Source organism: Xenopus tropicalis, chromosome 2 (genome assembly GCF_000004195.4).
Source record: "Xenopus tropicalis strain Nigerian chromosome 2, UCB_Xtro_10.0, whole genome shotgun sequence".
NCBI lineage: Eukaryota > Metazoa > Chordata > Amphibia > Anura > Pipidae > Xenopus > Xenopus tropicalis.
In genome coordinates this window covers 63,645,487-63,701,777 of record NC_030678.2, presented here as the reverse complement: position 1 = coordinate 63,701,777, position 56,291 = coordinate 63,645,487, and the positions used below count along the sequence as shown (strand labels likewise).

The window sequence follows — 56,291 nt, the reverse complement described above, 5'->3', positions numbered from 1 at the left end:
CTTAGGGTCATTAACATCCATACGTGCAGTGAGCAAAGTGCAATTTTGAGCACAATTGCCATGTTTTCTTCCCACAATGCAGGGTTTTCTCCCAGAATGCCAGTGTCATTGCAGTTGCAAGGAGGCATTGTGCCGCAACTGTGCTAGTTCTGCCATAATTGTGTTCAGTTCGTCAAAATGAAAACGCTGCACATGTATTTTGTCACAAATTAGATGCAATTGCACACAAATTTGCCTGGTGTTATTTCTGGTGTTTGCATGCGAGTGATGCCTAAGCCCAATTCCACAAATACACTGCACTTATTGACAATGGGCATTAGGAGAACCCTGCAACCAACTTCTTCTCAGAAGATGGCGGCAGCTTCAGGGTTCTTCTGCGTAAATAGGTGTAGCAGCGCCTGATCCAATTCGGAAGACAGGAAGGATTGAGTGGCACCAAGTGCAAGGAGCACATTTTGAAGTACCTTTAAAGGGGAACTATCATGAATGGGAATCTGCTTCACTTGGCTCAGTTCTGACAGGCAGCCTGTGTTCTGAGCAGAGAGGAGTGGGAGTGGCCGAACCCTTATTGACTGACATTTACAGTTTAGACATTAGACATTTACAGTTTAGACTTTGAAGAAGGTCTAAAAATTCAACCCAATTCCCCCTTACATTGTCTGACAGTTTCCGTCTCACCCACCTGAGTCACTAACAAACACCTAGAACTTTATTTCCTATTTATTTATGAAAAAAACATGAAAGGAGCCACATATGACTTGCTTTTTTGAGCAGCAGTAATCAAGTTATTTAGCCAAGTGAGCTGCCAGGTAATGTGGTAGTTGTAGTAAAATAATAACTTTAGGGCATTTTATGGCTATAAAACTACAAGGAACAATAACTTGGATCAATGTTTCTGCAATAAAATTGTAGTCACTCTTTATATGCTTGTAAGCTAATCAATAGAATATATAGCCATTCCTTAAAAATACATGCACTGGCTATAGCAGAATAACTGCTACAGACTGACCAGGTGGGCATGGGCGTCCGCAGAAAATTTTCCAAGGGGGGGCAAGTAAGCTAGCATCATCCTGCAACAGACAAATATATATATATATATATATATATATATATATATATATATATAGAGGAGTTGAGGTGAAGGTTGTAGTAATAGGGGGCATGGACGGTGCAGATGTGTACAGATAGAGGGGCTGCGAGTGGAGCTGCGCTTACGGAACTGGGGCGGGTGTGAGGGTCGTACCGAGCGGCTACAGGAGCTACAGAAAGGGCTTTAGGGAGCGGCCGGTGTGATGCGTCCAGTTGTGCGGCCGGAGGCGGGGCACCCTTTCATTTGTTTGGGATTTGGGGGGGGAGACATGGGAGTGTGTATGTGTAGGAATGCTTGGGGTGGGCAGGCTCTCTCTTAGCGGGGCAAATGGATAGGAGCAGCGATAGTGCTGCACATGTACATGTAGACAGAGGGCAACTGGAGTAGAACAGTATATAGTGTTGCACATATGTAATATAACTAATAATATCCCGGGATCGCCTCTAAAATTACAGTACTGTGTTTGGACTCACTGGCCAGTTCCAACCTGTATGGAAACAACATCGGTGCGGGAAACATTCACAGGAGACAGTGGTTTATTTTATGAGGGTTGAGCAGCTGCACTCAAACCCAACATAACCCTGTGCCATGTAAGCGCCTATGGACCCTCCTCAGACAGCTGCCGCTGGACTGTCTGCCGGCCGTAGGTGGCGCTGCTATCAGGTGGCGCTGCCTCTGACGTCACAAGTGGGAAGTGCCGGGGAGATGCTGCAGCCGGCAAGTCAGAAGTCTAACTGGGGTTTTTTTTGCTACTTTTCCGGGGGGGGGGCAAGTGCCCCCTCTTGCCCCCTTCTGTGGATGCCCATGCAGGTGGGCCTGATTAGAATTCAGCCAGCCAATCAAGAAGCCTAGTCAGTCTACAGGAGAGCTCTGACTGAGAGACTGAAACTGAGAGGTGTCTGTGAATCCAACGTACAGGAGTCTGTACACAAACAGTTGCATGTGCAGAGGTCTGTAATATGCTGCAATTGATGTTTAACTGGTATGGAGGAAGTCTCTTTTATACACTCTTTTGTTACACCTGTATCTGGATATTGAAGTAAGATTTGTATCTGCATGTGTAAATTGCAGAAGGATGACTGGCAGCTGATCTAATCCTGCTGGTGAGCAGCATAAAACAAAAGATCCTAAAGTGCTGTGTATATGTAGATATGAAGGATATAAACAATAAGTTGCTTTACTGTTATATGTGCAAAGGTAACTTCATCAGTACCCAGCTCAGCTCCATTCCTTTACTTTCTCTTTGCACAAGTATGCTGTTGAGGGGTGTGGCATGACATGGCACAGCAAATGAGCTTTCACTCTGCACTGTCCCTCACACATTTGTGCATCACTGAGGCAGACCAGGGAGCTAGAGATTTTGGAGGGTGGGGGATGGGAGGCTGCTTTAATAATTAGCCATAACTTTTTAACGGTGCAAAATTTTCAGAAGCTATAAATTGTCAAAACGTTTGACTAGACTTTATATTTTTAATATTTTCCATGATAGTTCCCCTTTAATGAATGGGGTTTGACAAACAACTCACTTTGGGGAAAAGTGTGAAGACACAACTGTGCATGAGTCTTAGGCTGATGCCACACGAGGCGTAGGGCTGATACTTTCAGGAAGCGGAAAAATGCTTGGCGAAAATTCAGCCCTACGCCTGCTACTTGTGCCTGCACCCGAATGAATGGAATACGCTCGGGTGCAGAAACATGTAGCCGATATATGCATGAAAACGCGAGAGAATGCAAAGTCTCGCAGTTTCATGCATATATCGGCTACATGTGCCTGCACCCGAGCGTATTCCATTCATTCGGGTGCAGGCACAAAAGTAGCAGGCGTAGGGGTGAATTTTCGCCAAGTGTTTTTCCGCTTGCCGAGAATATCAGCCCTACGCCTCGTGTGGTATCAGCCTTAAATGACCTTTATAGTTGCCAAATTTTACACTTCTTGGATTGAAGGTACTTTGGGACAGATTTTTCAAAATGCGAGATTAGATCTCAGCACAGAAAAAATCACCCATCTAGTCAACTAGATTTGATAAATATGGTTCTAAAAATCCCATAGAGGTGAATTTTTCTGTGGTTAACTCTAATCTCACCTTTTGATACATCTGCTCCTTAAGTAGTTTATTTCAGAATTATAGCTGTATAATAATAATAATAATAATAATAATAATAATATATTCATAATAATCATTCCTGAACACCAAAAAATATGTCTTTTTATCCCATTTCAGCTTTAATACTGACACTACACAGTTGTACCATTTTATTATAATACAATTTACTGTTGTTTTCTGTTACATTAAATGTTAATATCTGATATATTTATAAAATATATCTGTATGTTTACTCAACCTAAGTTAATCTGTTCATTTTTTTTTTTTTCAAGTGTTTTCCACCACGGGGAACGCAGGAAGAAACGCACCCTATTCTTCATTATGGGGCTGTACTAACACAGGCGCATGTAAGTGGCAATTGCCCTAGGCAACTCAGTGAGTGGGCATGCGCATTACCTTTGACAAAGCCCAACACAGACGAAATGTGCATCAAGTGCTTGCACCTAAAGTATTCTGAAATGGGGCAGGTGGTGTGTGAAGTGAGTGGAAGTCAGGAGACTGTGGGAATGCAGAGTATGGGGTCCAAGTAGGCAGAGGCAGGAGTCATGTGATAGGGAGAAGGGATTCATTCGGCACATACTATTTGTTATTGCTTAGTGGGGACTCTAAGAGACCAATTGTCTACTGATGCCTACATTGTGACAGACACCATGTGTAGCATGCCCACAGCTGCCATGCTAACTCTATTCACAGTGGGCTAGGACGGATGGTTGGTAGAGAGAGTGTGATTGAGGGAAGGGGATGTATTTGCTGATATACTTTTGGCCACAGTTTGAGTGATCAGTGGAATGTAAACTACAAACTAAGAAATGGTAGTAACCAAAACTTAGAAATGGCTCAATTAATTTAACCTAAATATCTCAAATGTCAGGAAATCAAGTAAATAAAATGTACCAAATACAAAAGAGAGATCCGGGTGTATAAACCCCGGATCTGTCTCACAGTTGATCCAGGTCAAATTCCCAACACCATCATATCAGCTCTCACAATGTGAAATCCTAAATGCAAAGAACTCACCGTTGTTCAGAAGTGGTTCAGGTGCTCAGAGCCCCGAACCTGTAGCTGGGGAAGGTGAAATCACGCATATGCAAAAGGGCTCCAAATGCACCGGACACAGCGGCTTGCTTAAAACTCGATTTTTATTACTCCATTTAAAAACAATACGCCTGACGCGTTTCGTGTAAATATACACTTAATCATAGGCATAACAAACACAAGCAAGAAAACATTTAAATAGTGACATAACGATGATGAGCAGGACATCAGTACCGCCCATTTAACTCTTAAACAGTTGGAGAAAATTCGATACAATCAAGTTCAATGTAGCAAGCCACACAAAGTTACACAGTAAAATTGAATCAATAATAAATATATAAGCACATGAGATAAAAGTCATAATACCCCACAGCGATGACCTTAATAAAATCAAAGTGATTAAAGTAAGAAACAATGAATAAGATCATTAAATTTCAGGTTAATTATGTCAAACATAGCAACTGATATCAAAAACAGAATTCAAACCAGTAGGATGCCGAGTGCCCAAAATAAAGATCCATTTCACCTCAAGACGCAACAGTCTATCATGCATATTTGAACCTCTTTCATCAGGGAAAACCTTGTCAATAACTTGAATCTGTAAAAAGGAAGGATCAGCATCGCAACATTGTGTAAAGTGCCTTGCAATAGGACTGTTACTACTCTTTGAAACAATGTGTCTAATGTGCTCTCGCATCCTACTTTTTAAAGAACGGATTGTACAGCCAACATACTGAATTTTACAACTTAAGCAGGTTAACAGGTATACAACATACTGTGTATTGCAATTTGCATAAACACGTATATCAAAAGATCTGCCCGTAACCGAACTCTGGAAAGTGGTGGACCGTTTCACATACGTACAAGTGATACATCTACGCGCGCCACAGATGTATGTACTTTTTGTAGCCAACCAAGTGGGTTTAGTAGGTTGTGATCTCCACAAAGTGGGAGAGAGAACATTGCCCAAAGTGGGAGCTTTCCGTGCCACAAACCTACAGCCCCCTTGTAAGATCTGTGCTAGTTGTGGATCATTATATAAAACAGGTATTAAATTGTCTATCACCTTTCTAATTCTATAAAACTGATTGCTGTAGGTAGTTACAAAAATAGGTGCAACATCGCTCTTATCCTTTTTATCACTATCAGTGACCTTATCAGCAAGTAAAGACACCCTCTCCATTCGGAGGGCCTTAATGAAAGCTGTTGAGAGAGATCTCATGGTATACCCACGATCTAAAAATCTATTGCGTAAGAGACAGGCTTGCTGAAGAAAAGCTCCATCTGTACTACAGTTCCTTCGAAGTCTCAGTGGAATGTGAATCATGCAAATTCAATAATATACAGTATTCTCCCATCTAAACATACACTCTATACAACGTTCATTTTAATTGTTTTTATTATTTGAAGGGAATGAATAGCATTTTTTAGGTGTAATCAATAAACAATATGTTTTATTTTTCTAAGGAGTCTGTTCAATATATAGCAGTACCGGCACAACTGTCCTTTGCTCCCTCATTGCTAATGCGATGAACAATTAAACAAGATAATGTGACTACTATAGAGTCGCAGCAACCACACATGAGTGGTGGAGATTAATTTCCTTACTTTTACATGCCCTCCTTGGGGTATTCTGTTAAAATAACAGTATACTTTTAACAGTCTAATTTCATAACTGCGAAGATCATATATTAGCCTGATATTAGTCACTTTGGTTTATTTTGAAATCAAGTGTAGCAATTTTCTGTATGTGGCAGTGCACAAGTTAGATGTGCTCTTAAGGATGTCCTTCCATGATCATGTAGAGTAAAGTACAATAAAAGGTCACATAAAAGCTGCTTTTCTTAAACAGTTACATTATTTTCTACAACAATAAGATCATAGATAAATGAAGGAGTTTCTAGTAAATTAGGTAACATCCACAATGAAGCAGTTTCCAACACCATACTGTAATTACAATTTCCAATTTATCTGTAGCAGTAGAGACAAAACCTACAAAAAGATGTAACATACTGTAGCACATAGCATAGTTATGAAATAGTACTTACATTTATGTCATCATTTAGCCAGTATGTTTTATAGTACTAATGGATTATTTTTATGGCCAAGTTTTAAATGCATAATCCAAGTGATCATCTCTAAGGAAATGTATTACAAATAATATATATTTGTAAATAAATATAAAATAACATTTCCTTACTAATATGAGTTTGTAAAACAAACAAAAAAGAGTATCTATGGGGTCCCCACAATCAGCTCTTTACTACAGTATGTCAGAAAGGTGCCAGCCTTTATTTATGATAAACGTATTCATTGTGAAACAGCAATTCATAGTAGATAGTTAATGCATCTCACTTTGTTTCCAAGTATACACATTTTAACCTGTTTTAGCTTCAAAAGTTTCTTCTCGGAGTCTAACACTTTATAGAGATAGCGTCCAGCCTGCCATACGCAGGCTATATGAATGGGATTTCTTATCCAAAAGCCTGATATTTCAAAAACTCTGAATTGTGGAAGGCTATTTTCAATTAAATCTATTTCAAGCAAATAATTAGATTAACATAACCATAAAGCTAGCATAAACCATCCTATTGTTTTAAATTGTTAAGTAGACTTAGGGCGAGGGCAGAAGAAGTGTTAATCCGCTTCTCTCAGCCCTGAACTTTTCTGCCTGGCTGAGAGAAGCGGCTTCCATACGCCACTCTGTGTGCGTGCATTAAAAGTTATGGCAACAGCCAGAGTGTGCACACACAGAGCAGTGCTGGTCGGCAGTCAGCCTGAAAAACGTTTGCTTTTGTGTTTTCCAGGCCAACCGCCGATCCACACCACTCTGTGGGCGCACACTCTGGCTGTTGCCATAACTATTAATGCACGCACACAGAAAGGCGTATGGAAGTGGATCCGGTTCTCTCAGCCAGGCAGAAATGCTTTGTCTGCCCTCACCCTTAAGGTATGGCGATCCACATTACAGAGAAAAACCCTCATCTAGATGCAATATGACAATACTGCAATATGACAATATTATATATTAATAATGATAATATTATTTCCTATATTCCCAATATAATATCATTAGGTTGCCAATTTTTTAGGCCACTTTTAATTACTCTAATTACTTACATCTTACTCCTGGCCTTATCTCTTATCTTTAAAAATGACACAAGCCATGGGTAGTTTTCTATAGGGAGGCTTCCGGGGCAACTCCTGCACCTTCTTCAGGCTTGGCACATGCACAGAACAGAACTCTTTCTGTTGGTGTATGCACCAAGTCACAACACCCATTTTAAAAGATCAGAAGGATGTCTGCTTGTAACTGTCTGAAAAACCAAATAGAAGAGTTGTTTGACCCTGCTTTAACCATTTCAGCTCGTTCCAGAATCAGAAACATTACACACACTATTAAAAATCTCTGTACACAGAAATTAAAACAAGTGGGAAAATGTAATAAATTGTGTCATGGAAAAATGAGGCAATGTGAACAAAAGTGAAGCAATATTTGTCTGTAACAAAAGTAGTTATTCCAGTTCTGTTGTGGTCAGTAGCAGCAACTATGCCAAACAATAAAACCTGAATTATTTAAATAATATAAGGAATGCCTTGAGGCATTTGATTCTACCTGTCATAAAGTTATAAACCTATTAGCAGAATGCTGCAGAACTTAGAACTGGAGAGTACTGGAACTGCCTGTAGAATAACTAGTAGGATGGAGACTTATGAGTCAAAGTTTCCAGCAGTTGTATACACAGAGATAACAGTAATAAAGTACAGCTAGAGACAAAGAAAGGCAAGGCAAAAAGAAAAATAGTGCAAGAGGAAACAGCAAGAATAAGAAGGACAAACTGCAGTCCCTTGCTTTTTTGACTCACCAGACCAAATAAGATGAAAAAAGAACAGCTAAAAGAAAAGAACTTTTCAGCTTATCCTATCTGTATTCACTCTGCACTCAAAGGTCAAATGGATTTGGAGTACTACCCCTTTACATATCTAACTTTATTCTGTGGTTAGTTGTTACACTATCAATCAAAATGTTTTATTACCAGAAATCTTTTTCTTTTTTTACCTGTGGTAAATGTTTGATGGTATAAATTCATTCATAGGTTAGTAAAACCTATTTGGGGAAGAAACAGGAAGCCAGAGTAATATATTTGATAGGCTGGCCTACACAATCTCTAGACCTCAACCCTGTTAAGCTCCTGTGGAAAGGGCTTAAGTAAGTAAAGTCAGAGAAAATGCCGTACAAGTCTTGCTTTGATAAGAACAGGACAGACTAAAAGTTGAAAGTGAACTTCTGTTTTAAGAATAGAATATGCTGAATATTTTTTCCCTTAGTAAATCAACAACAGCAAATTTCTAACAGACATATATTACAAAGTTGTATAATTTAGTGCTAAGAACCTATATAAAAATGAATTAAAAACACATTTCTGTGTGACTAGATGTGGAATACCCTTGTATACACAAGTAATCTCACTTTTGGGCAGGACAATTGTTTTTAATCATAGTGTCTCAGTATGTTACTAAATTTTATCTTATAGCTAAAGCATAAAAAACAGCTTCCATAGTATACCTAACCATATTTAAACTAAATACCTAATACCACTCTGAGATGTCAACCAGGCAAACCAGTTTTGTGGATAAATAAGCAGCACAGTTAGGACGCAGATGGAAATTGAGGTGGGGTCTATTTGGTGGCCACCGTGGCCTGTTGAAAGGTGGGTGTGGTTTGTGATAGACATAGTAAAATTGTCTGTTTGTAAATACTCTGAAGCCTAAAACTAGAATAAAAGGCTCTAATACACCACAAAGCTCTGGAACAAGGACAGACAATATTTCTAGTAAACAGTAACAGTAGAAAACAAAGGAGAGCAATGTTATTAACACTGTTAATTAAGCAATACATTTTTAAAGCTGTTTTAAACAGTACAGGTACACTTGACAAAGGACTTACATACAAAACTTTTTTTTTTCATATCCAAACATGTCTGCTTTTCCTGTACATTGTTTGTGCACTGAGGGTTGGTATGTATTTTCTTATGAGTTACTAAGTGTTACATGTTTGTATCTTTTATGTAAACTGGAGTCATATAAAGCATTTTTAGAAAACATAATTTAGGACCCTGTGTTGGTGCTTGAATATAATGTGTTGTGTATTGATTGATTATATTTAATGGTTTCTGTAGTCTTTTGGCCAGATATGATCTATAAGAAACCCATAATAATATTCTTCTTGTCTTTGCAATCAGTATTAAATGAATTGGTGTACCTCCTTTCCTGCTCTTTAACCAGAAAAACTAGTTTTGGTCCAAGAAAGGGTTACAAAGGTTAACCAGCTGTTAAACTAGAGCTCATTGGCCAAATGGATAATGTCATTGGGTGCTGGAAGTTTGAAATCAAAATAAACTAAGGGGCAACGATGGTTAAATCAAAATACATAATACATATAAATTCTAAAATTGCATTTTGCAAACCTGAAAAATGTCAATTCACACATACCATATTGTCCCACACTAATAAGAAACAATGATATAAATGCTTGATGCCATTTTAACATCAACTAATACTCCCAATCCACCTATCAATAAATAACAATTTTATTTAAAAGTAAGTGTACTTACTTTTAAATAAGCATTAGCGTAGTGTATGCAATGTGGGTAAGAAGAAATTCATAGTAACAGCAAGCTACTGACTACTGGCTACTGTTGCCATCTACCCCACCCATCCCCATGGCAAGTCACAGTGCTGTGCTGTCTCAATCAGCACCTACTCCCCCTCCAATTTTTCCCTCACAACTCAGAAATTTCTGCAGAGCAGATCTAAACTAAAAGCTGTGGTCATCTCCTTGCCCCACCCCCCTCAAAAAAATGTCCCTGTTACAGCTCATAAACTTTATGCAAAGTGATCAGCTCAGCAACTAAGTATCCAGTACAGATAGCTGCTACAACCCCCCCCCCCCCCCAAGTTTCCCTGCCTTCTTGAGAGCTCATAATTTCAGTAAAAAGTTATCTGTAAAGGAAGCTTGTTTGGCCAAGGGGCCAATGAGAACGCAAACCTGTGCAGACTTGTTGGAAGAGGGACCACATCAGTAGACCAGTGTGGTCTTTGTCCAGCTAAATTTCTTGCCTAACTAATTCTCAGCCAGATATTGGTCATATTCTTTGCTATGTATTCAAAATGTGCAAAAGTTCACCACTATTGTTAGATCAGTTCCACACAAGTAAATGACAGGCTGGTTGGCTGTTGAAAAACTAAGGTACTAAAGTTGTACACTAGGGGGCCCAATTATCAAAGCCTGATTGCTTCCGAATGCAAAAAAATCATATTTTTTTCAAAGTTTTCATACTGTGCGTATTTTTTGAGACTTTTTTTGTTCATTTTCGCAACTATTTCGTACTTTGCGACAAAAAGCGCAACAATTTGTTGCGCCGAGAACAAAGGTTTCGGATTCATTCAAGCTTCAGAATTCAGTGACTTTCCTTTAGCCATGTTGGAGGTGCAGAGTGCCATTGAGTCTGCCGTTTTTCCTGCCATTTACGATCGTTTGGATACGAAAATTTCGCTATTTTCAGATCGCCAATACGATATTATCGTGGTTAATACAATTTTTTTATAAGCATTTTTGTGACATTTCCCATCATCAGAAATTATCGGATCTAATTTGAAGTTTACCCATTTTGGGATTCAAACTTGTGCTTTGATGAATCAGCCCCTTGGTCTGAGCAGAAACATAAGATAGAAGAGACTGATCATAGATTCTGTAGCACATAAATTAATAAACATCATATATTTATATAATGTTTATCCATTTAAGTATTATCTTTTCACTTCCAAATGAAATGGATAGTTTTACTTCCAGTTTACTTTCAATATAATCGAGAGTGGCGTAATGACTTTGTTAGGCCCCCATGCAAAAAAAAGTCTTTGGAAGTGCCTGGCGCAGAGTAGCAAACCCCCGTCCCCCATCCCACCTCCCCACTCTCCCTCATGCTGACGCATCTGCTCAGACACATTTGCATTATAAATCCCAGCTCCCACTCTCCCACCAGAAAGACAGTGGTGATTAGAGAATTAAATGCACCAGTGGAGGAAGCAATTTGCAATTGTTATTAATATTTTTTGTTTTTTAATTTGTAGCTTTTTGTTCAGCAGCTCTTTAGTTTGGAGCTATCTGGTTCTGGTACTCTAGCAAGAAAGACTGGAAGATGAATAGAAGAGGGTCTGAATGGATATATAAATAATGAAAAAAATTTAAGGGGGGATTTATTATTGTCGCACAAAAGCCAGCATCAAAACCCCCAGAAACTGCTAAAACCACGAAGCAAAGAAAAAATTTCCAATTTTAAAAGGGAAGGGACATCTGTCATTGACTTCTACATGATCAACAGGTTTTAGCTGGAGTATTTTTGCATTTGGAATTGTCACGATTCTCTCGCATAATAAATCATGAAAAAAACTGTGTTTTTTTCTGCTACAAAACAGGTTTTCTGCAACAAAAAAAACGAACTAAAAAAATTGAGCAACAGTAAATGTCCCCTTAAGCCTTGCAGAGTAACCACTTTTTAGCTGCCGGGGTTGGTGACACAACTTGAAAGCTGTTAAAAGACAAAAAAAGGCACATAAAAAAAAACCAGAACATTTTATAGAATATTGAAACTTAAATGTGAACTACAACTTTAAACATAAGATGTTATGGTTTCACTATCCTGAGCAGCATAACACAAGATCAACTTTTACTTTTATTATAGTGGGTGAGTTTAACATCAGTGCTTGGTCTGTGAACTGCATGGTTCATATTACTAAATAATGCTGAGCTAATTGTCAGAATAACAAAGGGCATGTTCAGTACAAGGTGCACTGTACTGCAGGTGCCCTGCCCATTTTTGGGTGGGTACGCTGTAGTCACATGACATATTACAGTCAGGGTGTTCATTAGAACCAGGAAGGCAGGTGTGTGTATGAGCCTGCAGAGCAACCACGAAAAGGGAACCTCTACTGCACCTGACATCTGGATATGTCGCTCAGCAAAGGGAATTGGTCTGCTCTCTCCAGGTATCTAGGCATATACAAACATCTTTAAGATAAAATCAAATTTTAGCAGTTAGGTATAATATATTTAGGTACAAGAAATTGCATTCCAGGCTCTTTCTCTCACAATTAATTGGTTTTAAAAACTCAGTTTTCTATCCATTTGAATACTCAAGGGTGAAAACTATGTGCACTATGATTCCTGTCAGTGTCTAGCATTTGCACTATGTGCGTTATGATTCCTGTCAGTGTTTTGCATTTGCCTTTGAGGTATATAGATACAGATATGTCAAGTTTGCAAGTTTGCAAAGAATGGCCAAATATTGTAATAACCCATAGGTACTAGTGGCACGTCACTCATTGTTTGTTTCAACATCAGGAATCATTAATAGCCAGGGTCAGAATAGTTCCCGGGATAAGAATAAGTAATAATCAGAGCAGCTGCTGTAGGAAAAGGAGGGGGGAAGCAAGGGAGGAAAATAAGCCCAAGAACAACAGCAGCAGCTGTCAATACAAGTACTGCTTTCTGGACTAAGTGAGTTTTTAGCTGCAATAAAAAATTAAATGGGAGGAGGTAGAAGCAGCTATATGAACCAGACAGTTGCTGAGCTGCAACAGGAATATTTTTTAGTAGGGTACCGCTGCCTACCAAACAGTTCTGAGTTGCTCTGCAGTGGAGCGGGGAAGTAGGTGCTGAATGAAACGGCAAATTTACTGTGTAGCGCTGTGACCTACTTGGGTAATAACTGTGCAATCAGTGACTCTTAACTATTATAAGTATCTGCTTGCCTGCATTCCATTTTGTCTCTTTGAGTCATGTTGTCTTACTTTTAAAGGTTGCTATTTATTGATATGTGTTGGGGGGAGTATTGGTCCATGTTAAACTGCAAATGACCCAGTGTATTTGTGCTTTATCCTTGCGAGGAAGCTTCAGAAAACTAAGGAAATTTGCACTTTTGCGGTAACCAATCAAATGCTTGCTTTCATTGTTGAAACTGCAGTTGTCTCAGAAAAGGAAGTCATTTATTGATTGCTATGGGTTACTTCCCATTTGCAAATTCGACCATTGTTTATTCTGTGAACCCTTTTAAATGTAAATGAACCTACTTTCAGTCTTAAGAATTATCTTAATATCAGACTGTTGTGTATTATTAGACATGGAGGAAGGACAAAAAAAGTGATTTGAAAATGGTGGAAAATGGCTTAATTTTTGTACCCACTTTTCACTGCATCACCTCACAAACCTGACTTTCACAAGCAAAAATAGCTCCTGCTACCTGTGATTCAAAGTTAACTAAACATCATCCATGTTACAAGATGGATCATTCATTCTCATTTGAAAGTAAATGGCAGTATATGGGCAGTGGTATAAATTTGGGCCCCCCCCAAATGTATTTTTGGGGCTTCCTACAAGAACTTACTGTATGAAATGCAAGCAAAATCACAGGTCACCTGGATTTCATGTGCACCACAGGTCACCTACACCTGCAGGTCACTTCCCCCTAACAGTCCCCTGTTACCCTGGGCAAGTTCTGAGTCTGCACCCTCTATACACAAGCGTTACACAACTGTAACACTGTTCACTGTACATGTTAATCTCACCACAGCCAATTGTTGGCAGTACCAGATTTTAAAATGATGTGCCCCTAGGCCTGCCGCCTACTGCACTCAGGGCCGCCATCCGAAATCACGGGGCCCCTCATAATAAAGTTTTCTGGGCCCCCCCTCCTCCCACACCCCAATGGCCCCTCCCCCAGTGACCCCTCCCATCAATACAAAGGACATAAAACTTTGGTAGCCAGGGCCCCCTAAAACATTGGTGTCCAGGAGTTACATTTTGCATTGGTGCCAGGGCAGGTACCCCCTAAATCATTTCTAGCTAGCCCAGGGCCCCCTAAAACTTTGGTAGCCAGTGCCCCCCTAAAAAGCCCCCCCCAAAGCATCCTCCAGACTGTGTTAGGGCTGCCTCTTTGTTTATCACGCATCTGAATATCTGCTACTACCAAAGATGATCCAATTCATTTTACTCTATGATAAAGAATTACCAGATACATTGTTTCCTTGCCTTAGATGCATTAGAGGTCCAAATGTGCACACAACACTACTGCTCCTTTAGTTATGACTATTTAAAACCAGTTTAAATGCAAATTTGAGGCTGCAAGTAACTGATTTGTACGATTACAAAACAACTAAAATGAGATATAAAAGCATCTTTGCAAACATGAATGGTAAAGAAAAAATTAAGATTGTACAGACCAAACCCAAAAAAGCCCAAATTCATTAAAGGAGAAGGAAAGGCTAAGTCACTTGGGGGTGCCAAAATGTTAGGCACCCCCAAGTGACTTACATGACCTACCTTGTACCCCGGGCTGGTGCCCCCGTTAGGAGAAAACAGCACCAGCCCGGGGCACCTGTAGACACCGCTTCCTCCTTCCTTTGCGCGCTGCTGCCGAAATCCGTGGGCCGGCGCATGCGCAGTAGAGTGAAAAGCCGACTTTAATGTTTAAGTTCGGCTTTTCACTCTACTGCGCATGCGCGCGCAAGCGAGGAGGAAGCAGGTAGCGCCGGCAGCTGCCCCGGGCTGGTACTGTTCTCTCCGTACGGGGGCACCAGCCCGGGGTACAAGGTAGGCGTTCTAAGTCACTTGGGGGTGCCTAACATTTTGGCACCCCCAAGTGACTTAACCTTTCCTTCTCCTTTAAGGACCTGCTGCCTATTAAGCTTGTTTCATGGCAAATATTTACAATACCATTGACCTTTGCCACTTTTTGACATTCAAATACATCATGTCACAGGCTGAAGACCATCTAGACTAAACCACATTGATCAGGGGTTGCATTCTGCCTGCCTGCTGCCATGGTGTCCTCCGCTATATGCCGCGGCTCCCAGCTACTTCGGCGCTTTTATTAGGTTGCGCCCCGTGCGTGTGACGTCAGTGCGCACGGGCGCAACCTTATAAAAGCGCCGAAGTATCGGCACATAGCGGAGGACGCCGCCAGAGCCGAGGAAGCGAGGGCCCGGACTTGATTAAAGGGGGCCCGAGCTAAGATAACTTTAGCGCGGCCGGGCCCCCTTTAAAGCTAAAAACGTCCGGGCCCGGGACGATTGTACCCCCTGTGCCCCCCTGATGGCGGCCCTGACTGCACTCCCTCACACACACCTGCTCCCCCAACATCACACACACATCATGTACTCATTCTTCTAGCTGCCTCCTCCACCCCTTAGCACATACATAGCATGCTCACTTATGCCTACAGACACCTGGATAGGATGCTGGAGATTTAAATAACTTTCAGAATCTCAAGCATGTCCAGTTCCCAGTGCAGGAACGAAGAAATAGACATGTGGTAGTGCTTTGCGGCTTTCCCACACATCCATGCCTGATTGCTGGGCCAAACTCTAAGGGCTCTCAAGGCAAGCTTTGTCACCCAGCTACTGCTCACCACCTACTCCAGACCTGTAGCAGACATGATTACTGGTCCATCATTTCTCAATGTGCAGGGCCAGGGTTAGGGAAAGCAGCAGAAGTAGGTGCCTAGTGTCTTAGTGCCCGTATCCCCTAACTGTTCACCCTAGGCATATGCATCTTCTTCCTACCCATAGCTCCTGGCCCTGGCACAGCCTGTTGATCACTGTGTTCATCCACAATGCACCATGTAATTCAGTGACCGTCTTGTAGGTAATTTAAACTACCCTGTAACCTGTTTCACTGAGGTGGGTGTCACCTGGGGATTAGTAACCCCACACTATTCTTCCTGGATGTAGCATTTTACTGCTCCTATTACCCTGATTATCTCATTTTCCGACCTAGAGCATTCTGTGACAGGACCTATCCTTTGACTACATGCCTTCATTTGCAGGGTCACTATCACTGCCTTCCACTGTAGTGTTAGGCCTACCTTTTAGGCAGAGGCCTTCAAGACCTCAAGCACATCTACTCCCCTGTTATGAGTGGATTCCAAAGATGAAGAATTGTGGAATATCTTCCCTTTTATAGTCTAGTAAAATAACCCATGGAAAATCCATTTTGACCCACCATGGGTTTCTAAAAAATATTGGCCACTACCAATATTTAATGTAAAACAGTAAATATTATACTCTAGCAGCCTCTCCTGAGTTCTACCAAAGTGCCATTAATTTATTGAAAAGAAACATGGCATGGCAAATAACTTGGCACTATGTTTGCATAACTTAGAACACATTAAAATTTCAGATGCAACATCTTCATGGATGACTCCTCTTAAGCACACCCAAGCACAATGGCTTTTTGTAAAGACTCAAATTACTTAACATATCTCCGTATAATCACCAATTCCATGGAATAGGAGTATAAGGACAAGATGGCTAGGTAAGGCCAAATTTGGGCATTACGTTGTCTACAGGAATACAAACTGAGCAGGTCAACAAGGGTGTGGCACTTTTATTGGTGTTCAGAGACTATTGCAAACCAATTGCTATTTGTAAGCTTACTATACAAACTAGCATCTATGTTTGTAAATTCACTCAGGTTGTGTTCTTGTTGAGGACTTAGAGTACAAATTTGGCATTGCTCCTGTTCCTCATATGCATTCCAGCTGGAAGCAATGTCAACTGCAAATGGTCTACTCCTTTGCAGGCAGTCAGCAACAGATCCTCATCCCATTGTTTGTATGTCAATAATCATTAAGCAAAATTATATCATCACTTTGGATAGAGTTTGTTCCCCAACCCTTTAAATAACATTCTCTTAGTACACTTTGAAAGATCACTTGATTAAGGGGCTAATCCCGAAAAAAGTCTGCTTGTTGGTACTCTCACTTAATAAAATGGCTTAAAGTTCTCAGCTATGTCGTAGAGTGTGCTTATTTTCTACATGTTTTTGGATCACTACATAAATTCTTTTTGCAGTGGAGTATACACTAAGCATCTCCCTATAGTCATCAAAAAGTAGTAATAAGGAAGAAGTAATTTGACGATTTTGGATACCTCTAAAGTATTATCTTGCCATACTCTTAAGTATTACAATCATATCTCTTATGTAATACAATGGGGAGAACTACACCCCCCCCCCCAGCTATAAAAGCCCCTTAACTGGCCTGCCTCAAGCCCCCTCACCTCTCCATTATTGCATACTCAACTTAAAAAACTGCCCCTGTCTCTAACCCCAACCTAAAAATGCAGAGCAGGGCAGCTGCATGCCTGGGTGCCATCTTCTGTTTAACTGTAGAAGCTTTGGGTCTCACCGCCGACACATACCCTGCTTGAGCATGCACAGTTGGGGCTATCAGGAAATCAGCTTCAACTGCACATGTTCAAGCAGGGTCCGTGGGCTTTTATAACTGAGGGGGTGTAGGTCCCCTTTAATATCCTGTCTGAGGATGCTCAACTCATCTTTTGTAATTTCCATTATAATACTCAGTGCTGGTCCCAGATAGTTATTAGGTCCCTAAGGGACCTTAGAAGCAGGTGGATAAGCAAGGCTTAAAAGCTATATTATGCAGACCTACACAAGCTAAAGTTTCAACCCATTTATTCTAGTTTCGGTATAACAATTACAATAGTCAATATGCTTTCAATAGGCAGACCTACTTCCTAGGAAGACAGTGCTAATTGAACTTCTATTTAGATTGTTCCTCTGCTGTGACCAAACATGGAGTAACTTCAGTTCATCGGTTTTCCCTGTTTAGATCAAGAAACAAGTATGGTCAACACAAGTTCTATGCTCTTTTAAGCATATTATTTGGCTTCTATATTAACAGGCTAACAAAACAATGGTCAGTAGATGATGAAGAGGAGCAGATAAGAGAAAGAAGAAGAAGAAACCGCATTTGTTCTAACCCTGGTGAAAAAGCAATAGAACTTTTATCTGAGGATGGAGAAAGGTGAGTGTTAATATACCCACTGTGCAACACCAATGACAGATATTGAAGCAATAACAACATTTCTTCCCTAAATTAATCTTGTTTTTCAGTGACAAGTCATTGCCTTCCTCAATGTCAGCTCACAGTTCAAAGGAAACTGGGCAAAAGGAACAAACAGAAAAACATCAGAAAATTGAAACTGGAAGTGAGATCCAAGAGCTCAGAAAACCAAGTGAAAACCAAGAGCTCAGAAGCGAAGAAAAAGAAAAGAGCAAGTGTCACAAAGCACAAAATAGCCAAAATTCCAGGAGTGAAATTGAAGTAAATAATAGAAATATGCAAAAACATTTTCAGAAGCATGAGTTACAAAGAGAACAGAGTTTGGAATCCAAAAAGCAGACCAAAGAAATAAATAAATCAACTGTTGGCAACAACAGCGGGGAATCTAATAGCCAAGAGGAATTTCAAGGACTTAAGAATCAAGTCAAAGAGAGTCTTGTTTCTGACAATCAAAAAGAAGTCAGCCAGGGGCCCAAGCAGCAAAATAAAGGGATAGTTGACTTCCAAAAGAGCAACCACAAAATAAATGGGAACCAGGAGCCAGAAGATGAGAAACTGCAAAGAGCAGATAAGAAGAAGGTATAGACAATAGTGACATTATTGTTATATTGCAAACAATGCCTTGCTATGCACATTATGGTTTTTTTAACCACGTCTTTCTTGTTGCAGGAAAAAGACACTGATAAATTAGTAGGTCAGGATATTCCTGGCACCTTACCCAGTTCCCTTAGCATTTCTGCAGTTCACAGAGATGTGGCAACTGACATATATCCTTCTTCAGATTCTTTACCATTGAATGATCATGGAACATCCTCCAGCACCAAAACAACAGAAACATATCGGAGCCAAGTTTATGTAAGGTACAGATACAATTTATATCTTGAAATCTTAGATTTGATATCAACAGAGAAGCAAATATGTTAACCCAAATTTACTTTTGTAAGTGCAATGATATTTTGAATATGGTATATTTTGTCCATGTAGGTAGGCACTTTATATACATTAGCTTCAAAGTGTAAACTTTTTGTGACCATGAAGTTAAAATCTCCCATACAGAACAGGAAACAAAGTAGAAACTGCACAAAATAATAACACTGATGGAACATTGGGCACCATATAGGTAATGTAAAAGCTTCAGGCAGTAGATTTAGAGCACAATGAGAAAGCTCATGCAATATTATGATAGATGCACTTAAGGTATATTAAAGGTCGAGATGAGTATGAGTTTGGGTTTCAGCATGTTTTAAGCTTTTCTTTATATACTGTAAGCCTTTTGCTTTTGCCAGTGCATGCTTTTCATCATTAATGCTGGCATATTGGCATGCAAGCTAATGTCTGTACCCATTTTACAACTTTGTGGACTGTATAAATAAAACACTTGCTTAAACAATTGTACCCCAGTTGGATGAAATCCACTCTTGTTTTTTTACATATTTGTTTTTAAATGCTTTTGATGAGCTTTAAAATGTGAACTTTTCCAAATCCAAGTGCAAGCAAATTGCAATATAAATTATTGCATTCCTTTTCCATTATGTTCCCTAGTACTGCACTCATTACTGCAAGGGGTTTGTATTTTTTGAGAAAATAGACATTTTATCAGAGTAATTGTTATAATAACTAATATAATAACTTTTTCTTATTGCAACTTACACCCTTGATTTTCGATCAATGACTGCTCACTTCATTGCTGACTCATTCACTGTTCTTTGTTTTCAGTTTTTGTCACTGCATTTCTATGTTGCTTCATTTAATCTATACTCTTACTACACTAACTATATGTAACAATTTACAGCACTGTAAAGATTTCAAAGAAGCATAGTACAAGTGATATAGATGACAGAGATCATTCAGAAACAGCTTTACCTGTGCAAAACAAAACAGAGGTTGACGCCCCTTCTTTCATCAACACAATAAAGAGAACCGAAATGCACATTCCATCATTATCAAGTAGATCTAACAGTAACAAAGAGGTGAGATTATGTTTTAAAACACCACTGTGAGTAATTAAGTGTTCCAAAATCTGTGAATTATATATCATAAATAATGTTTACATTTCATGCATTTTCAGATGTAAATGCATTTCAGTGCTTGGTAGATTTGGGTTATATAATAAAAGGCACTTAGTTTGCCCATGAGCAGTAACCCTTAGCAACCAATCTGCAGGAAGCATTTACCAGTTACCTGTTTAAAAGTAATCATCTTACTGGTTGCTATAGGTTACTGTTCCAGTGCAAACTTAGTGTCTTTTATACATATGGGGGATATGCTTTTATAGACAGCTATATACACACAAAAAATATGCATATTGCTGTACATGTATATTTTATGCTGTTATTTTGGTAGTAATGGTACGCTCATATGAATAATACATTTTATGGTGTTTTCTTAAAGGTATGGTTATACCTGTAGGCAAGAACATTCTTCTGTTGTTTATTGTATACATAGGGAAAATAGAAAAAATAGCTGCACCGGCTACTCCTAGCCTTTTTCTGTTTTCTGTAAATTAATGGTAGTAACTGAGCTAGTATCTATTCTTTTAGTAACATTTTAATGATTAACTAAATACAATATCCTGTTCTACAACATTTTAACCACCAGTCTGGATAAATGTTAAGTTGCGTACCTAGTGCATAATAACAAGTGAGATAATTATAGTTTGAAAGATATTATTTGCTATTCACCACATAAGTATGTGTAAAAGCATTTGAGGCTTAGCCCCCCCCCCCCCAAATTAAAATCTGTTCATGCTCAAATACCCGACTCCCAAATTCTGCCAGAATGAGCAATTAGGGCTGTGCTCTTGTACTTCTTTCCCAGGGTTAATATGCCAGGCCTAAAGTTGAGGGTGTCTAAGGCAAGCCCCTGCTTCCCCCCCCCCCTTGTCTCTGCTTGGCCCACCCCTCCTGCACAGTAAACACGTCACACGTATGCATGATTTGCACAACAAATCATCCGGACTTAAACTAGGGTAAGACAGGCAAGCACATGTTGCTCCATAGGCACATGCTTCTTCTGCCTACTCCTAGCTCCGGCTCTGTTCTCTAGACTAAATCTTTGTTGCATCTTTTTTTTGTTTTGCAAATTTTTCGCTGAAGCAAACGGGACAGATTCATTCATCACTAAATTTAAGCTATTAAATTGTATGCACATTTTGGTGTTTCTTGTGTCTACATGCTGCTTAGTTGTTTAATCCTCTGCATTTTGAGAATTAAGCTTTTCAGAAAATCCCTGGCTTTTAGACCTGCAATGTTTTATCTTAGCATGTGATGACATGTGGGAGATAACAGGGGTCATTTAACTAGAACCCAAACAAAACTGTAAGTGCACTAAGGGGCACAAAAGCACACCCCTTAGTTCTGAGAGCACCATGGTTTGGCTGTACTCTGCACCTAGTGCCAGATTACAAATCCCTTGACAGGTGCAAGGCAGCCCTGTGCGATGGCAGGCAACTTGTGAATCTAATAATAACAATTAGGAAGTTCCAGAGTTTTTGAAACCTGTTCCTCCTGAGGCATCTGTCCTGTTGCCACCAACTACCCCCCCCCCCCCATCATCATCCATTTTTCTAACCTTTTCAGTATTCTGATGGGGGGGGGGGCATCGCTAGTGCAGGGAGTGCAATAATTCTGTTGCATCTTTTTGCTGCCCTGGTAACTTACCACACACTGTTGCCTCATGGCACTGACTGAAATGCTCAAGAAACTTAAGGCTATCCAAATCAGTTGTATTGACTCACATAAAATATGTTTACGATATGTCTATTATGAAAGTGAATCTTATTTAATATAAAAATTGAACACCAGCTAAGAGTACTTGCTGGTTGATGCATAAATCTAAACACAATATAGGAATAAATACCACAAACACGATCCTGGATGCATTTGGAAACTAATCTACAAGAATTTTTACTGACTATAAATGATGGTTAAGATCCAGTCTCAGCAAGTTTAGGATGCCAAATCTTCTGTGCTGTATATTACCTCAAAAAATGTTACAGTCCAAGAACAAGATATTTATGTTGTTTTCTTGTTATATCCCATCTATGAATGTCTGATCTTGTTTTCTATATTTAAGTTTTTGCATTTTTTATAGGGTGACCTTCCTTTATCCCCACCACATTCTTCTCAGATTAGACAATTTAGTCCACGGACCAGCTCCTTCCGGGTAAGAGATATTGGTTAAACAGGTTAAAAAGCAAGACATTAAATATTCTATAAGCTGATTTCATGTTTCATTTTAGGCATTGTCTCAAACTGAAGATAAAGATGATGGTGCTTTCTCACGCAAGTAAGCAGTATATTCTGTAAAATAATGTGTTATAAAAATATTTTTAAGTTAGCAGCCTTGTTCATTAGATTCACTGACCATATAAATATGATACTCTGATATGCTATGCAGTTCCAATCTACGATTTTCTCTTCGGAGCCGAAATATAGAAGACAGAATGGAGAAATATGCATCAGCTGTGCAGGTAAATAATTTTTCACCTCAAACATTTGTTCTCAAATCAGTGGATGACAGCACTGCAACATTCTTAAGCAATTTAAATTTGTGCGGGATGAGTGAAAAGAGTGAAAAGAAGCAATGGAAATTGATGGGGAAAATCAGAATATAAGGAAATAAGATGCAACATCTTCTATGTTTAGTTTATGTATTCCTTGAGGCCTAGGATTAGTGTTTATTTTCCCTTAATGGTTTACAAAAATATGTTCCCAAGTAAATTTAATCTCAGGCAATGCTATCACATAGTGTTGTTTATCTTTGTCCATATCTAGAGTGTAGGACATGATGGTGTAATAGCACTATGTACTACAAAGGGTGAGGGTAGGTTGGGTTATGGGCAAACATGGGCAAAGCATTGCCACCCTTAGTAAATGGACCCTCTAATCTCTGTTTGTCCATCCACAGAATCATCTTAAAATGCAGTACTGTTAATAAGATTCTGCATGATTTTCAGTCTCTTTCAAGCTCCATGAACATTTATAGTGCTGTGTTTTACTAGATGTATTTGATTTTATAGATTTATTGTCAGATTTGGTCAAATTTTTATGTTATAGAAAGCAAAGTTCAACCTGTTAACTATGGTTTAGTATGGGATCCCTTAAATCTCTGAAGAAAGCGTTTGGCAAAGCACCATGATCAGTCAGAAAATGGATAAAACTCAAACTTTATTTACATTCTTAAAAACCCAGAACGCCTGACGCGTTTCGTGTGTACCCGCACTTAATCATGGGCATGGGATCCCTTATCCATAAATATGTTATTTAGAAAACTATCTACCATTAAATCAATTTTAAGCAAAAATTATATTGATTTTAATTATTTCCTTTTGTAATAATAAAACAGTAGCCTGCACTTGATCCTAACTAAACTAGCACAAATCCATATTGTTGGGGAAAAAATCCAGTTGGGTTTATTTAATGTTTTCATGATTTTTAGTAAACTTAAGGTATGGAAATCCAAATTATGGGAAACTCCTTATATAGAAAACCCTGCGTCACAAGCATTGCACATAATAGATCCCATCCCTGTATATACATGATTCTAATAAGTGCAGGATATTATACAAGTTCAGTACAAAAGTCTTTTATTTCCTTATAATGTTGAAGACACTTTGGAGATGATACAGGTAGAGCTTTTGTTTCAGCTCTGGAGTGATATAGCCTCTGGTGAGGAATTTAAAAGCTGCTTCTTTGGTTGCCGAGCATGAAGATTTCAAACAGCCAGCAAAATATTGTTCCACTTCTCTGGTCTTAGTGAATGCTGTAGCTCTATACCCCAATCTGCCAATTAATTCATGGGATCATTTAATGAGAAAATTATATATTCACAGCACACAGTTTAACATAGAAATTAGTTTAAAAATAAAATACAGGTGCACATCTGGAAAAAGCAATACAGGTTCCCCCACACAAAAACTGCTCACCGCTCAAATTCTCTGGTCCAGATGCAACCTGCTGTGTTTTTCTGGTTGAACAATTTTAATATTAACTGTTGGGGCTTTTTATGCTGACCTGGAGTGCACTGCCAATGTGTGAAGGTTTGTGACATCATTTAATGAGAGACTATAAATTTTTAATGCTAAAAATCCATCCTAAAGTTTGTATGGGGAGTTTTTGTTGATTATGATTTTGTAAAGTTCTGCACAGGATATATCTTTTACAGTAGTGACTGTAATGTTTGGTATCTGTAAGCTAGTTAAAGCAGTGGGTTAACATATAGAGAAATCTATTCAAGGGCTAGATGGAACTTTGTTTTTATTATATGCCATTCATAAAGACTGTGTCTAGGGAAGTTGGTAAAGAATCTTTAAGTTGCAACTATCTGTTTTCTAAATACAGTAAAGGTGTGTTGTAAAAGCTATATGCTTGGGCCCTCTTTTAAAATGCCTCATGGATTTTTTTAGGAGTGGCCTCCTCGCATAAACCTATTTATTCCTGACTGAACTCCATCCAGGTCTTTCTTATTGATGAGTGTCCCAGTTAGGACATTCCAAAGTGACACCGCATTTCTAAACAGCACAACTAGGAAATGGGCCAGGGGTCAAAACCTGATTTGACTCCTGACTACAACTGACAGTTGCCTGCCCAGATCTTTTGCCTGGAAACCACAACAAACTTTCCCTACCCCTTGATTACTGCGAACTGAATTATTTCTTGCCTAGCCTGTGCCCTAGCTTTCTCCTTGGTCCCAACTCCAACCTGTAAGCTGCTAGGCCCTGACAATATGCTTGAGCCATGGACCCTATTGAGCAAGCATCCCCTGATCTGAAAAAAGCCTTACACAATATGGTGACACGCATGGAGGCGTATGAAGCTCAGCAGGCTCACATAGGGCAAGTCCTGGAGGCCTTCTTCTCCTGGATGCCAGCTACTCCATTGGTGTCCGGAAGTCCCTCAGCCGCAGTAGTTCTGCTATACCCCATGGCTAAAGCATAGAACCTTGCATTCCTGCCACCTCCACACTACAATGGAGATGCACAGGCCTGCAGGGATTTTGTGAAGCAGTGCCTCATAAAATTTGAACTGCAGCCTTTTCATTTTGCTTCCAAACAAGCTAAGTTGGGATACATGCTGGAGAGCAAAGCTCTGTAATGGGCATCTCCTCTCAGGGAAAATAATTATCTCTTCATTAACAATGCCAAAGCCTACCTCCAGACCTTCTGCACTGTCTTTGATGCTCCTGGCCAAGTAGCTGCTGCCTTTATAGCAAGAAAGGCAGTGGGTACTGACACCCCAGGCACATTATATACAGTTAGACGCAGTCTGTATTTACAAAACCAGCACATTATATACAGTGAGAAGCAGTGGGTACAGATGGCAGATATTCAGGCCCTGGCACTATAACACTGGCACTGATACACAACATTGACCCCACTGTAACTAACTAGAAATGAACAAAACAATGGCAAAAATAAAAAAAATAATAAGTGTAAAAAACAACAACAACAAATATTTAAAAGCACAATGAGCTTTTTCAGAGTTAACTTACCATCCATCTATTAGGACAGGTGATAGATTATATATTATTATAGATGTCAGGCAAAAAACAATTTAATGTCAGCTAGTGATTCAGCCTTTAGAACTGTATAGTACCTGTGGGAGTGGGTTGAAATCTGCAGCAAAAGTTGGTTCTTAGGTAAAGTTTACAATCTGCAGATTCTTCTTTTCAGTCTTCATTTCTGCACTGCCTTCAGTTTGTAATATCTCCCGAGCCCTGTCCGCATCTGTGCTTTGATTGGTCAATTTTACTGTCTGTCAAGAAAGCTGTTCTCTGATTGGAGAATCCACAAGAATCCAATCAGAGCACAGTAGAACCAGCTTGCAGGAACAGAAGATTTCCAGGACAGTGCAGAAAAGGAGTGAGGTTTTTTTTTTTTGTTTTGTTTTTTTTTAATGTGCCAAGCAGGTTTGGGGAGGCTTAGCCTACCCTAGCCTTATTGAAAATCAGCCTATGCTCATGCAGATCTGCCAAGGAGGCTGCAGTGCTAGCAAGTATGAATTTCATACTCTGGATGCAGAGACTGCCTGAAACAACTAGGCATACGTGGTTGCTTATTGGCAGGGGTTGCGTGACAAATTACAAAATGATCAAGTCAGCTAGAGAATGTGATATCTCTGTCACCAGCCATAGAGAGCATCAAGTGGGTGAAGAGCTTGGCAAGAAGTTTCAGCCCATCCTGGCTCCTCGATTCCAAAGGCCCGTGCTCCAGGGCTCCGTTCCTCAGGTCCTATCCAGTACCCCTGAGGAACCTATGCAAGTCTTCCGAGACAGAAACTTTGGAGGCATTTAGCCTGGGCTTATACTATGACTCACTTTGCCAACAAATGCCCTTTGAAGCAGGGAAACGCCAGCTGGCCTCTGGAACTGTTAACTTTCAAGCCGTCCTTGATTCTGGAGCTAGAAGGAATTTTTATGGACTCTGCCAAGCATCTTGGTATTCTCCTTTTCTCTATGTCTACACCCCTGCAGGTTTTTGCGATAGATGACCAACCCTTGACATCCAATATCATCTTATAGACAACAGGGGAATTACCTCTGACTGTGGGGTCTCTATATAAATATTAGAAATTATGCTCAATTGTATTTCTGCTCAGGTGGTATTGGGTCTACCTTGGCTCCATCGACATAACTCAGCCATTTATTGGTCCACCAGCCAAGACTCCCACTGGAGTACTTTGTGCTGCAAGAATTGACTGCCCCCCACATGTATCCATCAGTTACCAATTGCCTCCTTTACTTCAAGGCCTAATTAGCTATGGTAGGCAGGGTACACAGGATCTGGAGCATAGAGACAGGGACACCACTTCTTAGGGCAAAAATAAAGTTTATTTGGGGCAACCTCCTCCCAACATAAACAGCACAGTTCATCAGCAAACAAAGCCTACACTCGGGCTACTCACTCAGCCTTGCTGTCTCTCCCTTCCTGGGGTACCAGCTCACCAGCTTCTGCCATACTTTGGCTTCTCACTAAGCCTTGTTGACTCTTCTCAGCCCTTATACACTTGGTCAAGACTCCCTCTACTCCTTGCAGAGGCAGGTGGCACCCCAGCCCTCTGGGAGTTCCTAACACAGGCAGGTAGCCTTTCTGCCCTGCTCTGAGAGTGAACACTCAGCTGAAAACAATAAACAGAGTATGGAATGAAGGACCTTCCCTACTTTCCCTCCATTTATTCCAGGGACCCATTTATCTGGCTTTTCCTAAGTTGCTAGCAAGAAAACAGCACTACTTGCAGCAAAACCAGGCATTTGTCCTGGTACTAATTGTACACCATCATTAACACTGGTGGAAAATACACCAAACACAATCTCTCACAATAAGCAAAACAAAAAGGATGTTTAACTCTTAACGTTAGTGGGATGGATGACCATTCTAAAACATTATTATAACGTGTATGGCCACCTTTAGGCTTTTGTTCCAAGAAGAAAGAGATACAAGTCTACTGCAGAATTTTCCTACTAGAATATTTATTGGATAGTTGACAATCAGGAGAGGTATAAGTGGTGGATACCAATTTTTTTGGTTAATAATTTGTGGCCTTTTGTTCAAGGTGGTTCAGTAGCTCTGAATTCTTGGAATTCAGGTCATATACCCTGTTTCCTAATAAGTAGAGATGTTCAGGAATTTAGAAGTTAGTTTGGAGTGTTGCACTAATGTTCTGCATTTTACACAAAAGTTAAGGCTTTCTGTTATTTCGTCAGAAAATGTAGATACTGATCACTTTTCATATTTGCTTTTGTCATGCTTCAAGTAGGAGTATTAATACCTTACCACTTTTGTGCCTCACAGTGGGCATCAGTGGGCATCCTTAGGAGCATCAAGAGTTTATATACTAGTTAAATATAAATGAATTCAAGATACACAAGAATCTTGAATTTGCCAATTCTGAGGTGTAAATATTTCAGTATTTGGTGAATTACTCTGCAGCCACTTTCAGGTAATTTGTGTGTGGTACATGGAAATGTACACTTTTTCTTGATTGGTATTGTTCATTATTATTGATGTAGTGATAAATTTGGGTCACTCTAGGGTTAACAGCCATTGATCCCCTTAGTCCCTTGGGGGATAAACCACTAAATAGAACATAAATGTGGCTGAACCCTCCCCCCCACACACTAAGGGGCAGATGTACTAATCCACGAATCCGAATCCCGAATGGGAAAAAAACGGATTGGAAGCGAACATTTTGCGACTTTTTCGTATTTTTTGCAATTTTTTTTGTGTGAATTGTCGCGACTTTTTCGTAGCCGTTACGACTTGCGCAAATTGTCGCAACTTTTTTGTATTGAGTGCTAGTAAACGGCGGACAAACCTTTCCGATTTTTTCGCGTCGGGTGCGAAAAAGTACCGACAATTCACTTAAGTTGTAACGGCTATGAAAAAGTCGCGACAATTTACGAAAAAGTTGCGACGGAAAAATCGCAAAATACCGATCATTACGAAAAAAACGCATTCGGACGCTTTCGATCCGTTCGTGGATTAGTAAATCGGCCCCTTAATGTATGATTATGATTTTTATTACCCTCTAAATACATTATTATTTATAAAAAAAACTGAAATAAAATGTATAATTATGAATTTATTGTGGGGAGGTTCTTTCAGCCACATATTTTTGTTCTATATTGTTTATTATTGAATTAAACAATCCTGTTCAACTGACTCAAATTAGTATATGTTGCTTCTTCTCTTTTTAGAGATCAGGAAGTGTCCGCATAAGCAAACCCCAAAGTAGATGTGTCATTGGAGCATCAGATGGTATCGCCAGCAAGCGAAGTATTTTTGAGAAAGATGATAACCCTACAAATAAAGCTTCCAGCATTACCAAAAAGGTAGAGATAATTATTAACTGATAAGCTTTCTTAAGTCATATTAAGGGACATGCATTGATAACTGAAATGCATTCTTAAGTATCAAAATGTTTTGACAGCAGTACTTATTGAAATACATTGCATCTCCGATGTTCCACCAGAGGCTAACTACAGCATCTTACAGCATCTTTCCACAACAACTGAAGGGTTAAAAATTTTCATCTCTACAAAATTAATGATGAAAAGAAGGTTACCAATATCCCCTTACTTAAAAGCCCTTTTCAAATTAAACATGTAACCCAAAGTCATTTTTTTATTAACACATCTATACCCATTATATAAGCATTTAAAAGTCCCGCCTCTATGCCTTTTACTTTCAATTCAGAACTTCTTAGATGTCTCTGCACTCCTCACATTCCCCCTCCCTCCTCACCATCTAATTGTGTAAGCAGTGCATGGATATGGGTATCAGGTCCCCCCATACTGGCACAGAAAAAAGATTTTGGCAGGGTGCACAGCTTGCCTTAATAATAGTGTCCACAAAATGGAGCCAGTGCGGAAGGAAATAAGTTTAAAATAACTTATATAGTGTAATTGAAGTTTTATTTGCTTGACAAACACAATAGAAAACTCTTTTTAATTATTTCTTAGGGTGACAGGTCCCCTTTAAGTATAAATGTTTTGCATGCTTAGTTTAAAGGGATTCTGTCATGATTTTTATGGTGTACTTGTTATTTCTAAATTACACTGTAGCAATTCACATAGCAAATTATTCACTGTACCATTTAAAAAAATTTTCTTGAACCAACAAATAATAATATTGTTATGTAGGCAGCAATCTCAGTGCATTTTGCCTGATTCTGAGCTTTCAGAAGGAGCCAGTGCTACACATTAGAACTGCTTTCAGATAACCTATTGTTTCTCCTACTCCCATGTAACTGGAGGAGTCTCAAGCTGGACCTGGATTTCTTACTATTGAGCGCTATTCTCATATCTACTGGGAGCTGCTATCTTCCCATTGTTCTGCTGATTGGATGGTGGGGGGGGATGATATCAGCTCATATCAGCTCAGCAGTAAAGTGTTACTGAAGTTTATCAGAGCACAGGTCACATGGCTGTATCACCCTGGGAAATAAAGAATATGGCTAGCCCCATGCGAAGCTATTTTAACTGCTGTGTTTTGAAAAAAAACATGTTTTCCCATGACAATATTCTTTTAACTTTTTGGTTCAAAACTGGACATATGACAACTCTAGTAGGTGTGCACATGGTGATTCATATGTTGAAACACAAGCGTGCACATACATTGAAGGATATGGCATACATATCGATGCTCGCAATACCATACAAATGCAAACATGAGCATCACACAACCCAACCACACACACTGTTTTGCTGAATAAACTGACAGTCTGTACACTGAAGTTTTCCTTACACTTCACTACTAGTTAACTGGAAAGAGAGGAGCAAGCTTCCAAGCCTGCGTGTGAAAGCTCTAATTCTAATAGGCAGGCAGGAAGGAGCTGCATGGTAGCCTAAATTTTGCAATGTATGGAGCAGGCATACCCTAGCCCTGCAAATATACAGGAAGGAGACTGCCATGGTTCCCTGTAGCAAGCAGAACTCATGCAGTGACAGAAAGCAGGAAGAATACTGGCACGTTTCCCTGTAGAGCAGTACACAAGCAAAGCTCTCTTAGTGACAGAATGCAGGAGGGAGAGTGATACGGCTCCCTCTAGTGCAGTACACAGGCAGTGCTGTCTTATACTACAGTCACATGTAGCTGATTTTCAACCTGTGTATAATCTTACACATATTTGAAATGGATTTCAGAGTAAAAATATAAGATTATACACAGGCTGACACAGTGCCTTTTAATGCAGACACAGGAGCAAGCAGACATGAGCAGTCAGATGTTTCTTGGCCTTTGTTTTTACGCAGGTTGAGATTAAAACAGCTGTGCATGACCATAGCCTTGCAGGCTTCATCATGCAGTCTCCCTCCTGCATCCATAGTGACAGAATGCAGGAGGGAGACTGCATGTTGCTGACACAGAGGACAACAGCTTTACATTCCTGCTTTCCAAACTTGCTGTGCTAGGTCCTTATTTTTTACACTACAAGATTATGTAATATAATTTATACAATAAAAGCCATTACCCAAATATGTAAGGCCAATAACCCTCCCGAGGTGTAGTAACCCATAGCAACCAATAAACTATTAGCTTTTGACCATTAAATGGTACCTGCTGATTGGTTGCTAAGGGTTACTGCACCTGAGCAAATTTTTTGTTACAAAACCCCATGAAATTACCCAGGTGTAGTAATGCAACCAATTAGCTGGAATTTTTTATTGGTCATCTTTTTAAAAAAGCACAGTGGCACAGTGTGACCTACCATCAGTCAGAAGGTACAGCTTTACTGAGCCCTGACACTCTGAGCACTATTTATTGTTAAAGTTTTTCCACTGAAATTAGGGCCCTAAATACTGTATATGTATCCTTTACGGTTGTCACCTGTCTGGTGTTGACCTGGACAGCATGGTTTTTGTACGGGCTGCCCTGGTCAAAACTGCCTGCCTGGTTTTCCAAATTAGGAAATCCGGACATGCCTGTGCAGTAAATGACATGGCGATCAATCGCCAATCACCACATCATAACCCCATCCACTGACATCATGTGTCCACCCACTTCACACCTTTGCCCCAACATCAAGGTGGCAACCTTAATCCCTTTAAATTGTTTACTGTTTTCACTTCCACTACTGTGACATTACCTGAGTACCTGTTCTTGTTACCATCAAATTTTTTCTGCATCAAAAATATTTTTGTTGTAAAATGGGCATTGCTCTTTATTTGTTCTTAAAGATGACTTTAAATAAATATTTCATATGCTCTGTTTATCACAACTTTAATTCTTTTACATTTATTGTATACTGTATTTAGCAGGATTTTACTCTTCCTGTTGCTGTCACCTCCCGTATTAATCAGTGGGCCAGCAAAACCCAGGAGGACTCAACTTCTGCTGCAAGACCCAAGGTTGGTAACCGATATACTGTGAACTAGAGATGGTCCTGTGACAATCTTAGTTAAAGGGGTTTTTCACTTTTGAATTAACTTATTGTATGATGTAAAGAGTAATATTCTGATATATTTTGCTATTGGTCCTTATTATTTGTAGTTTTTTAGTTATTTCATTTTCAGTTCAGGAGCTTTCCAATCTGGAATTCAGTGGCTATTTAGGGAGTGGTTTGGATGAGAGACTGGTATATGAATAAGAGTGGGCCCGATGAGAAAAGAAAGTAACAAAAAGTAACAATAACAATAAAACTGTAGCCTCAATAGAGCAATAGTTTTTTTGGCTCAGTGACCCCCATTTAAAAACTGCAGAGTGTGAATAAGAAGGCAATTCATTCAAAAGCTGCTTAACTTTGCCATTCTATAACATACTGAAAGTTAATTTAAAGGTGAAGCACCCTTTTAAAATTCTGCAAGGTACTACAAGACTTATTTATTATCTGTTTGCAGGAAATCAGCACTGGTCATGTTTCCAATAAAAAAAAATTATGGCAACAAAAATCTCAGTCATCAAGTGATACCAAGGTGAGCAGAAAACACATTAAACAAAATTGTCATTGATTTTGCCATAAATGTGAACTTTCAGTAGATGACTCTGGTCCTTTAAGGGATGAACCCTGTTGTGATGTGCAGGTCACAAAATCTGTGACCAGCACCTGGCTCTAGGGAGCATGCACCCACACAAGCCCATACTCAACCTGAATCTACTGGTGATTTTATGGAGGGGGCGTAGCCTGCCACTAACATCACAAACTGGGAGGTTTTGCCAGAAGATCAAAGCAGACAAATGCATAACCTCAACAGTTTTTTAAATGGATGAGATGAATAAGCAACCTCAACTACAAGTGAGGGTGTCAAAGTTCCCTTCTCAGAAGGGATCAGTGAACCCTTGTTCTGTCTCTTGATCCTCCTTAATTCCCTTCCCAAAATTGGCATGCTTTAAAACAGTGCTGTCCAACTGGCGGCCTATGGGCCACATGCGGCCCTCGACCCCCTCTGTGTGGCCCCCAACCTGTCTGACTGCTTTGATGGCTTATTCTTGTGTAAGCTTTAAATCGTATCAGTACTGTGATTAACTGCCCCCCCTGCATGGTTCACACCTCAGATTCAGGCTGTAGACCCTCTGTATTGTTTAAACATGTAATCCCCTGTGTTGTTCACACCTTTTAATCTATGCATTGTTCACCCCCTGCAGTGTTCACACCTCAGGCTCAGGCTGTAATCACCCACATTGTTCCCCTGTTCACACCTCAGACAGACTGTAGGAGCAGTAGAAACCCACAAATAATCCCTGCATACTACAAAAAGAACATATACTGTGGTGGTACTGCAATTAAAAAGTTTTTAAATATATAGTTATTGTGCATTCTTTAGGAGCAGTGCCAGCATTGTGTCACTGTATGCTGCCTGTGTGTGCCATATGCACAGGCAGCATAGGGCAGGCAGAGTATGGCACACACAGGTAGGGCAGGCAGAGTATGGCACACACAGGCAGGGTAGGGCAATCAGAGTATGGCACACAGGCAGCATAGGGCAGGCAGAGAATGGCACACACAGGCAGGGTAGGGCAGGCAGAGTATGGCACACACAGGCAGGGTAGGGAAGGCAGAGTATGGCACACACAGGCAGGGTAGGGAAGGCAGAGTTTGGCACACACAGACAGGGTAGGGCAGGCAGAGTATGGCACACAGAGGCAGGGTAGGGAAGGCAGAGTATGGCACACACAGGCAGAGTATGGCACACACAGGCAGGGTAGGGAAGGCAGAGTATGGCACACACAGGCAGGGTAGGGCAGGCAGAGTATGGCACACACAGGCAGGGTAGGGCAGGCAGAGTATGGCACACACAGGCAGGGTAGGGAAGGCAGAGTATGGCACACACAGGCAGGGTAGGGAAGGCAGAGTATGGCAGGTTTTTGCTGTACTACAACCATTAATATGGGTATGGTAATGTGATAACACGGGTGTGGTTTCAAGTGGGTGCTGGTTTCAAAAAGGGGAGTGGTCAAAATTGTCTTCCATTATCAGCCCTCCACCACGTAGTTCCGAAAAATTCCGGCCCTCGGTACGACAGAAGTTGGACAGCACTGCTTTAAAACAAAGACTGATTCTAAGGAAATGGAATCTTTGCAGACATACAGAAATGTTCCAAATTATTCAGATATTATTCACCATATTTTACCTATGTAATAGCAGCTGCAGTTTTGACCTGACTTCATTTTGTTGCTCTTTAATACTAAGAATTGGTAATCATATGTAATCAAACATATATATATATATATATATATATATATATATATATATATATAATGACCATTGTTTTATTTTTTCCAGCTTTGATATACAGGAACAAAGAAAATCATTGGACATTCCCTTTCGTTCTTTAACAAATATCTTTCATTTATCTCCATATTCCTTCCTACTCTGATTTCCTTATTCGATATTTGGTTTAAAGCAATGAGAAACAAAATAAATGACAACAACAAATTATATAATTCATTACATTACTGGTTACATCACATAAATATATTCTACATATTTACAGTTGGCATTAAAAAAATATTATCACCTAACAGCTACAATAAAAAAAAGAAAAACACTAAATCAGTTTCCACAAAGGGCTGCAATTTTATATTTCAATTAGCAGAGTATGAAAAGAAAAAAATCACACCTCAGTCCAATCCGGAAGACAGTGGTGACCGTAAAGAAGATGACAATGAGAGAAGAATGGATGCTGAAAACAGTGTAATATCAGTGTACTAATGATGAAAACAACAATGATTCCAAGATAATTCACAGTCACAAATTTAAGATTACATGTATACGTGGTTATTTACGACCTACAAATGCTGTTGTGATCACTCAATTTTAGGTGCAGTCATTGCACAAAATAGCACAATTCATTAAGGGTACTTGCATCTAAAGCCATTCCTTGCACTTCCTCACAGTTGTGCTCTGCACCACTGGGTCAGTCCCTCCTCCTATTAACACAGAGGACTTAATCAAAAGTGGCCCATACTTGGGCCTATAAAATCAGGCTCAGACAAGAGGGATTTTTGTTACTCATCAGCTGTAATTGTGTCAGGTATCTGCATTGTGGGTAAAAAACATGGCGACTTATGCCCGATATTGCACTTTGCACACTGCCCCTGAGATTGTAAATGAGTCCCAATAAGTACTGCTTTAACATAAAAAGCTGGTAGCAAAGCTGTTCTTTTGAAATGATGAAGTCAGGTTATAATCCCAATATTTATGGGGTTTTTTATTTTACACCTTTCCCCACTTTGAAACAATTCACTGTTCAAACAATAATGGCATCTGTGGTCTAGGAGATTTAACCATTTAGCATTTGGTGAAATAGCGGGACTATGACTGTTATGGAGCATTTGTTCAAGCCAATGGATGTAATATGTGTATGTGACCAGATTTTTATTTAAGTGCATTAATTTTATATACAACGATAGTCAATATCCTTATTAATCTTACCTTTACATTTTGTCCATACAATGATCAACAGCCTATCATATTAGAGGGATAGTTCACCTTAAAGTTAGCTTTAAGTATGTTATAGAATGTCCTGTTGCAACTTTGTAATTGGTTTTCATTATATATTTTTATAGCTTTCTAATAATTTGCCTCTTCTGCCTCTGTCCAGTTTTCAAATGGGGTCACCGACTCCAGTGTCCAAAAAACTACTGCTCTGTAAGGCTATAATTTTTTTTCTTACTTTTTCTTACTTATCTTCCTATTGAATTACCCTTTCCTTAATACAGTATGACATTCAAACCACTGCTTGGTTGCTAGGTTAAATAAGACCCTAACAACCAAATAGCTGCTCAAATACCAAACTAGAGATGTTGAACAAAAAGCTAAATAACCAAAAAAACAAAAAATAGTAATTCAAGCCCAAATGCAAATTGTTTCAGAATATTAATATCTACATGATACTAAAAGTTTATTTAAAGGTGAACTTCCCTTTAAAGCTTTTAATCAAGGAATGAGCAGAATATTTAATTATGAGAATAATGTAAAGAATAAGTGGATAACGTATTATTAGAGAGAGGGGCTACCACTCAAAACAAGCTAAATGAGCTCATACATCCACCAGCCACACTCAATGTTGTCCTAGTCTTCAGAGGCAAAACACAATAAATGACAATTTCTTAAATTTGGAAACTCAGTCTGGTGGCACAAGAATCTCCATGATCCTTTCATTGTTCAGCTTGCAGCTGGCTGGAAAAGGCTAATCACTGATTGGTTGCTATGGGTTACTGCCCAGGGGCAAATTTGCAAAGTGCTTATATAAGCCCCAGTTACTATGTTTTAACTGCTCTGAATTTGCTCCATTGGCACTTTATAAGATCAAGAATATACACCAATTATCTCTCTGGCTTTTTGGCTGGAACATATTATAAAAAATACCAATTTCTCCAGTTAGGCTTCAAGTTGGATGAACCACTTACTTAACAATGGTCTCTTTGGATTCATGCAGAATATATGCGCATAGGATCATTTTTTGCCAATACAGAGCATAACGTATTAACCTGACTGTATCTGCAAGAATGCTGAGGTAGATACCTGAAATGTGCATTGGAACTTTTTAATTTTCTCTTTGAACAGAGGTTATGTTAACTTTTTTTGTTTTGTCTTGTCTGTTCTGTACCTATCTTTTTATACTATTTCTTATGCTGCCAATAATTTAAGAGAAATGTAATTTTATTTGTTGCTATGTTTTATGGGTATTTTTAAGTTCTATTAAACTTTGCTTGTGGCTTATATTTGTATATATATTGCCCTCCTTTAGTTTGTACATTTGCTGCTTATTTATCCTATGGCAAATAACAGCAACAAATCATCATATAAATACTATCTGATGTACTGTACTTGCATAAATTTAGTGCCTTTTATTACAAAACCTCATTAGCGTCTTTTATTACACTGCCTTGTTTATTCCCTACACTGATTTTCCAGCACTCTTTTACCTACACAGTAAGCCACCAACGAATTTGATGTGTAAGCACAAGATTCATTATCCTGCCTCCAGAGTAGCTGGCTATGCTGAGATCATTGTAGCAAAATAAATAAAACAGCAGCAAATACCACAAATAGTTATGTGGGACCTTACATTTTGATTAATTACATTACACATTGTAGTCCCTTGGCCAATAAAAAAAGTTGCAGCAACCGAAACAATTTCTGTTTCTACTAGTGTGTATGGGTCTTTTAACAGAAATGTTTTGATCTTGTCAGACTTCTGGGAAGCTCACCTTGTGGTAAGGTACTGCACATGAAGGACTGGCAGAAACATTTATCGAGCTCCTTAATGTACAGTCTTGCACAGGTCCAGTCAGGCAGACCTATGCCTAACCCAGATCTGCTGACTTGCAACCTGAACCAGCCCCGCTGAGCCGCTATATGCCCGCCCAGTCCTTGCTACCTGCCCTACCTACATATTTAACCTAGCCTGTGAAACCAGACATGATGTCACTGTTGATGTCACTCTGGAGGCAAATCAATTAGGTCAGTGGAAAAAAAGCCCAGGTACCCAGAGAGGGTAACCACAGACGAGCGGCATGTAGGTGCCTGACCTGATATCACTGTGTGCTGGAGGAGGTTCTAAGGCACCATCTGTTAAGTATGTTTCTAAAAAGACACATACACTTAGCATATAACTATGCAGTGGCAGTGTCCAATCGTATATTAGGGTTTATTGGGCAGTAGATGGTGCTGGATTGCAGTGATCTCAGGTCACTGCAGGTCCTGGCTGCAAGTTTGCCTTTAATATCTTTAATATACATGTTGCATAACCTATGTGAGATGGAACTGCTGAGACTTAATTTTCTTGACAAGTGCCTCCAGGATGGTCTCCAATGAGGCAGTCAGTCCATCAGTTTCATGGGCCCTAGCTAACTGTACTAGTATTACTAAGTAACATAGTAATTTAGGTTTCAAAATACATGCATCCAATGAGTTCAATTGTTGTGTCTATATAAAACCTTCTTAACTGCTAATTGATCCAGAGGAGAGCAAACCCCCTTCTGATGCCGCAGAAGGGAAAAAAAATCCTTCCAACTCTATGATTGCAGCATATAAACTCCTCTCATAAATCCAATCATAATGGCACATTGCAACTCTTCAGAGAGGTGACACCAGAAACCCACAGAGGTGTGAATGCTGTGGAGTTACTTTGATAGGATTACCAAAGTATCATGTAACTCCTAGAGACAGGTGTTACTTGTGAGAGTTGCATGAACGGAGGTGTGCTCTGAAACCGCCGGGGTACAGATGTTAGAACAGCATTGTATGTATCAGACAGGTGGTATCTAAGGCTCTGTTTAGGGATGGTTTTACCACCTTAACATGAATAACCTCTTTTACACCTCATTCAAACCAGCGGTCTTTGTCCAAAATTTGGACATTGCTATCTTCAAATAGGAGTTTATATGCAGACGTTTCCCATACCAGTCAGTGGAACTGAAGAAGTTGCTTGGATAAGTAATGAATCTTTAATGATTAGTTAGCAAGTCCAGTTGCTTTAGATTTACCTATACTAGATGTATCCAAACCAGTTTATTTTTATCTGCTTTGGGAACATGTGTCTTAGGCCTAGTTTTGGCTTGGGAGATCATTACTTCTGCATTTTTTAATTATTACATGCTAATAATATCAACTGATGGAAAGGTGTTTTTGGCTGCTTTATAGCCCATGGAAATGAATATTTCCTGTGGGTGACAATGCACCCAGTGTGTGTCATTGCCTATAGTGCCTTTTTGGATGTGTAGGCCCTAAGCTTTGCACTAGTTTTTGTTGCGCAATCTTTTTCTCTGGGTCATTACACATTGATTAATAACTTGAATATGTTGTGACACAGTAGCGGGGAAGACTCTAAAGGTAAGGTATATCTCAGAATGGTCTATGGAACAGAGCAAGTGTGGAGAATAACAGGGTACTGTTATCACCTCTGGAAAACCACAGTTTTGAAATATTTGTTTAATGTCCAAGATATTATATATATATATATATATATATATATATGATCAATACTCTTGTTTGAATAACAAAGGGCCCATATATATTGCTTTTATTTTTAAAATTACAGAAACTTCGCCATCAAATGCATAAAGGAGTACAATTACAGTATCCTGCACAGACTGCATCATTGTAAAGGAACAAAACTTTTAAAGTTAATCACAGCTCTTCAGTTTACCTGTCTTTACAAATACCTGATGACTGAGGACTTGAGCAATTTTTATTGCAAGATCAGTAGGAGAAACAAAATTGTGTCCATGCACCATTTATCGAGGCAATGGGTGCTCACTACATCATGCAATATATCCCAAATCTAGCAGAAGGAGTAGAAACAAAGCAGCCCTGTACTTACCACCTACCATAGACAGACATTTATTTAATTAATTAATGCACAATCTAGGAGTAATGGCAAGCAACACACACACATCCTGTCCAGAAATACTGTATTCTGTGAGCATACAGGGTTGCATACATATATACAGTGGTTTGCAAAAGTATTCGGCCCCCTTGAACTTTTCCACATTTTGTCACATTACAGCCACAAACATGAATCAATTTTATTGGAATTCCACGTGAAAGACCAATACAAAGTGGTGTACACGTGAGAAGATTCCAAACATTTTTTACAAATAAATAACTGCAAAGTGGGGTGTGCGTAATTATTCAGCCCCCTTTGGTCTGAGTGCAGTCAGTTGCCCATAGACATTGCCTGATGAGTGCTAATGACTAAATAGAGTGCACCTGTGTGTAATCTAATGTCAGTACAAATACAGCTGCTCTGTGATGGCCTCAGGTTGTCTAAGAGAATATTGGGAGCAACAACACTATGAAGTCCAGAGAACACACCAGACAGGTCAGGGATAAAGTTATTGAGAAATTTCAAGCAGGCTTAGGCTACAAAAAGATTTCCAAAGCCTTGAACATCTTACGGAGCACTGTTCAAGCGATCATTCAGAAATGGAAGGAGTATGGCACAACTGTAAACCTACCAAGACAAGGCGTCCACCTAAACTCACAGGCCGAACAAGGAGAGCGCTGATGAGAAATGCAGCCAAGAGGCCCATGGTGACTCTGGACAAGCTGCAGAGATCTACAGCTCAGGTGGGGGAATCTGTCCATAGGACAACTATTAGTCGTGCACTGCACAAAGTTGGCCTTTATGGAAGAGTGGCAAGAAGAAAACTAACACTGCACATCACTCTGAACACACCATCCCCACTGTCAAATATGGTGGTAGCAGCATCATGCTCTGGGGGTGCTTCTCTTCAGCAGGGACAGGGAAGCTGGTCAGAGTTGATGGGAAGATGGATGGAGCCAAATACAGGGCAATCTTGGAAGAAAACCTCTTGGAGTCTGGAAAAGACTTAAGACTGGGGCAGAGGTTCACCTTCCAGCAGGACAACGACCCTAAACATAAAGCCAGGGCAACAATGGAATGGTTTAAAACAAAACATATCCATGTGTTAGAATGGCCCAGTCAAAGTCCAGATCTATATCCAATCGAGAATCTGTGGCAAGATCTGAAAACTGCTGTTCACAAACGCTGTCCATCTAATCTGACTGAGCTGGAGCTGTTTTGCAAAGAAGAATGAGCAAGGATTTCAGTCTCTAGATGTGCAAAGCTGGTAGAGACATACCCTAAAAGACTGGCAGCTGTAATTGCAGCAAAAGGTGGTTCTACAAAGTATTGACTCAGGGGGCTGAATAATTACGCACACCCCACTTTGCAGTTATTTATTTGTAAAAAATGTTTGGAATCATGTATGATTTTCGTTGCACTTCTCATGTGTACACCACTTTGTATTGGTCTTTCACGTGGAATTCCAAACAAAATGTGGAAAAATTCAAGGGGGCCGAATACTTTTGCAAGCCACTGTAGGTGCTTATTTAATGTCTCTTCTGAACTTTGCACCTTGCTCAGCAATAAGAAATAAGCTATCTTATCTTAAATACACTAAGCAAGTGTCCTTCAGATTACTCTTAATACTGTTCAATATCTCTCTTCTTCTTTATCCTCTTTATAAATTATAGTACCATTCACCAACAGCCTCTCTGTCATCAAATATACCTTCAGTATGATTTTTTTGTCCTTTTAATGTCTATAATAAACTACAACATTTATTTTTTTCCAAGGCCATAATGGACCATGGCATATTATATCTTGTTCTTAAAACTATGCTCATTTGTCTTCTAAATCTTAAAATAATGCTGCTTTTCTTTTAGATCAGTCTTGTAGTTATGAGTTTAATTGTTTCCTTAATCTTGCTCCTTCTATGTTTTACCCATATCTTTTTGAGTAATATTTCTTACAGAAATAAGCTCTATAAAAGGTAGGCTCCTCATAATCCATTCTCTAAAGCTGGCCAAACATGTACCAATAATATTTTACAGTACAAAGAATCATACATATATTGGTATGAATATGGTGTACCACAAAGACTAATATCTATGTACTGTCAGCACATGAGAAAGTTTACTTAAATGTACTTTCTATTACAATGTATGTTTCTGTGATTATTATGAATATCAGTTTAGCATAAAGTGTAGTTATATAAATAAGTGAAGAACTCATGCACATAAAAAAACACCTCTAGTGAAAACATTGTCCCATCACTTTTTATTTTTGGTTAGTCAATTGCGTTATAAAATCTGTCCTTCATATTCTTACATCCACAGTAGTTTCAGTGTGATTGTGCACTGTTTTGCTTTGGAAAACAGTTTGCCTAAATGTGAATTTGTGTGGCGAAAAGCAAGAATCCCTTCTTAGAGATTGAAGTAGCTTCTTTATATACTTTAATACCAGCAGGCCACAGGCTACCAAAAGTCAATACATGTGCTTATATTTTAAAACTGCAGTAGATATTTACTGTGATATAGTAAGAAAGCAGCTGTAAATATCAAACTTTGTTAGTAAAATGATAAAAGCCAGAAAAGAGAATCATCTTTTTAGAATTCCAGCGTCATCACTTTGTGTGGGCCAACGCTCCAGCACCCTGACCAAACCCGAAACCTTTAGGCCCAAAATTCTTTGCATAGCACGCTATGGATAAAAAAAGAGAGATATATGATTGTGGTTGAGATTTCCAGTGACAGCAGCATACTTCTTAAGCACTTTGTGCACAAAAGCAATTAACCAAAAGGGATTTCAGCATTTATAGAGAACAATATGTACTGTAACATTGTAGGAACATCTAAAAACATTTGACATTGCTTTACTAAACAAAGACTTGTAAGAATGGGCAGAAAATTGCAAACAAGGTTTGGCATTGGTACATTTTAAGCCATGGCATGGGCCTAGCAACAAGCATGATAGTTTAACTGATATTATGGTAGGAAAAACATTACTGGAAAACAACATAGTAACATACCTCCCAACATTTGAAAAATGAAAAGAGAGACAAAAAGATTTGGCGCGTGCAGCGCGGCAATTTTTTGACCATGCCCACTTTTGTGGCCATGCCCCACTTACCACGCCCCATTAAAAAAAAAAAAAAAATACTCCTTTTATGTAGTTGAAATGGCGGGATCAGATGCAAATGTGCTATACCCTCATACTGTACTACCTAAGGAAAACAATATAGCAACTCCTACATATAAAATACAAATATAGATAGAAGGCAGTCAGTTATAAATGAGTTATAACTATGTACCAGTTTTGCCCCCCCACAGTGCCCCCAATGGCCCAATAGACAGTACCCCCCACACAGTGCCCCCATAGACAGTACCCCCCCATACACAGTGCCCCCATAGACAGTACCCCCATAGACAGTGCCCCCATAGACAGTACCCCCCATACACAGTACCCCCCATACACAATGCCCCCATAGTAAGTGCCCCCATAAACAGTACCCCCATACACAGTAGCCCCCATAGGCGCTCCGGTTTCTTCTGCTGCTCTGCTCTTTATGCGGCTCCTTGTGCAGCGGCGACAGGCCCTTTTAGAAGGGCCTGACGCCACTGTACAAGGAGTGGCACAAGAAGCAGAGCAGCAGAAGAAGCCAGAGCGCCCGGCTCCAGCCAGCGCATCCCACTGTGCTGGATAGTTCAATGAAAGTCCTGCATTTCCGTAATCTATTACGGAAATGCGGGACATTCATTGAACTATCCAGCACAGCGGGATGCACTATAAAAACCGGGACAGTCCCGCGGAAAGCGGGACAGTTGGAGGGTATGTAGTAAGTTAGGTTAAAAAAAGACACATGTCCATTAAGTTCAACTTTAATGCCTATATCTAACATGCCTAACTTCTATAATAATGAAACACTAATATAAAATAATAAAGTACTAATAGTGGATGTAAATGCGACGGCAGCAAAGCTAGCAGAAGGTTTATATTGCTGTATTTATAAGGGATGGTGTGGGGGAGACACCCATCCCGGACCTTCCAATAACCAGAATTTGCACATTTTTCTGATGTAACAGTTAGAGTGCACGGACAGGTGCAGGGTGCAAAAGGCCTTGTCCTTACTACCTGTCCTATAGGAGAGCAGGGCTGTCTTGTGCCTGCCAGTGCTATGCTCTGTACCTCAGTAATGTTAAGCAGTAAGGAATGTGATTTTGCACCCCTTAGCACTCTAGTCAAAACATTAATAAACTTTATAAATTAGGTCCTTTATCCATTATGTTTCATGTATAGATGTAATCTATAACCCAATTTCAGTTTGGATGGCTGACCTGAATTTTTACAAGTGTATTATATTTGCAAACAAACCCTTTTTGTTTTTCTCTTACTGGTTCTTTAATTAAATGCCTATATAAGCATACTTCTTCCTGCTAACTATGCTTAGTCATTAAGGTTGTTTGCCATGAATTAGTTTTCTTGTAAAATAACGGCTACCCTGTGGTCCTGCTTGGTTCCTGAGACTGTCTTGTTCCTAAGTGACTCTTTCTGTTCACAGTCTGTGCCTTTATGTAGTCAATCCCTTGTACTTACCTCTGACATTTTTATTGGGCTAAGTTTATTGTTTGCCACCTGTCCTGACTCTGGACTCAGAATATTGTCTATTGCTTGCCTTGAACACTGGCCTGTTACTTGACATACCCTTAGCTCTGCTTTTTCAGATCACTGTTCTGCCTCATTATAAGTTAACTCTCTGGCACCCTGCTAGTCTGCTACAGTCTCAACGTAGCAATAGCTTTATAATGTTTTATGCTAGAGAAGTTATTGAAGGCACCAATAGCTGTGATGTACCTTTGCAAAATATGTCTCCATCTCTATCAGCCACTGTTGTGGATTCCAATCCTTTTCCACATTTAGAACAGCGAAAGCAGGTCCTGTGCCAAGACTGAAAGATTTAAAACAATAGAAAATTACGTAAGCAGCATAAACTTTAATAACTGTAATTTACTCTAGATCAGTGCTGTCCAGCTTCAGTGGTGCCAAGGGCTGGCATTTCTCTAGCATACATAGTGGAGGGCTGCTAATGTGAGCCAGTTTTGACCACTCCCCTTTTAAAGGAGAAGGAAAGGCATAGGGGTATATTTCATGCTGTGCAAAAGTGAAGTGAAGCATTGATGTTGCCCAGGGCAACCAATCAGCAACTAGATTTCAACAGTTAGAAAACCAAAGCAAAGCATCTGATTGGCTGCTATGAACAACATCACCGGTGATGTTTTGCCCCAACTTTTTACACAGCATGATAAATATACCCCTAAGTCACTTGGGGGTGCCAAAATATTGGGCTAAGTGACTTTAATCGCTTAACTTGTAACCCCAGCACCAGCCCAGGGTACCTGTAGCGAGCGCTTCCTACTTCCTGCTTCATTTTGTCGGCAAAAAACTTCTCTGTTAAAGTTCGGCTTTTTCACTCTACTGCGCATGCACGCGCGAGCGAAGCAGGAAGGAGGAAGCGCTACAGCTACCCTGGGCTGGTGCTGTTCTCTCAGAACAGGGGCACCAGCCCAGGGTAAAAGGTAGGCGATTTAATCACTTGGGGGTGCCTAACATTTTGGCACCCCCAACTGACTTTACTTTTCCTTCTCCTTTAAAACCACATTCACTTCAAACCACACCCATGTTATAACAAGAGCTTTTAAGACCATGCCCACATTAATGGTGGTAGTGCAGCATAAACCCAAATGGTTGGTGCTCACTGTAGGGATATCACCTTCATTCATATGTAAATGAATTATATTATGTCGTATTAAGACACACCCTTAAATCCATATGCCTCATCCTCCCCTGTGGATAGCACTGCAACCCTCAGCTCATACCTTATGCACCATTTAATGGCTATATCCAATTACTAACAAACTCCCAGAACAAACCCCTGCCAGGTTCACCTCCCACAGACAGCATAGGGCAGGCAGAGTATGGCACACACAGGTAGCATAGGGCATATGCTGCCTGTGTTTGCATGGCTCTGTCTGACCTATGCTGCCTGTGTATGTCCTACACACAGGCAGCATAGGGCAGGTATTATATACAGTGACGCAATTCTGGCACTGCTCCTACTCTCTGTCTGAGATGTGAACAGGTAAACAATGTGGGTGCTTACAGTCTGAGCCTGAGGTGTGAACAATACATGGGATTACATGTTTAAACAATACAGGAGTTTACAGCCTGCAGGAGGGCAGGTAATCTCAGTACTAATACTATTTAAATCTTACACAAAGGTTAGACATCAAAGCAACTGGCAGGTGGGGTGCCACACAGAGGGGAGTCAGTTAGACAGCGCTGCTCTAGATAATTCTTTCTTCTTTTAGATAATAAATCCACTCCTTGCAGTAGTACTTACATTGCCTGCACCAATTACTTTTTCAGCAGCATACACAGATTTTGAACAGCGAGGGCAAATGTCTGTACCTCCCACTTTCTGCGCAAACTTGGAGGCATTGGGGTTATTCGTTGGTTGGGATCTTGAGGGGCTGAGAACAACAAGTAATTATGGATAACTCAATATAAAATAACATGAATATTTCTAGGTCATTTAATTGAAAAGGAGAGTGATCTGATATATGTAATTTGCAGAACTACTCTTCACCTATAGCCATGAGAAAATCCCTTCCAAAAATAGCATCTGATCAGTGCCAACATTTACTGACAGAGAAGCTAGCGAAATTATTAAAAAGGAATTAAACCAAAAATGATCCTGCTAAGTTGTGAATAAAGCAGAGGGAAACCTATACAGATTTTTGAATGTGTTCTGCCAGTTAAACTTCAGATGATGCTATACCATGCCTTATTTTCTATAATGCCAGAGAAGGGCTATGGAAGGAGGTATATTGTACAAAGCTGAGTATCCTAATAATGATTTAGAAACAATAGTTAAACAGTCATATATAGGCTGTGGGCAGACATTGAGATATTGGCAACTTGGGCATGATTAAAAATGTAAAATGTATAGAAAATTAAATATTTGAAAAAGGTGCATCACAAACAATTTAAGAGAAGCTATGAATACAATATATTTTCAGAATTATGCAATCCATTTAGATGTTCTTTGAGTTGGCAGTAATCACTGTTTCTGTATATGAATTATATACAACTAAATACTGAATGTACATAAAATAAAATTGGTAGTTAGAGGTATATTATGCAGCAATGACTTAATGACATAATAATACGTTCCAGTCCAAATGTAATTATAATGCACATATACAGTATAAGACTCACTCATCAGTTTGGATGCCCAAGTGCTCTCCACGATCCATGCTTAGAGTACCTGCTCCCTGGCCGAACCCATAGCCTTTGGGCCCATACTTCTTCCCATAACAGGATTTGCAGTATATCTCTTCTCCATGAATTGCTACTGTAGTGCTATCTAAATTCTTCTTACATACCACTACAGAAATGGATAAAATATATGCATGATTGAAAAAAAGGCAATAAAAATCAGAGAGCATGTGTCGGCATTGCACCACTAACATGGATCTCTTTAGGAGTTGGCATGAAAAAAAGAATGTGACAGAACATTGGAAGGGCTTGTACAGATGGGCATTTGGACCTGCATTTCCCTGCGGTGGCATGCTCCTACGTTCCACCACAGGGAAGCACAGGCCGAAATGCATCCCATTTTTTCTTACGGGGCTGTACTAAGACAGGCACATGTACTGTAAGCACAGGTAGAACACATCATGGGTTAGGCAGAGCTAGTAATTGCTACAGAGCTGAAAGGCAGGTTATACAGACTTAAGACCACCTAGTCACAACAGAGTTATTAAAGGGGAACTCCGGCTTCCAAACCAAAATGTGTTAAAGAGCCCCACACAACACATAAACCCCTAATATACCTATCACTGCAAACAATCTTATTAGGTTTATTTAATGCTTAAATTATTTTTTAGTAGACTTAAGCAATGGAGATCCAAAATACAGAAAGACCCCTTATCCGGAAAACTCCAGGTCCTAAACATTATGAATAACGGATTCTATACCTGTATATGGTTCTCTTCTATAAATATGGAGAATGCATCATCTTTGGTAAGCCGTGTGCCAGCAACCAGATATGGACACATTCAAACTAGCCATAATAACCACACTGAATTATGATCATGTGCGATAACAAACCATGAAAGTGTTGAATTCTTTCCTTAAGTAGGTTTGCTTCCATTTCAACAAGTGTGAACATATAAGGGTACATCAATTAACACGTAAGCTTGTGCAAGAAGTTCAAAAAGCTAAACACATGAAATTACAATATTTTTTCCCTACAGTGCAGCATTTTTCTCAATAATCCAGCATTATATGGGGCATCCATTAGATAGTGTGCATTGTATTGGATTTACCAATCCAGACACAAAAAAACATCAACTCTGGTAAATCTTGATTATGTTACACTCACATGATTTGCATTCACTAGTGTCATTTCAGGTGACATGTATTTAGCACAAATTAGCTTGTCATCAAATAGGTGCATGCAAAGGGAATCCTGGTAGTGGCACTACTTCAAGGCAAAACTATAGAGGAGCATGTATAGATATATCTTTATGAACAGTGTTTAAATGCACAGTTTTTAGTGCACTTTTTTTCAGTTGCACTTGTTTTTACACTTGGTACATGGATCCAGTTGTTCAATGAAATATGTTGACCCTTTTGGCATTAGATGGATTTTTTTCTTCCTCACAACCATAACTGTTACCTGTATTCACATCCATGAGCCACAATAGATAAACAAGTAATATAATACCAGTACTATTTTTAAATAGAAACTTACTGCACAAGAAACAGGACTTATGGAAGCTTCCTCCCTCGCATTGCACCTCTTCTGCAAAGTAAACAGACTTCTGGCACACTGTACATTTTTTTCCTCCACCCCAGTTAGGCATTCTTCTGGAAGTAAAGACAAAAATTAAAAAAATAACAAATTTGAAAACATCCATATAATACATGGAGCAAAATAAGTACTTATGCTGCACTAACATTATTGGAAAAAGAAATAAAGCATTTTAAAACAAAAAAGTTGAAGTTGGGGGGCATATAGTTGGTTTGGCATTGTAACAGAGTGGGTGATATATAACATGGCGGAGCAGGGGCATAACTGGGCACAGTGAAAAGCATGACAACTGGACCACATTTCAAATTATTTACATTGCTAGTTAACTTTTGATACCAGCCCCAGACTTAAATGATGTAACCCTTTCTTGAACGTAAACGATACTTTGGCTACTTTTCACGTAGAACACAATTACACTATAGTTACACTACTTTCAGGATAGTATAATGCCAGAGGTTCTAAACCAGTATGCAGGTTAATTTAGCATACAAGGAGTAGTGATCACCTAGTAAAAAGTATCAGATGATGTAGAATTAAGTAGTAACTTTCATAAGCCGAGCTTGAACATACTGGCATTACAGTGGGTTTAAGTTCACCTACTAGAATACTAGCTAGTTCAGATAACTTCCAGCAAAAACCTAAGGGCATAGATCTTGCCTGAGTCCATTTTCAAATTGTGGTCCCTTCATATTAAGGCCAGTAATACTTTGGGAGAGATACCTTCAGTTATCAATCCTAAACTGGAGATTATCCGGAATACCCTTGGTCCCGAGCATCCTGGATAACAGGTCCTATACCTGTACTTTGTTCACAGGAATCCTATATCCCTAGGGATGGCTCCTTAAAGTGAACCTGAATAAAAAACTACTCTTCAAAATATCAATGTGCATTAAAAGTTACCTATAGGTTATGTTGATGGTTTTTCACTAATAGCACTGCTTTTGTAAGTAATTGTTAATAGAAGTTCCTAAACCTGGCTGTTTTGCCTACCTGACTGTTCCTTCTCAACCTGTCAGTTATAGCTTCTAATGCCAATGAACTACTGCTGTATAAATATGGCAGCCCCCTCATAGAGGAACATGGGGGATCAGATAGGTAATGTAAAAGCATCAGGGAAATACTTTCAAAGCAAAACTATAAATAGCATGCAAAGACAGTGTTATGATGAATGTAAAAAAGGGTTACATTTCTGGTGTCATTACCTCTTTAAGGGCACTCTTATTTACAGGGGCCATGTGCTCTCACTTACTATATTAGACATTACCAGGAAATGATTACTATCCTCCTGGACCTATAGGAAAACTATCCCACCCAGGGGCATAGGTTATAAAGACATCCTTAGCTAACAGCATTTCCAGACTAGTAGTGGAATACCCAAGCTAGTTGGAGATTTAACCCTGTGCATCTCTACTATTTTTGCCAGCTTGGTAAAACACTTATCATGGAACTCCAATGTGACTTCTACATATTTCGATTTTACAAAATATTTGTTTTGGGCACACAAGTTTCAGTTAGTCAAATGGCAAAAGTACAATAGCTGTTGAAACTGCAGATATTGTGACAAGAGCCAAATCTGTTCCAGATGTAGCTGATCTACTATAATCCAACAATTGCATCCCAATTAAGCAAGAATGTTACTGTCTCTCGAAAAAACACTATTACAGGAGGTCAATGCAGTAATGCTATGTTCTTGCAATCACACATCTATATAGAAACCATGCATTTCTCCAGCTAGCGAGAACATTTTACAGGAAAGAATGTTAAAAAATGCATACTCAAATCCTCTAAACATATTTTCATTTTATAGTGCTGCAGGTTTGTATTTATTACATCTATGCTTTAAAACAGGGCATGGTCTGCCTCTAACAGCTACTCTCATGGACCAATGCTGACCAATCAGTATGTTTTTATTGTAATTTGTGGCAAAGCACAAAATGCTCTATAACAGGAAACTCTGTTCACTGATTTATTATTTGAGAGAATATATAGTGCATAACATCAGTATTGTAACTAAACAGAGCTGGACCCCCCTGCAAAAAAAATCTTCAGGGGCATTGTTAGAATAAAGCTACAAATTATCAGCATGTTGCCTAGTATGCTTTTTTAGTTTCCTTTAAGAGTTTACTAGACAGGGTTTGTGTTTTTCATGCATCATGTTGCACCATTATTCGAGTATTCAGGAGGTGAAATTATGCCTTCAATACTGTAAAGAATTTAAGGGTTCATATGTTATTATCTTTATTATTATTAACATGTATTTATAAAGCACCAACATGTAAGCAGCACTGTGCAATAAATGGGTTTATATTCTGAACATACAGAATTACATACAATACAACCAATAACCCATTAGGTTATGAAGCAGTGAAGAGGGCCTTGCCCAAAAAAAAGCTTATGAGCCCTCTTTAGTGACTAAATCAGAATTTACTTTGAATATACAGTGAATGTGGTTATGTGTAAGCATGACTTTGATCTGTCAAGAACATGAACTGTGCTCATCCAACCTAATCACACATGCTGAGCACCAAAGTAATAGGACACAGCTCAGCAGGAGGCTTTTGCAGCCTGAAATATAACTGCAGAAATATCCTTACTGTGTATACTGATGTCTTAAGAGATTTGTGAAGTTGTGCTCCACATGACAGGAAGAAAATGAAAAAGAAGACGAAAGCATATAACCTTTATAGATAACAATTTTAGATAAAACAGTTTTTGAGCACAGAATTTTTTGGAATTATAGAAAAAAAAGGGTATGTGTATGTGTGTGTATAGAATCCTGTAGAATACACGTACCCAGCAATGTTACTTTTTTTTTTTTAGCTCACACATTTTTTCCCTGAAAACATCACAGGCACACATCATGCCCCTCCCACTTTTGTTCCAGGCTCCTGAATTCTTTCAAATCTCACCATAAAAGGAAGATTCCTGGGAAACCCGGGCACATTCCTAGGGTGATATTGCAGGTATAGCATGTATATGCTAAATCATATAAAAGGTTTTTTCAGCTCATTAAACTATCACCATATTTAGAAATAAGTGATATTATTACATCTTTTTTTTACTTTTGAGCAGAGCAAAGGGAAAAATCAATATTTTCTGTATAGACTCCAGCAGGGAGGTACATCATTTCAGCAAACTTATGTAACTAGCGTGTAAATAAAGTAGCAAGCTTTAGGGCTATGCCTATTGATCAGCTGTAGCTATTGGTCAGTTATATCAATAAAAAGTGTGTCAGCATTGCAGGACTAATAGTAAAACAGTTAAGGACATTTGGAATCATCCTACCTGCTTGTTGTCTTCCTTTGGTAAAAGAAACCTGTTCAGAGTGTGTGCTCTCTTTTGGTAGCGGATCTCTGTTTCCTCTTTATATGGCAGTCTGCAGAGTTTATGGGTGTGACAACTTCAACCTAAAAGAGATTACGTGTATAAACACATACGGAAGGCAGGGAAATTAGAGAGGAAGAGAATGGGCTGAACGCTGGCTTCCTTAACCCATGATGTGCAGAATAACTGAGAATATTTCAGGCAACTTTACTAGTAACTAATGCAAATGTATGTTGAAGTAGAGAAATTAGATTGAAGTTATACTATCAGTTTAATCTTTTTTTACAGCTACCATTAGCTACATACCATATAATCATAGGAGATGGAATTTAATTTAAATTTTTTTCCCTTGCTTGCATAGTTGCAACAGCCTGCAGCCCTTATTTATTCATGTGCTTTACCATAGCATGCTACAGAATATGTAGGGGAGTCTTAGGGGCATAAATAAGGTCCCCACAGGCCCTGCGCCATGAGATGGCAGGTTTTGAGGGGGCTGCACAGGGGAAGCACTGTGAATGTGACTCACATCAGCATTATACTTACAGTGGATTATATAGTGCTGCTTCACTTCATGTAGGAGTGATCCTAATTATCTGACTGGCCTTGCATCTAACAGCTGAAGTGCATTCCATTTGCCATCTAATATAATTTGTCATTTCCTAAACTAATATAAGTGGGGGAGGCCCCCAAAGTTCCTCTGCAAGGGGGCACCAGGCACCTTAGTAACCTACATTTCAAAGACAATTCTTGTCAGTGCCTTACTGCAGAACAATAGGGTCTGAGCCAACATTTTTTTTTACAGAAGCCCAAAAGATTTTAGGGCTCATTCACAAAGAGTGGGACAGGGTGCAAAGTGCAAAAGGCCAACATGTTTTTTACACTTTGCACCCTAGGACTTTTCCTTATCGCATGAATACAGCACAGTATTCATAAGGGGTGGGCATAGGCAGATAAGCATCCCCTACCTGTCCACTTAGTTTTGCGTCATTCTAGGTGAGTCATTCACTGACACTGCCCTCTGCGCCTTGCAGATGAAACTCATCAACAAGGCTGGTAAGAAACATTGGCCCTGCCAGTTTGTTAAGATTACTTATGGGGCAAGTACCTTTGTACATTCATTACTGCAACCATTTTAGTGCTTTCTACTTGTTCATACAACCATAAAGAAGGGTGATTAAACAAACCATGCTCATTTCAGAGATGGAAAGAGAGAAAGGGGGGTTGTATTTCTATTAATATTTTTCTATTGAAATTCATTTTTAATTGGAAAATATAGGCAGAATACATTTTCAAAATGTTACTTTTTATTGTGCTTATGATGAACATTATCTTGTAATGCAGAAGAAAGGTTGATCTAATAAAACCCACTCAATAGGATTATTTCTACATTCTGCAATCTCATCTGGTGACCCATACATTTATTGCTCACCTAATTACATTAACGAACAAATTTGTAATTGACCCTGATGTTTAAAAAGGTGATAACCTTAATTACCATTAAAGTACCATGTTTACTATTTTCAGCTAAAGGTTTAACAGGACATTTAACAGGAGAAGGTTCTGTTCTTCATGTCTACTGATTACATCATTGAAATGCTATTTAAAAATGTTTGATCCTATTTAAGGGCATACTAACTGAACCACTATGTAATTCAGAGCTGTGGAAGATGTCATCCATAGAAGTAGATAGAAAATACTATATATGTAAGTTAAAGTGCAAGGATACTTTACATGTTGAAGCCAAGTGTAAATTATCACAAATTTACAGTAACACAATATCTCAATATGAGAGGGAGAAATTATTCCCACCTTTTATATATTTTGTCAACATTTTTCCAACTAAAGATACTTTCAGACAATCAAATAATATGTATTATAAGAATGAACAGATGACTCCTACTTAAACTGCTTTAAGTTTATTTTCTCATAAAATGTATGAATTCCTGGCTCATGGTTAAAAAATGTGCAATAGACAGGAATTTTGTGTAGAAATATTTAAGAATCCAGCAAGAAATTTTTTTGTGAGGAACAAAACTGGTAGGATTAATGAAGGCAACTGACAGCAATAGTCAGTGAAAAAGTCACCCAGCATATGTTTTGTGGGTTTTCATTGTGTGCAGTTTCCTGTAAAGGGGGAGGGGGGCAGTTACCTTCAGGCTAATTTTTAGTATGTAACAGAATGGCCTATTCTTATCTACTTTTCAATTGGTCTTCGTTTTTTATTATTTTTCAATTATATGCTTTCCTTTTCTGATTTTTTCTAAAGCTGGCCATACACGGGCAGATCCGCTCGCTTGGCGATGTCACCAAGCGAGCGGATCTTCATCCGATAAACCCCACCTACGGGTGGGCGATATCAGGGAGACATGTAGGCGAATTCAATCGTTTGGCCCTGGGGCCAAACGATCAAATTCTACACGCGGCAATGCGACTGTCGGTTCGGGGACCGCATCGGGTCGTTGCCGATGCGGTCCCCGATCTGACTGGATTTTCTAACCTGGCCGATTGATATCTGGCCAATTTCAGGCCAGATATCGGCCAGCCAGGCCCCTCGGTTCTGCCCCTACATGGGCCGATAAGCTGCCGAATCGGTCCAAGGGACCGATATCGGCAGCTATAATCAGCCCGTGTATGGGGACCTTAACTTTTAAATGGGGGTCACTGGCCCCAGCAGCCAAAAACTATTGTTCTCTTAGGCTACAATTATATTGCTATTGTTACTCTTTATTACTTATCTTTATTAAGGCCCTTCTGTATTCATATTCCAAACTGAAGAGCTGCTGCACAAAAAGCTAAGTAATTTAAAAACTGCAAATAAAAAATAAAGACCAATTGCAAATTTTTTCAGAAAAGCATTCTTAATATTATACTAAAAGTTAAAAAAAAGGTTAACAACCCCTTTAAAGGAGCAGTGCAGTGTAAAAAGTGGGCAAAATAAAAACTGTTTTCAATGGAGTTAGGCAAACATGTATCTATAAAGGCTGGAGTGAGCAAATGTCTAACATAATGGCCATAACACTACTTCCTCATTTACAGCTCTCTAAGCTGTTAGCAGTCAGTAGCCAATCAGGACTTGAGGGAGGCCATATGAGAAATACCTGTTCAGTTAGTTTGCATTTGAATCTGACCTGTGTGCTCACAAACTAACTGAACAGTTATGTCCCATATGCCCCACCCCTAAAGTCACTGACTAACTAAGAGGTTAAAGAGCTGAAAGCAGAGTTCTGGCTATTATGTAAGATATCTGGTCACTATAGCCTTTATAGATTACATTTTTGCCTAACTAACTATATTAGAAATATTTTTTATTTTGCGCAGTCTATCCATTTTACCCAGTTTTATTTTTACACTGAACTGCTCCTTTAAAAACTTCAACCTTCTGGTTACTTCCTGGTAACGAAGCAGACTTAAAAGCAGTTTGGGAGTCCACAAGCTGTAGGGGCTCAGTTGGCCAATGATTGATTTAGGACATATGTGAAAAATGTCTTGCTTCGATAATTTTAATGGGGGTAAAATGATTTTTCTGTGGCCAGTTGTGTAAATTGGGAACTGCAAAGCCCCCCAGTCACCCACACCCCCAGAGGTTGCAAAAAAGACTGCAGAACACAATTGGGGGGGAGGAGTCACTGGTCCTTACAGGGCCCCCTCTCTCTGCAGGGTCTGGTTCCCCTTTAGACAGGCTGTGAAAATCAGCTACTGAAGTCATGCTGTTTTTGAATCTCCAGAATCTAAGAGGAACTAGGGGCACTTCAGTCACTCATAACTACTGCACTAAACATCCTGAAGTTTATTGAAACTGCTTGCTGCTAAGGTCTTACAGCAACAAATTTATGGCTTGCAAGTGAAACTCCCTAATATGTACATGTTCTCTGCTTCTAAAAAGCCATCAGATGCAGTGCTGATCTAGCAGCAGTTCAAATAATAATAGTTTGTAAAACTTTGCTAAATTTTTTTCATTTCTGAAAAACAACAAGCATGCATTTTAAAACATTTTATTTCACACATATTCTTTGGAACTAAGGAAAAATATCAAACATATGAATTTCCTTATACAGTTGCAAGAAAAAGTATATGAACCCTCTGGAATTATATGGATTTCTGCACAAATTGGTCATAAAATGTGATCTGATCTTCAACAACAATAGATAATCACAGTCTGCTTAAACTAATACCACACAAATAATTAAATGTTTCCATGTTTTTATTGAACACACCATGTAAACATTCACAGTGCAGGTGGAAAAGCTTGATAAACTGTGTGGGGTCTGAGTGCACCCGGATGCCAAGATATTTGAAGGTTTGGACCCATTGTAATTCCATACCGGTTAGAAGTGGGATTGCTGGTGTTTGGTCTAGGGCATATACATGGGATTTGTCCCAGTTGACTTGGAGACCAGAGAAGTTGCCAAAGTTCTGGACCTCTTGAAGGAATGCTGGGAGAGAATGGGCGGGGGTTTGCTAGGTTTACTAGAATATCATCCGCGAACAGTGATACCTTTTCGGATATGTTGGCATATGTGAGGCCTTGTATGCTGGGGGAGTTTCGTATTAGTATGGCCAGCAGATCAATGGCAAGGGCGAATAGGGTGGGGGAGAGGGGGCAGCCCTGGCGGGTTCCTTAAGAGGGGGTAAAGGGTTCTGAGGTGATGCCGTTGACCCTGATTTTGGCTGTGGGGTTTTGGTATAAC

General features: G+C 39.4%; 2 protein-coding genes across 5 annotated transcripts; one reads left to right on the top strand and one right to left on the bottom strand.

Annotated features, from left to right (window-relative positions):
- Nucleotides 1–3,464: 3,464 nt before the first annotated feature.
- lad1 (ladinin 1) lies at nucleotides 3,465–36,819 on the top strand. Of its 3 annotated transcripts, none has more exons than XM_031896140.1 (12): nucleotides 3,465–3,542; nucleotides 17,991–18,113; nucleotides 18,203–18,731; nucleotides 18,822–19,012; nucleotides 19,945–20,122; nucleotides 22,245–22,316; nucleotides 22,393–22,439; nucleotides 22,551–22,623; nucleotides 28,848–28,982; nucleotides 31,905–31,997; nucleotides 32,487–32,561; nucleotides 34,370–36,819. In XM_031896140.1, coding segments are annotated over exons 1-12 (1,524 nt in total). In that variant the 5' UTR covers nucleotides 3,465–3,540; the 3' UTR covers nucleotides 34,376–36,819. The 3 variants fall into 3 exon arrangements, with proteins under 3 accessions (XP_031752000.1, XP_012821127.1, NP_001072638.1); XM_012965673.3 differs by lacking the exon at nucleotides 3,465–3,542 and adding an exon at nucleotides 12,149–12,276 and having other exon boundaries at nucleotides 31,908–31,997; NM_001079170.1 differs by lacking the exon at nucleotides 3,465–3,542 and adding an exon at nucleotides 12,209–12,276 and having other exon boundaries at nucleotides 34,370–34,617.
- A 4,836-nt stretch (nucleotides 36,820–41,655) lies between these two features.
- Nucleotides 41,656–51,686, bottom strand: csrp1 (cysteine and glycine rich protein 1). Of its 2 annotated transcripts, none has more exons than XM_031895871.1 (6): nucleotides 51,565–51,686; nucleotides 48,220–48,332; nucleotides 46,680–46,848; nucleotides 45,802–45,931; nucleotides 44,256–44,349; nucleotides 41,656–42,104 (listed from the first exon to the last, which is right to left on the bottom strand). In XM_031895871.1, the coding sequence occupies exons 2-6, from the start codon at nucleotides 48,329–48,331 to the stop codon at nucleotides 42,028–42,030; spliced, it is 582 nt and encodes a 193-aa protein (XP_031751731.1). In that variant the 5' UTR covers nucleotide 48,332; nucleotides 51,565–51,686; the 3' UTR covers nucleotides 41,656–42,027. The 2 variants fall into 2 exon arrangements, with proteins under 2 accessions (XP_031751731.1, NP_001006881.1); NM_001006880.2 differs by having other exon boundaries at nucleotides 41,685–42,104; nucleotides 48,220–48,335; nucleotides 51,565–51,668.
- Nucleotides 51,687–56,291: the final 4,605 nt, after the last annotated feature.

What these genes read in the sequence shown, in the direction of transcription:
- lad1 (NM_001079170.1), top strand. Translation starts at nt 12,239, where the DNA reads ATGTCGCTCAGCAAAGGGAATTGGTCTGCTCTCTCCAG. An exon ending in GATGGTGCTTTCTCACGCAA is followed by an intron (nt 22,440 to 22,550) that starts GTAAGCAGTATA and finishes TATGCTATGCAG; the next exon opens with TTCCAATCTACGATTTTCTC. An exon ending in AATATGCATCAGCTGTGCAG is followed by an intron (nt 22,624 to 28,847) that starts GTAAATAATTTT and finishes TTCTCTTTTTAG; the next exon opens with AGATCAGGAAGTGTCCGCAT.
- csrp1 (XM_031895871.1), bottom strand. Translation starts at nt 48,331, where the DNA reads ATGCCTAACTGGGGTGGAGGAAAAAAATGTACAGTGTGCCAGAAGTCT. An exon ending in TTGGGCATCCAAACTGATGA is followed by an intron (nt 45,932 to 46,679) that starts GTGAGTCTTATA and finishes TGTTGTTCTCAG; the next exon opens with CCCCTCAAGATCCCAACCAA. An exon ending in AAGTAATTGGTGCAGGCAAT is followed by an intron (nt 44,350 to 45,801) that starts GTAAGTACTACT and finishes TAAATCTTTCAG; the next exon opens with TCTTGGCACAGGACCTGCTT.